The sequence below is a fragment of the Medicago sativa genome, chromosome 4, assembly GCF_051527215.1.
Source record: "Medicago sativa cultivar Bolivia chromosome 4, Bolivia_mono, whole genome shotgun sequence".
NCBI lineage: Eukaryota > Viridiplantae > Streptophyta > Magnoliopsida > Fabales > Fabaceae > Medicago > Medicago sativa.
The window spans coordinates 10,241,496-10,313,168 of NC_140752.1; the positions used below are offsets into that span (position 1 = coordinate 10,241,496).

A 71,673-nucleotide genomic window follows, 5' to 3' on the forward strand; every position below is an offset into this window, starting at 1 on the left:
TATGCAAGCAATTTTCAATGGTTCAATCACAAAATTGCAATTGCTTGTAGTTGGATGAATTAGGGGGTGAGATTTGAGGTGAGGGATAGAGACAAAAGAGGAAAAGATTATAGGGGATGAAGTGGCAATTTCCACATTCGATGGCTGGCATACCACATGCATGCCTTAGAACATGACACTGCTTTTGTGGCCTTATTAGTCAACTTATCATTCAACAAATTCTGTTAACAATAACTGAACATAATATGAACATATTATGAGATAAGTGATTTGTTTTTTTTTTTCTTCAAAAAAAATAACTGAACATAATATGAGATAAGTGATAAATATTTGGACCGGTTAACTATTGGAGTTCCCTTCTAGATCGGTGTGTATAAAAAATGTGTTTGAAAATGTCAATCTCTTTTATGGGTGTTGGACATTAAGTAAAGTGTTATCGAATGTTGTATCTTTATAAAAAAAATAAGATATATCATTTTATTTAGATGTTGTTTAACAATAACACAAGTAAAATTAAACACGCATCTTTCTTTAAAACATTAGAACATTAGGTATATGGATGGATCCCTTTTTATGTTGGTTAACATCTACTTTTTATCCAATATGAATTCTTTCTCACATTTGATATACCAACAATCTCTTTGCTAAATGTGAGTCCATTCATTCATGTGAATATATGCTCCGACTTAGACAAAAGTTTTCTTTATCCATATATATATATATACTTGCAATGTCGACTATTGTTGATGCACGCGAGATGTTGTATAACCACCTTTGTCAAAAAGACTTTTGATACACAAATTGGTACCCTTTAGTCAAACTATTAGCTATGATACCAGTGTTTAATCACAAAGAGTGGCCTAAGGTTATCTCATTTGATTCATAGCAACCACACAATTAAAATTAGACACAACATCTTCACGCAAAACTTTAAAATATATAGTATATAAGTCCAATCACTTATATGTTGTGGAACATCATTTTTTCATCCACCATGACACTAACTCATATTTCATATACGAATTAGTGAAGGGACTAGATGTTTTCAAAACCGAACAAATCCAATAGAAAAACCGTAAACCAAACCAACCTAATCCAAATTGAAACCGCAAAAAATCGTGTGGTTTGGTTTGGTTTGCGATTTTTATTTTACCAACCAAACCAAAATAAACCGCAACATAAGAAAAACACTAATTAAACATATGTAACCTAGGCCAATACTCATAGAAACTCAATGAAAACTTTTATAAAATGACATATTCTCTTGTTAAGTTTCCTCTTTGCTTTTTATTTCAAAAATGTATCTATGTGTTACTTGAACTTTTAGAGAATGATAAAATCTTAATCTTTTGCATTTCTTATAGAATATGATTACTTTTGGTCCACGTTTTTAATTTGCTCTATGTTGTTAGGAACTTTGTTAGATAAAAATGAAATTGTAATGTTGGATGAAATTCAAAACATCGTTGAAAAAATTGTTGGAAATATGTTGTGTTTTAACTATTTAACTTGATTTTAACATTAGAAACAAAAAATTGTATTGTCTCAAAAAAAGCGCACCATCTGATTCAACCCAAACTACATTGGTTTGGTTGTGTTCGAATTTTATTTTAAAAATCAACCGAAAAAATCAAACCACATATTTTTTATCGTACGGTTTGGATAACTATTGATCTTAAAACCGAACCAATCACATTCCAAATAGCTTAAAAGAACTCATACTTACTCATCCATCGAATCAAACCACATTCTAATGTTATTTTATTATGTGAATTTCTAGAAACATTTTTAAATAAATATCATGTATGATTGCATACAAACTAAGTCCATTTTACTTTACTATAGTATAGGTGCAATTTATCAAATTTAGAAATAGTGACTATAAAAAATAATATTAGTACTAGAATAGTGCCACCACATGGGACAGGTGGCAAAGCATAGAACGCCATGTAAAATAACTCGTATTATTGTTATGAAATGAAAATGATAATAATGATGTAATGATAGGCAAACCCAGTCAAGTCAAACCCACAACACTTGACCCATTGCCTTTTCAACGGTCAATATTTCAGCTTCTAACAAGTAGCTCCAAACACTTTTGGTATAAAAGACTATGAACTACATATTCAAACATACTACAAACATTTTCACACACAATTAACTAACAACCTCAATTGTCTTAAGTATGTCTTTTAGTTTCAACAATCACTTTTCCAACACAAACAATAACATCACCACCTTGGATATTGATAAATTTGTTGAAACTTCTTCTCAACTAAAAACTCATGATGATGATCATTTTGCACTTGATGATGTAATTTATCCTTCTTATTCTGATTTTCCACCTGGTTTCAGTCCATCTGAGTTATTGAATTCACCTTCCTTTCTTTCTTCTTCTAATGTATGTTACACTCTCACTTCTTGTGTTATAATTATTTTAGTATTAATCATGATTTTAAATTGCGGGTATGGTTACACTGCAAACCTTTATATTGTGACAAAATACGACTGATGAGTCAAAATTGCGATTGTAATATTGTTGCATAGACCTCAAAATCCTTTATATTACGACTGCAATTTCAAATGATGGTTCTAATATTTCATACTATGAAAAATAACAGTCAAATGCAACTTATGCATGTGGACTAAAGTGCAGTCACTTTCAATTGTTATAAGTTATAGTCTTTTGCAACTTTTAGTGTTGGTTTTGGAACATAATTAATACTAAACTATATTTTGATTTTGTTTTTTATATGATGATTTTAGATTCTTTCATCATATACAAATGAACCTTCTACTGTGCAAAGCATCAGCCAACAGCATAGCAAGGAATTAGAAGAGAGAAACTTCTCTGAGCCCTCTTTCCAAACACAAAAACAGACCATGCATGATCTCTTTCAATCTTCCACAAGTATGTTTCAAGTGGTAAGTTGTATTTTTCTTTGACCATAACTTTTACTTAAAACAAATATGATTATGTGTACATGTCTTGTTTTATATGCTGATCTTGACTTTCTTGGTCAAAATTTAATTATTAATTAGTATCTTTGTCACACACTTGCATTTAATGGCTTTGTTTATTGCTCTTCTTTTGATTTTTTCTTGTTTTTTTAATTAGTCAAATTTTCTATAATTTTGTCTGTAGTGTACAAGATAGTTTGAATAGTTTTGGCAATTAGAAACTTGACTAATACATATCCTCAGTTGACTAAGTCAAACATAGTATTAGTGTTAAAATTATTCTTAAAAGAAACATTTTTAAAGTTGATGTGGCTAACATTAAACGGCATTGAACCTTAATTGCATTTCATTAATGATAATATGTTGGATACGATTTAGAATATCAATGAAAATGTGAATACGAGTTAAAAATGTGCTCAATATTGCAAGAGCATAAACCGTCTCATCGACTTGTCTTCTAATAAACTCAACATACGAGATAAGCTAAAATCTTAAGATATTATAAGATATTTTCTAATATTCTACCACAAACAATGTGTGATTTATTGATGCTTTGGAATATATGCAAATCTTGTAATTTACTAATACTTGTTCAACTTGAACAGGAAGAACCACTAAAGACACAGGACACATTGATATTCAACGAAACTACAAAGCAACCAAATTTATCATTTGAAGGAACAACAAAACATGAAGCACAAAGAAATTCTTCAGCTCCTAATTCTAGTTATTTTAACAACACTGGTGCTTCTATGTCTAAAAGTGAACAAAGAAAATCAGAAGAAGATGGATACAGGTGGAGAAAATATGGAGAGAAACAAGTGAAAGGAAGTGAAAATCCAAGAAGTTATTACAAGTGCACTAATCCAATTTGCTCAATGAAGAAGAAAGTTGAAAGGTCTTTGGATGATGGACAAATTACTCAAATAGTATATAAAGGAAGTCATAACCATCCTAAGCCTCAGTGTACAAAAAGAAGAGCAAATTCTCAATATATTCATCAACCTTCTTCATCATGCAACAACTCTATGGCTTCTGATATTTCTTTGGGAGAGGATGATTTTGATCAAACATCACAAACTAGTTTTTCTGGAGGAGATTATGATGACTTGGGAATAGAGGCCAAAAGATGGTAAGATCAGTACGCCCTCTGGTCACTATTATAAGCAAATATTTATATTTTAGATTCATTCAATAAATGGTATATGTGGTTTATAACGTAGTCCACCCTCTGGTTTATAATAGTGACCGGAGGGTGTATTTTTTTTGTGCTTGCAATACTAATTTGCATGAAGTACCAATATTTTTGAGGTTGATTTAAATATCACTAATTTATGATTCTCATTACTGTAGGAAAGGAGAGAATGAAAATGATAGCTATTCTTATTCCACAGAAGGGTGTAGAACTGTTAAGGAACCTAGAGTTGTGGTTCAAACTACAAGTGAAATTGATATTCTTGATGATGGATATAGGTGGAGGAAATATGGACAGAAAGTTGTTAAAGGAAATCCAAACCCAAGGTATGCATAATTCAAATTATGGAAACAAACAAATGACATTTAGTTATAGTTATAGATAATTGCTTCTAAATGACATAATATATTAACGCAACAAATCAACACAATTAATCATTTTCTTATAAATCGTGCACAAATCTTAAACCACTGTTATTTTTAGACGGAGGGAGTACTTAACTTCGGAGTTCTAGATATTTGTTACCAACCTTATATGATAATAACTTGTTCAAAATATTGTTTCTGCAGGAGCTACTACAAATGTGTAATCCAAGGTTGTACTGTGAGAAAACATGTTGAGAGAGCATCACATGATATTAAAGCAGTGATCACAACATATGAAGGGAAACATAACCATGATGTACCTCTAGGAAGAGGAATTTCAAGCAGTAGCATAAACAACAGAACTTCTCTTAACAACAATACATGTAATGTTACACCTGTAAGGCCTTCAGCAGTGACTAATTATTCTAGCTTAGCAAATTTTACAAATTCACTTCATGATTCAAAGCTACCAACTTCTGAAAATCAAGAACATTTTCAGCTTGACATGTTGATGAATTCTAGAAGCTTTTTGGACAGATCAATTGGTTCAAATACCAATTCGGAACAATACTCGGCTAAAGATGACTCATTCTTTCAATCTTTTGTATTGAAGAACTTTTAATTTGGAATTAGAACATTACTCGTCAGCTTGGATACTCTGTAGTCGTCCAGTCAGTGGATGCAATTCTCAGCCATTGGATTTGAGTTGTAGCTCAATCCAACGGTCAAGATCGAGCTACACCGATTTGATGACTACAGAGGATCTGTTTTCCACGTATCATTGATGCTTTTGTGTATATTCTAGGAATTCTAGTCTAAGAAGTAATCATAGACATCTACTAATTCAGCACACCAAGGTTAGAAACTATAAGTAGTAAAGTGTAGAACCATATCAACTTAAATCTTGACAAGAGTTAGGTCTAATTTCAAGTTGTACTTTAGGAATAACATATTATAGAAAACGTGTTGATTGATTAATTCTATCATTATTTTGTTGTATTTGTTTAGCATGAAATAAAATGTTTGTTTTGTTGAGCCTTGATTTACAATCAATTACTCCCTAATATTTTGTGTAATTTGTCTTGGCAATTTCAACTACCCTCTACACTACCTCTGCTTTGTTTGACAGATTCAAAACAGGGTGTTGAATTAGGTCTTGCAGGCCCTTGCCTCTAAGGCACGGGTAAAGAAACTAAAAGTAGAAAGAAAATACAAGTTTTGCATTGAAAGTAACACTTTTTCGACTATTAAAAAGTAGAATACGTAATTTACAAGGTAATATTTCCTTTTATAATTTATAAACAAATGCCACAGAGCCGGTTGTTAGCATTTCTATTAATTATTAATCAAGTTTGAAACCACTAATTTTGAACATAGTCTAGCTTTTTCTTAATATATTCTATAAGGAAAAATACACTCACCTCCATGAAGTTTATTAAATGAGAGAGACACCCTCTCTATTTTTATAATAGACAACAACCTCATTGAGGTCTCTTAAAATATATAAAAATCTCCCCTATAAACTTAACATCGTTAACTAAACCGTTAAACATCACTCTAATTTTTCATTTGACGGTAACGTTCCTAAGGTCTCTTAAAATAGATAAAAACCAACCTTACTAGCTTAACATTTTTTTTTTGACAAAAGTTTGACATTATTATTATTATTATTATTGTTACTAAAAAAAAATTATTTGATAATGTCTCTTCTCATCGAGGGGTTAGGGGGTTATCAATTTCCGTTGTTTTCTCATGTCCATGCATTATCAATCCATGAGTAGAATGAAGATTGAAGGTAGCCTAACACACAATGATAACGAAATGGATGAAAACAGCGGCGAGACGAAAATGTGAGTCCAAAACAACGGCGAGCATAAAAAAATATTGAACAGGACACCACGGATTTACAGAAAACGATAGTAAGATGAAAACGATGGCGAGCAAGGATGAGAACGACGATGACAGAAACGATACCCAATGCAACAAACAAGGATGAGTATGAAAGCAACTATACCTAATGATTTAGTTGTTGCCCAATGCATACATGGAGGAAAAGCATTGATGATGAAAAAAATGAGAACACGATACAACAACAATGAGAAGAGAAACTGAAAAGGTGTGTATGTAGTTTATAACCAGAGTGAAAGGAATGAGAAGAGGCGTGTGCGTTTCTATTTTTCAATTGACGACAACTTAACATTTCTAACGAAAGGGAACGTTTATGTCATGTGACAAAATAGAGAGGGTGTCTGTGTCATTTAGAAAAACCTCAAGGAAGGTGAGTGTATTTTTCTCTATTCTATAATGCTAGCTATAGAGACTATATAGTCCATGCATTTTCCCAATAGAGAAACAGTTGGAGACATTTTCTGGCAACTAAGGCCAGTATCACTCAATGACACTTATTAGTATGATCCATACGATAATTAACCAAAAATTAAAATCTTTTCATGAAAAAAAATAATAAAATAGTTTAAAGAACTATTAATTAGACTACCATAAATAAATGGAGCAAAATAATACAATTCTATTTTTTATTTTTAGTCAAGAAGTGTTTGCTTCTTTGATTCAACATAGTTTCAGCTTGTACTTCATTGAACTTTCAAGTAGGAAAAAACACTTGTACTATTTTATGAAATCAGTAAAGTCTAACATCTCATTGTAGCATACGGGAAGACATCAAAAGGGACAGAGGATTCATAACTATTATATAAATTTCCTCAAAAAAAAAAAAGAAAAAAAACTCATTATATGAATGTATCTTATTCAAAAATAAATAGAAGGCTGAAACTTGATAGAAGAAAACTTTATGCAACTTCAGATTTAAGTTAGGGCTGATAATTTGTATCCTGATATGATGGCTGATAGTGCTAGAAATATGAACGCAAAAAAGGACATAGTAATGGTTGCAGCTGAAGCGTCTGTAAATGCATCATCTCCATTCTCCCTCATTCTATCTGTTATAGGAACTGCTGTGGATGCTGATGATATTAAGAGATATGCTATTACCTGAAATTAAAAAGTAAACAACTGACTATACTTTTGAATTTTGATGTTATTATTTCAGCCCAATTCTAATAATTTATGTTTTGTATTTTCGGCCCATTAGGGTTTCCTTAATATTTAAACACCTCAATGACAGTCAGATAGGTTTTTATTCATTCAATAAAATTTTAGAGAGTTTTCTCAATTTCTGGTAGATTACGAAACTTTATTTTCACATTCGCTTGCAATTTTTTTTTTTTTCAATCTAGGTTTAGCGCTTGTTAACTATATTTCTGACTGCATCAACTTGTCTGTATTAAAATAATCACCGAAGAAAATATCCTTATGTACAATTTCAATACTAATTAAATTCCTTAATTGGGTTTAGAAAACATAATATACTAAACTAATGTGCTAAGAGAGTAAGAAATGCCAAACCTGATCCCCAACAAAATCAATCAGAGCTGCAGTTGTAGGTCGAAATATATTATTCCCAGTCAAAAGTTCATGAATTTGACGATACACTTGGCCTCCGGTGTATATACTTGTAAAAAATGCTACCGCAAGTAAATACCTAAGATTAAAAAAATTTATTAATTAAAGTTCCATACAAATTAAATTTTGACAAAAACCCATTTCACTCAAACTCATATCACATTTCACGACTAAATTTCACTACTAGAAAAAATAAATACAATAAAGACGGAAATTTAGAGGAGAAGAAAATGTAAAATTTATCGTTAAATATGTTCTTTTAGAATATCGTTAGATGTGTTGTTAAGTATTACAGACGCCAAATTTGACAATAAATTTCATTTTTCATCTCTAATTTTTTGTATTATTTCAACAAAAAAAAATAGTAGTGATAGTTTCATTATATTGTTAATAGTCGCAATGTTATTTCTCCAAATCAAAATTGTGTTTATCGCCAATGCATTTGAGTTTAGCTTATATATATTGTCGGTGTATATAAGCTTTACAAATCATGTGTTTTTAATTCATTAAATGTCGTGGCAACCCTATAAGTATATCATGTGTAAAACTTTTGTACATTGACGATATATAAAAATTAAACTTCATATTTTTTACCTGTATTCTTGATAGTGGTCAAAGTTTTTCCAATAACCATGGTTGTTACTTGCCATGAGGAGGAAGGAAGTCAAAGAGAAAAATAGAGTAACACCTCTCAATCCTAAAGAGGCTCTCTTGAGGGAGTCCTCCCTCTTCCACCGTTGTAGGATGCCGTAGCTAGAGCCACTAGTTGCCGACTCCGGATTCATGTCTATATTTACCTCTGAATTATTATAAGAATTCAACATCTCTATTTGGTAATATATGACACTCTTTTGAATTCTCTTGTTTGAAATTTTATACTATGATAATGTAGTGATAAATGAGAAAAAATTAAAGAAGAAAAGGAGGAGGAGGAGGCTCAAAACAAAGACAATGTTTGTGGAGTGTGTTTCATTTGTTTTTATTTTGAAACCAATTTTAAGGTTATTGTTCTTAGAGTGTAATTTAGTAGTAAAAGTTTGATTTTTGAACTAATTCTAACCTTCTGGGTATAAGCCAATCAAAGAGCGCGTGAACTACACATGAAGGTTGGAAGAAAGATTACATAAAGAAGAAAAAAACAATAAAATAACAAAATACACATTTAGTATGCTCATAAGAACACAATATTTTCTTAAAAAATTCAAACGGTTATCTTATAAATTAATTATAGTTATTGTTTTTGTTTTTTTTGCTTTATATTTTACCTTTTCCTTCTACTTAAGGAGTAGAGGTAAAATTATGATCCCTATTATTTCCTTATATCAAAGGGTTGAAAAAACTTTTCCAAATTTTTATTTTGAATGTGTTCATGCATAAGCGAAAAAGTGATGTTTCAAGTTACAGTATGGTTATCCCGAAAGAAAAAAAAAATGCAAGGATGGTTATGTAAAAAGAAAGTTCAAGGGTGATAATTATATTCAAATTTAATCCCATAAAAATTATTCAAACCTAATGTCTATGTTTAGTGGAAAAAATATTGATATAACTATAAATATGGTTTTTATCTGAATTGAATTTTATTTACGTGTTTCAAGCTTTCATTTTTGGAGAGTGTGCTTCAATTTTTGTGATTAAAATAAATTAGGAGATCGAGCTCGAGTGTAAGATGGAGAAGAATTTAAGACTTAAAGGATGCAGTTGGAAAAATGACTCAATTTTTTTTTCTCTCTGTTTTTGTTTTTTTTAGATTGTGGCATGATAAGTGCAAATCGTGAGGCGGTTTTTCAGTTGTCTTGCAACTGGTATTAAATGTAGTTTTTGACATATATGTTGGTGAATCTCACGAAATTAAAGGAGAGAACTTTTAGAAACCTTAGAGGCTAAAAGTTGAGGTTCTTGAGTTGGAAAACAATTGTAAATACATTGGATGAGTAAAAATCAATGAGCCTCTAGCTCATGGGAATGTGTTGGGAAATGGGTGGAAATTAGGGTTGTTCTTGGAGAACTTATTGAAGCTAATTTCTTGTAATCCTTTGAATCTCTTTATAAAGAACACGTTCAGTGAAATGGGGAGATCTCTCTCCTCCATATGTAAGTAATTGTTGGGATTAATCGGGTGAACAAATCTTGGTGTGTTTGTTTTTCTTCTCCCTTTATCTTCATGCTTTGGTTATGCTTGGGTTTTTGCTTCACACTTATATATAGGTTTATTGTTGTTGTTACTTGAAGCTACTTTGATTATTGGTTACTACTTCCTTTTGCTCCATACATCTAAGTTTATTGGTGTGAGATTTTAGTCCGAATTTACAACAATTGATGCTCACTGTGGGGCAAAGGGGTAAATTGGTCAAGTGAGTAACATGGGTTAGGACATCGAGAAATTTACCTGGAGTAATGATTTTGGGTTATGGAAGGCTACGATGCAAGTGGTTTTGGTACAACAAAAGTGTGCGAAAGGTATATCCCAGATTTTCATATACAACAACTTCAACCTTTCCTGGATTGCCGTCGTAGTTGTCTCCTCTGCAACATATGTCATAACTATATCCCAGAGGCACAATACAATGTCACTTCTAATTTTGTCCATCATCTCGGTCTTCTGTGCTTGTGACATGGTGGCCGATAACACAACCTCCTTTTCTTCAAAGCAAAAAAGTCGTTGTAATGAATTTTTTAAAAAATGCTAAAAGTTCAAGCTAAACAAATGAAAATATGGACCTAGAAATAAAATTTTGTGATATTTTAAGCAGAGAAACAATTTTTAATAAATGTTATAAAAAATCATTGAAAAATTTATAAGTTTATGAACAATTAAACAAATTTGAATTTAGCCAAGACTAAAGTTGTGTGTGCAAACACACCACTCCTTGTTCATAAGCCCTGGAGCAACCAACTGGAGAATGCTCCATCATAGCAGCACTTAACAAGAAGACTTTTAAGGTGAACCAATACTGGCATAATTAAATGTTGGTTGCTGGTATAGGGTATGGAGAGGCTGCGATTTCTATACATGAAATGGGTGATATTAATGTTGTGCATGCATTGTATGTTAATTTTGTGCAATTTTATCATTCATCAGTATGGGTTAAATCCGTTGAAATGTATCAAAACTCCAAAAATATTAGTAAATGATCACTTTGGTCTTTTACTCTGAAGTTGTACTTTCAGATTGTGTGTACACAATCAGAGATGCTTAGAATAATATTTGACATGAAGGGGTGTGGATAGAAATAACCTTCCTTTTATGGGCCTTTCTATTGAAACTGACTTGATCCATTTGATGTCTTATTTCTTAATAACTTTTTATATATAAAAGAAAAACATTAAAAAAAAAAGAGTAAATGGGCATTTCGGTCTCTGACTCTGCACCTCGCTGTCATAAATGTTTTTGACTCAGGATTAAATATAAAGTAGTCCCTGAATGTACACTTCCATTATCACTTTAGTCCCTAGCGTTAAATGATTTTGTTAACTGATGATGTGGCAAAACTTTTATGCTGACAAAGAGTATGAGGTGTCACAAGGACTAAGGTGAAAGTAGAAAAATGTCACTTTAGTCCCTGAACCGAAAAAAAAATTCGTGAACCGAAAATCAATATCCTCAAACTCGTCCCAACGAAGTGTTGCTCTTCGTCAAGAAGTGGGTCATCTTCCTGAATGAAGTTGTTATATGGTTGCGGGAGACTTGTTGTTAGGTCCCTGACTGTGCATACATACTATAATTAAGGTCCCTGACAGTAAACACTTATTGTCACTAAGGTCCCTGACAATAAACACTTACAGGTACAAAGTATACCTACTATGATCCTATTTTATATTAATTTATCAATTATAACAATATGAAGAATTGTTTCGCACTTTCAGGTCTGGTTATGAATCACATTTTTCCAAATTTTGTATTTGTATATCTTGAATTCCTTATGGTTTCTTCTTTTTAATCTCAATGTTAACTTCAAATTATACTATTTCATTTTTTTAAGAAAGATTATTAGCTTCAAGGATGCATATTTAACTATACTTCAATTGATTATGTACCAATATTGTCCTAGTATCATCTGATTATGTACATTTATGCAGTATGATTGTAGAACAGAAACTTAAGCCACTTGATTTAGTATTTGTTTTTGTTTTAGCTATTATAATAATCATTGATATAACGCCAAACATGTTATGTGAATTGTTAGCTAATAGCGTTTGCTGTCACATTTTTAAGCATGATGTGTGTTCATTGAATAGCAGCCATTCCATGGAAGCATGATAAATGTTGTAGGCATGGAATATCAGCCATTGCATGGAAGCATGACAAATGTCGCGTGTTTGTAAGTGTTTACTGTCAGGGACGTTAGTGACAACATTGATATTAGATAATTTTTTTTTTTGAAACGGCAAAATATTATTAACCTTCGAGCCCGTGCATGGTGCACTAATAAGCTCGGGTGGAAAAAAAAGAAATTACAAAGGGGAAATCGGTTGCCTCAAAACAATGACTCGAACAAAAACCCCTTAAAAAACCACCCCAATAAAAACAACCCGCTGCTCCCAAAGAGGGAAGCCAACACCAACAGCCGCAAAAGCAAGGCACCCGCTATGACTTTGAAATCTAGCAACAACACCAAAATTCAACCCCATAGCAAAGCCAATACCCCACAGAACAATCCCAAAACAGCACCAAACTGGCAACAGCTAAAACAGACAAAAACCGACCCAAAAACCAGCTGCACAGCCGACAGAAACAGCACAAACAGCTGCTGTTCTGTCATGACAGCATGCCAAAACCAACACCACAGGGCTCCCAACAGCCAGACACAAAGCAGAACCTCAGGACAGCCGCAACCTTACCTCAAAAGGCATTCTCGAGGACCCCAACACTACTCATAAAACAAGCAAACCGTAGAATTTGATCTACCAAGCAGCCATCTCTAAGACAACACTTTAACCTCCTCCACGAGCTCCTCCCATCTAGCAATAACATTATTAAAAATACGGTCATTTCTAGCCTTCCAAACCATCCACATTCCGGCCTCCCAAATCATCCGTAACCCATTCCGAACTTTCTTATTAAAAGGACCCCCACTCCAACATTCCCAATGAATAAAGAGGTTCGGAGGCATTATAAAATTCAAATCCAACCAAGACATCAAACTCAACCAAACATTCCAGGACAAATCGCAATGAAGGAAAAGATGTGAGGTAGTCTCGGCAAAATCCGTACAATGGACACAATGACTACCAACACCGGGAGGTAAACAATTCCGAATTCCCAAATTAACACGCGTCGGAATCCGATCAAGAAGAGCCTTCCAAACAAACGCTCTCACCTTGGACGGAGCCCCGGTCTTCCAAATTTGTCTAAACACTCTCCTCTCACCCTCCGGACACACAATTTGAGTTTATTCATTGGGAGATGATAGTATTAGTTTTTTTTTTTTTAGAGGATCGATGGTATTAGTTAACCTATTCTTTTATTGACAAACTTTAATGAACCTGTTCTAAAAATTTAAATATAATACTGTTCCTAATTATGTTTATTATATACTACATCCATCCCTAATTATAAGACATTTAAAAAAAAATTGTCCCTTTTTATAAGACCCTTCTAGTATTTTCAATTACATTAATTATTTCTTTATCAAAATATCCTTATTTATTTTGCATCTTTTTCTTCAATCAACAATAAATATTATGTTAAAAACATAAATTAACTCTCTGTCTAAAGGATAAAATTATATAAATAATAGTAATTATATACAAATTTAATATTATTACCAATTGTTTTAATTCGCGTGATTTTGACAAGAATGTCATATATTTAAGGACATAGTTAATGGTGGCTAAAAGCTCATAACACCATGTTTTTGTAAGGTTCTCATAACTGGTGGTCAGGGGTGGTCAGACCCCTTACATTGTTTGAGTATCGACTGATTCTTGTAAATTCTTTGTATGACTGTTTGCTTCCGGGGTGGCTCCTTTGGCACACCTTGTACTTAGGAGTGTTACACCGCCGTTGTTAATATATCCCATTTAAATTTTTTCAAAAATATTTAAGGACATAGTATATTACGTTTTATTATTTTATATGAAAGTCAATTCTATTTTATAGTGCACAATTAAGAAATATCTTACTTCATGCATAAACTAGCTTTACCATTCAATCAATAAATTTCATGGCTAAATTAAAAGAGATATGAAGCAGCGGCGAAGCTAGCGAAAATTCTACGCGGAGGCCAAAAATAAACAATAAAAAATTATTTTAAAAATCAGTATATGAAATTTAAGGATAAAATATACTTTTGTCCCATAAATTATAATTTTATAGGTTTAGTCCTTACAAAAAAATTATTCAATTTTTGTCTCATTTTTTTATAATTTTACAAAAAAAAAAAAGTGTTTTTAGCCTTGCGTTAATCTATATAAAAATAATTTAAGGACTAAAATTAAATAAAATGTTAGGAACTTAACTTAAAATTGTGAGTGTTGTAGATAATAAAAACAAATTTAATCTGAAACTTAACCAATTCATAAAAAAAAAAAAAAAATCACAATAATTCTTACTTATATGAAATGTAAATTCAAGCAACAGAAAATGAAATAAAAATTGACAACAAATATTTAAAAAAGTTGGACAAAACGTGTTTTAAGAAGTCAATTTCATCCATAATTGATTGTTTAATAAAAGATTATGTCTTTTCAATGTAAACAATATGTTATTTGTAAGAACTTATTATCTATTTCATTTATTTCTTAGTATTGTTGTTGAAATTTTCTCTCTATAGTTGTTATTGAGACTAAAACTAACAAACCAATGCAACAAATAAATCTATCAATGATGTCTTTACAAATTTTTTTTTATCAATGATGTATTAATATTTTCACTTTCTTATTTATGTTAATTTTCGGCAACCAAACTTATTTGAGGTACAGTAGCTCAATATTTATTATTTGGAGTAGCTAAATATAAATATATATCAACCAATTCAAGAATATATTTTTTTTTTTTTTTGAGGTAGCAAGGACTACCCCATCATCCTGAAGGGAACCGCCCCTGATATGAAGAGACGCTAGTTTTCACAAGTAAAAAAATAATGAAACTGATTACTAAAAAAGTAAAACATAACAAGCATAATAACTTAAATAATTTAACTTAATTTTTTACTTCAGTTTTTTTTTTACAAGTTAATTTTTTACCTCATGAAAATGGTCATACTTGTTTTTTTATTTTAACTTATTTTTTCACCATCGCATCATGAAAATCAATTAGAAGTGAATTTAGTTTGTTTTTAACTCAGGTATTTTTTTTAATTATTGAAAGTTAAATTATTTTAGTTATTATATTCATTATATTTTTAGTGGTGTTCATTTTTTTTGGAAGTAATAAAATGAATATTTCCATAAGAAATTAAAAAAAAATATTTGAGAAAAACTTTTTTATTTTACAACTATTATTTTCCCCTCTTGTCAAAAAAACTATTATTTTCCCCCACAGGTTCACAAGTGTCCTATCACTATGGGAGTTTTTTTTGTTAAAAACCCCGTTCCCAAAAAAAAATTCAAAACTGACCCCTATGAGACTTATTTTCCAAAATGACCCACTTTCAATTTTTGTTGATTTCTTTTTGTCGTTTTCCTCATTCCCGCCATTTGAAACGGCGGGAATGAGCCGCCATCTGACACATGTCACATCGTTACTGGTCATGCAGGTTTGACTTATTTTTTTTGAATTTTTTTTCGGTCCCGCCATTTCAAACGGCCGGAATGAATATTTAATTTTTTTTTTTTCGTTTTTTGTCAGCCGTTTTTTGTTTTGCCCTGTAGTGTATCAGAAAATTGAGAAAAAATTTATATTTACTCCCAGCAGGAGTCGAACCAGGCGCGCCCGCCATTTCAAACGGCGGGAATGAATATTTAATTTTTTTTTTCGTTTTTTGTCAGCCGTTTTTTGTTTTGTCCTGTAGTGTATCAGAAAATTGAGAAAAAATTTATATTTACTCCCAGCAGGAGTCGAACCAGGCGCGCCCGCCATTTCAAACGGCGGGAATGAATATTTAATTTTTTTTTTCGTTTTTTGTCAGCCTTTTTTTGTTTTGTCCTGTAGTGTATCAGAAAATTGAGAAAAAATTTATATTTACTCCCAGCAGGAGTCGAACCAGGCGCGCCCGCCATTTCAAACGGCGGGTATGAATATTTAATTTTTTTTTTTCGTTTTTTGTCAGCCGTTTTTTGTTTTGCCCTGTAGTGTATCAGAAAATTGAGAAAAAATTTATATTTACTCCCAGCAGGAGTCGAACCAGGCGCGCCCGCCATTTCAAACGGCGGGAATGAATATTTAATTTTTTTTTTCGTTTTTTGTCAGCCGTTTTTTGTTTTGTCTTGTAGTGTATCAGAAAATTGAGAAAAAATTTATATTTACTCCCAGCAGGAGTCGAACCAGGCGCGCCCGCCATTTCAAACGGCGGGAATGAATATTTAATTTTTTTTCGTTTTTTGTCAGCCGTTTTTTGTTTTGTCATGTAGTGTATCAGAAAATTGAGAAAAATTTTATATTTGCTCCCAGCAGGAGTCGAACCAAGCGCGCGTTTTTTGTCAGCCGTTTTTTGTTTTGTCCTGTAGTGTATCAGAAAATTGAGAAAAAATTTATATTTACTCCCAGCAGGAGTCAAACCAGGCGCGCCCGCCATTTCAAACGGCGGGAATGAATATTTAATTTTTTTCGTTTTTTGTCAGCCGTTTTTTGTTTTGTCATGTAGTGTATCAGAAAATTGAGAAAATTTTTATATGATTTTTATATTTGCTCCCAGCAGGAGTCGAACCAAGCGCGCATGGGACAAAGCAATCCTGTGTTGCCACTAAGCCAGTGTAGAATTGTTGTCAATTTACGCATCCAATAATATATATACCATTTCTTAAAACAGTTTTACACACCATGAACCATCCAATTTTTCATTTTTGTTTTTTTTAATATAAGTCTTATAAAATATATATATATATATATATATATATATATATATATATATATATATATATAGGAGTTTTTATAATTTTAATTGGATTCTAGATTTTATTTTGAAAAATTTGTCCGACGAATATGAACAAACTCTAGATTTTATTTTAAAAAATTACCAGACGAATATGAACAAAATCTAGATTTTATTTTGAATATATATATTTTGAAATAATATATATATCATTTCGTCGGATAATTTACCGGTGAAAAATATATATTTCGTCGAATTATCATAGTGGGATAATTTCGTCGAAATATATATTATCCCCTATGATAATTTCGTCGAAATATATATTATCCCCCTATGATAATTTCGACGAAATATATATTATCCCCCTATGATAATTTCGTCGAAATATATATTATCCCAATTAAAATTATAAAAACTCCTATATATATATATTATAAGACTTATATTAAAAAAAACAAAAATGAAAAATTGGATGGTTCATGGTGTGTAAAACTGTTTTAAGAAATGGTATATATATTATTGGATGCGTAAATTGACAACAATTCTACACTGGCTCAGTGGCAACACAGGATTGCTTTGTCCCATGCGCGCCTGGTTCGACTCCTGCTGGGAGCAAATATAAATTTTGCTGGGAGCAAATATAAATTTTTTCTCAACGATGTGACATGTGTCAGATGGCGGCTCATTCCCGCCGTTTCAAATGGCGGGAATGAGGAAAACGACAAAAAAAAATCAACAAAAATTGAAAGTGGGTCATTTTGGAAAATAAGTCTCATAGGGGGTCAGTTTTGAATTTTTTTTGGGAACAGGGTTTTTAAAAAAATAAACTCTCACTATGGCTGCTGTGTCGTTACGTCTGATCACCGTTTGTTGGGCCCATCTAACGCTAACACGATTACAATGCCAAAAACAAACCAACCTGGAGCTATAAACAAACACCTGTCTTATGTCCCACGGGGCCGGCCCTAGGCATAGGCCGGGAGTGCGACGGCCTAGGGCCCATGCCTGTAGGGGGCCCTACAATTTTTTTATTCATGGGGGTGTATATAGCAAGAACTGGATTTTGGAGGGTTTATATATAGTAAAATATACCTACAGACAGGCCTAAAACATTGACATTAAAGACTGGGCTGAAGTTTATTATTGTTTTGGCCCTTTTGATGCAATTTGTTATATATACCCCATACAAAACCAAGATTTCTATTTAGCCCCTCCCAAAGAAAAAAATGGACCCTTTGTTCCTAATAATGTGCCAAGAAATTTGTGATATTTTTCGGAGGCCCTTTGTTCCTAATTATGTGTCTTACTAATATTAAAAATATTTGTGGTATTTATTATCCATAAAATTGAGAGAATCTTCACAACTAAACAAATTATATTTTAGTCGAAAATGTGTCTAATAGAAAACTTTCAGTCTACTTCGCAAGAGCAATTGTTCTCTAATCCTACGGTATTTTGTTTAGTTTTGGTTTCTATGGAGTATTCAATTTATTTGAAGATGTTGCCTAAAAAACTTTTATCTTGCAGTGAAAAACAAAGGAAAAAAAAATCTGAAATGAAGCGCTAATTAAATCATAACAAGAAACTGAAAAAGTTTATGATGTATTATGTAAGGGGCCCTTTTCTCAAGCTATGTCTAAGGGCCCTAAAATGCTAGGAACGGCCCTGGGGAATATGGTTCTTCTTCTACTTCATTTTTTGTTCTTTGCTATTTTTCTAGTTAAACCATTATTTTAATTCTTAAAAGTAGTATGGTCGCAAATGTTTAACTACAGAGTTCTGATGGGATCTGGTACATTAGTGGTGGTACGATTATATCTGTTTAACTGCGGAGTTCTGATGAGATCCGGTGTATTAGTGATAGTATGATTGCACCTGCTTAACTACAGAGTTCTTATGAAATTCGGTGCATTAGAATAAATCACTCTCATGTTAATTGTTTGTGTTGCCTTTTCTATTCCCAGGAAAAAGAGGCCCTAAGAATCTAGATTTTGGTCGTGAGGTAATTATAATTTGATGAAAAATTGTTTCATCTAAGAATCAAATCCGACTTCTCTTGAATATTCATCATTGATAAAACTCATTAATCACTTGAGCTCAAATTACAAACATATCTACAAATGTACATTTTATAAGTTATTTTGATATCCGAAAATCTAGTTTAGGAAATTAATGTAGTTTTTGAATATATTTTTTGTTTGTCATTTTAGTTGAGAATACCACTAACAAAATAGTTGCTGTGAATGTATATACAATTTCAATATATTTAGAAACTCATACTTTTGATTGTATTTACAAATGAGTCATCTAAGTACGATCATAATCATCTTGTATTTTGAGAGACCAAAATAATTATTATATTCTTATTTGGTACAATCTTTCTTCTCCTATTCTAGAAGGAACCTCTCTAACGATAACAAAAGTTATGTAACGGCTATCTGGTCTATATAAGGAGGACCGCAATCTCTGCGTACGTTTTGTTGCTTTATATAATCTAACCCGTGACCCACCACTGATTCTTTCATTCCTTCCAATTTCCACCGTTTAGTAAACTAATCGCATTCGCATGCAAACCTTCTAACATGTGGAAAGGAAAAGTTTCAACTCTCATCATTCCCAGCTCTTTGACTTTCATTTTTATTTTTAGCTTATCTTATACAGTGTATATACTATATAGTACACTCCTCCCATGTGTCACCTTTTATAACTACTATAGATAGTCCCCTCTTGTGTCACCTTTTCATTTCGTTATTTTGAGTTTAATGCTGCTCCCTCGGTTTTAAAATGACTAACCTAGTTCAACAATTCACGCAAACTAAAAACATATATAAAGGAGAATGCTAAATAATGCTCAATGGACATTGGTTTCTTGTCCTAGCATCGATTTTTCCATCCATGGAGGATCGAGGTAGAGTCCAAGAATGACTTATCTCTTTGTCATATCTTTGATTTGCTTCAACTAAGGCATTGTTTGTGAGTTTGGTGGAGAAGGGATCAAGTAGATGAGTTTGGGCAAAAATGAAGGAGCAAATAGAATAAATAGATGACATTGAGAGGGAAAGACTTTTGGGTTTTATTTTTCTTCATAATTCAAAACTCTTCTCATTTGAGCGAACTCAAAAATTGTATTGGATGAGGATTTTAAAAGGTTTACATGAATTCTTCAAATTTAATTTACCGAAAAGAATTACTCTTTCAAAAAATATGAAAGATTTTACCATTTTTCTCTATATTTCCAACCCTCCAAAACCTCTCATTCCCCCACCCCCTTCAAACTCCCAAACCAAGTCTAAAGGCTCCATAGAAGTTATTCGTTTTTCCCTGGCAAATTCACAACGAAGAGGAAAGAAAGAAAGTTTACAATAATGAACCTGAGAAAGAGGAATACACTCTAGGGAAATGCTAAACTTTTAGGTTGTTGTCACGAATATTGTAGCCTTTTATTTGAATGAAGTGTAGTTGTGTTTTCGTAAAAAAATGCCCATATAATTTATTTTAGTTTAAAATAAAAAGAATAAATATTATGATTGGACAATTTGATGATTGTCATCAATGATGAAGTAGACACTTATGTTTTGATAGAATAATTTGGAGATTCATTTTAATACTTTGTATGCTACTTGTAATATTGTCATAAAAAAGATAAGTGTCTTCAAATTTTCATCCTCTATTATGGATGCATGTATTGTGATTAGGCAATCAAATAATATAAATTTCTCTAAATTTTGAAAATGATTTTTTAAATCAGTCGGGATACATTTTTGTTATTCTACAACTACATGACGGTTGTATACAACTCTTTTTTTTTTTTTAAATATTTAGTTATTGTCCTAGTGTCCAACACATACACAAATAAATGGGGAGGGGAAGAGAGGTATCGTGTGTTGAAATCCAACACTCAGTTTTGAGTTCAACTAAATATATTTGAAAGTTTGATTTGAATGTGTTAACTTCCTATTAGCAAATATGATAATTGATTAGAAAATTTGATGGAACTTTAAATTGAAACCTTTGAAATATTTTGGCAATAATTTAAAAAAGGAAAAAGTGAATGCATATGAATTCTATTTTATTTTGAATTGCACTTGTTGATAATTAATCATGCGCATAACCTTTATAGATCAATACAAAATTATTACAAATTGTAAGCTCCAAAGGTAAGTTTAAGTGTATATTTAATTTATTTTGATTGCAATGATATAATAGAACTCATTAGGATAAACAACAACAAGCCGTTATTGTGATTTGGCCAGTACATTGTCCACCTTTCTGAAATCCTTTGGCACGACAATCCTTATCGCAAGTTGCAGTGCATGGAATTGTACAATTTTCTCCAGTTGAAGGATCCGCCGAACTAGTAATGAATCCTGAATGAATCCAAAGTTAAAAATATTATGTATGTGATATTTCTTCCAATTTAATGTTATTTGGACTCATGCACTGGCTAAACAACCTAGTATGTTTCGCATATGCGAATTATCATTAATCTTTGTATCTTGTTTTTGAAAGTTCACAAAAAACATACAACTTCATGAAAGAGTTAAAAAAACATACAACTTCATGAAAGAGTTTTTGAGTCATAGCGATTCAATAAATCAATTTTTTGCTTTTTAATATGTAGACTATGAACACAATATAAATTTCAATAACAATTTTCAATTGGAATTAGTATTCTATATAAAAAATGTAATTCAAATGGAAAAACTAATGTTTGGCCTCACCTGAATTGATGATCAAAACAATGCATAGAACACCCAAAAGATAAGATTTATTTGCTTCAAAGGCCATTTTGTATGATTTAAACTTATATTTGAATTCTTATGAAGATTTAGACTAACATGGCACTCAATATATAGACATTGAAAATGTATAACCAATATAAGCTATAATTTATTTTTAGAAACATCATTAAATCTCATTTGACTACTGACCAAAAAAAATAAAAAATCTCATTTGACTATTAGACTTTAATATATTTTTTATTAAAGAAAATTTATATGTTTGACAAGTATACTTTGAATACATTTAATCCAGTCGTCTAAATTTGATGCAAGTGATTGTACTTATATCAGATGTCATTCAAAAAAAAAATCTCAAATTATCATTTATTTATTTATTTATTTTATTGTATTTTATTTTATCATTTTGATTAGAAACTTTAGAGTTTTATTAGAAATTGTGGGTATGAAAACAGTAAAACAAGTTAGCGGACCTAAGAGTTCAATGTCTTAACCCATATATATAATATTGGAGGGTTGTGTCCCCGTGTTTTCTTTTCAATATCTTTATTAAGAAAATTGATGTTCACACACTTGAGAGTTGAGATGACTGAAAAACACATATAAAAGACGCAAATGTCCTTTGGTAGTTAACTGTCGTCGGTTATGAATTTCTCGGCAGTTAACTGCCGATGTGCCGCTGAAGGTCTGCATTGAGAAAAGCTGTTGATACAAACCTATAATGTGTTTTTAACACATTGTGTTATGTGTTTTTAACCAAAACATAAACTTGTTTCAATACCATATCGCAAAGGGAGCAACATCATTTAATAAACAAACATCATTTAAATAGAACATCATTAAAAATTCAAAATATGATAATATGTCATTAAATTACAAGGAAACTAACAAATGTCATGAAATTAACAATAAACCTACAATTTCATTATTTGGAATTGTAGCTTTCTTTTTTTTCTTAAAAATTTTTCTCTCCAAAGGTTTTCTCAGCACCATCACCTACTGTGAGAGTCTGATTCTTCAACCGTTTTGATCTGATTTTTCAAACCTGGTTGTTTACTTTTGTTTGTTCTATTGCTAGTCTTGGTTTTTCCTTTCATCCCTATGTGAAAATATCATATGCTAGTAGATTTCAAACCTACTAGTTAACATCTTTTATCCTCATTATCCGTATGCTTGCAGTTGGGCATCATGTATCTATTTAATGTCATCCTTGTCTGTAATCATATCCGGCCGCTGGAGAATTTTTGTAATACAGCTATTAAATGCAATCGGCATTATCTTGTTAGTGCATTCCAAGACTGGATTCTGGAAAAGGTAACAGAAGGGAGATCATCTGAAGGCTTGCATGCGAAAGTTTATGGCTTTGTACGTGGAAAAAAGAGCAAGGAGGACATGGTGTTAGGAGGAGTCTCAGTTTTTTCCACTAGCAAAATCATAGACAATCTTCAAGCAAATTTAAGGATAGCGAAATGGCTCAGTCCCGGGAAATTAACAATCCGTAAGCATATAGTGCTTCTGTCCCAACAAGATGAATGTCAATGGTGTAGCACTTATGCCTCTCAGAGACCGTGGCTCTCAATGCCTAGCCGGAGTGATGCTGATCAGGTAAACAATTCTATTTTTAGCTATACAGAGGTATGTGGCATTGATTGTGGCTCTGAATATGATGGTATGCAATATGTTCAGCCTGGTAATTTGGTCCTTGATTTTTGGCATTTCAACGTCAGACTGAGTAATAGAGTGCAAGGAGGTTTGGAAAGTTATTATTGGGGGTATTCTTATTGCTTGATTGTCTGTATACTAAATGCCATTAACTATCGATCAATACGCTTCCCTTTGATTTGCATTTTTTTGTACTGGTTTCTCTATTTGGCTGTGATAGGGGAGACAAATATCCCAAGCCTTTACAAAAATGATTTTGTTTCCCTAAAGCCTCTGATTGATGTTGAGGGATATGAATGCAATATGCGTGTTACAGCTAATCTTTCCCTGCAATATTGGAATTCGGGAGGTTTCTATTTCCTTTTCAGTATCACATTTGAGAATAATACGGTAAAGGACATTAATTTGGTGATAATTGCTGGTTTTTTCTTAAAGAAGTTCCCATGTTTGTTTTGGTGCATTAATTTGATTGAGCATTCTATGGAAACGCTTCAGAGTTCTGCCTGTATAAATAGAGGCTTCCTGCAAATTGTTTCACCTCACCAAATACCATACAACCTTCAATACAATTTCGCTCATACCTATTTCTTTCTGTTTGTCACCCTCAAAATCATGTCCACTTCTGGCCAAAACAATGTTCCCAATGCTACTACACAAAATTCACCTTTCAATTCTGAGTCTCTTGACTATTGTCTTGTTGGTCGCCTACTAACCACCAAACCGGTCCGCTTCCATACCTTTAAAACTCGTATGGCATCTCTGTGGACACCAAAAGAAAAAGTGGACATTACCTCAATGGACCCCAACCGGTTCATGTTTCAATTCTTCAGCTATGCAGACATGGAACGTATTGTTCAGCAAGGTCCGTGGCTGTTTGATAATTTCCCACTTGTCTGGAGAAAGATCTCAGTGGGGGATGACCCTTATACCATGCCGTTGGATACCATTGACTGCTGGGTGCAAGTGCACAATTTGCCATTTGGATTTATGACTGAATCCATGGGCATATTGCTTGGAAATCATGTAGGAAAATTGGAAAAATATGATTATGAAAATAATTATGGAAATTGGCGTAGGTACATGCGGTTGAGAGTTGCCCTGAAGGTGCAAGAGCCTTTGATGAAATTCTTTGAGTTTACTTTGGAGGATGGAAAATCTGTCAAAGTGAACTTTCGCTATGAGAAACTAGGGAACTTTTGCTATGTGTGCGGATTGATCGGTCACACAGAGGCTTCATGCTCAAAACGCTTCGAAAGGGACTTTGTGGAAGGAGATCAGAATTGGGGTCCATACCTAAGAGCTGAATATATGGGACCAATAGGTGATGAAATGGTGAACCCTTGGCTGCATGACAACAGGAGAAGAGGTGCACAAGGAGGGAGGGCGAGATCTCCTTATGCTAGTTTGAATGACATCCACCGTGTCTTTGGAAGGGTGAAGATTGGACGGGATGCCACAACTCGACAGTTGATTTTCTATAAACATGCAGGACCGCTCTACAAATCTGATGAATGGATACTAATCAATATTGAAAGTATCCACAACATACCAGACGCAGCTCAACCGGTCCAAACAGATGTCAGCATGCCTCGGATTGAGCAGGTAATAGGTTCAGATGTGCAGGAAACGCTGATGTTGGCAGAAGATGACACACGCATTGCAAGGCTAGTCCAGGAAGCAAGACTCAAGAACCCGGTAAATACAACAATGTCCAGCTCTCCTTTGGAAGCAAACAGCTTTATGAATAACCAACAGAATGTCACTCAGCTGGCGGTCTCTTTGGCTCAAGTTATGCGAATGGGAGTTCCTCATGCTGCTGATCCAATTATAAACAAGGATGGTATGCTGTTCTTAGAAAAGCCACAAGGACAAAAACAATTGAAGAGGTTGAGGATGGAGGATAGCGAAGAAATTGCTGAAGGCACACAGACAAGTCCTGATGTTACTGTTTTGAATAGGACTGTTAGTAGTAATGTTATAGCTTCTGATGATATTGTAATGAATGAGTCTGCCTCGGCAGCAAATCCTAATGTAATGGCGGGACCTGGACACCAGGCCCGCCAAGAAGAATGAGTTTCATCAGTTGGAACTGTAGGGGTGTGGGTAGCCCGAGTACAGTTCCTAACCTCAAATACCTTGTCCGGACTTATAAACCGGATGGAATTTTTCTGTCTGAAACAATGACAGCTTTAAATAAAATTGAAGAGTTAAAGTATATTCTGTCTTTTGATTCATGCTTTACAGTTGATAGAATTGGTAGAGGTGGAGGTTTGGCCTTCTTGTGGAAAAAATCAGCTAATTGTACCATCACTAATTATTCACAAAATCATATTGACATAGAAGTGGTTGACACCGTAAGCGGAAAATGGCGATTAACAGGTTTTTACGGGATGCCTGAATCAGGTCGAAGGAAAGAGTCCTGGCATTTCCTCCGTAATTTAGCACGAGCATCCTCTCTTCCTTGGTGTGTCATTGGAGATTATAATGACATACTGTCAGATACAGAAAAGAAAGGAAGGTCGGAAAGAGCACCGTGGTTGATTCGTGGTTTTCGACAAGCTGTGATAGATGCAGGCTTGATTGATCTACAGATGAATGGATATGAATTCACGTGGTTTAAAAGTCTAGGAACTGCTAGGGCGGTGGAAGAAAAATTAGACAGAGCACTTGTGAATTCATCCTGGTGCAATTTGTTCCCGGCTGCAGCTTTGGAATGTCTCACGACTACATCCTCTGATCACTACCCGCTGTTACTTAATTGCAAATTGTCTGAAACTGTGCATAGAAATCCACATCGCTTCAAGTTTGAAAATGCATGGCTAGCTGAACCTGATTTTCGGGATCAAGTTAAAACACGCTGGCAACACTATCCTCATGGAAAACTCACGCAGAAGCTAACTCAATGTGCTACTGATCTTTCTGAATGGAGCCGTAATAATAATAATATCCGGCGTGAAATTGGTAAAGTCCAGGAAAAAATTGCTCGGGTTCGAAACAACGTCACAGCCTCAAATATTGCTTTTTTCAATTCGCTCAAAACAAGGCTCGACAGGCTGCTTATTCAGGATGATATCTACTGGAAACAACGGGCGAAATCCTTCTGGTATCGAGATGGAGATTTGAATACTAAATATTTTCACGCTGCTGCTACTTCCCGGAAAAAAGTCAATCGAATCACAAATCTTGAGAACTCAGATGGAATAGTATGTCGTAACGAAGAGGATCTCCAAACAATTGCACGTGACTATTTTTCCAACTTATTCAAAAAGATCCCAAGCAGTCGCGCATGTGTTGTCTCTTTAGTTCCAAATTCAATTACAGATGAAGACAATTTCTCTTTAACTGCAGATTTCACAGTGGAAGAATTCCGAACAGCAGTGTTTTCAATGCAAGCAGACAAGTGTCCAGGGCCGGATGGTTTCAATCCGGGCTTTTATCATAATTTTTGGGACATGTGCGGGCAAGAGGTGTACCAAGCAGGATGTGAATGGCTTGCAAATGGTGTTTTTCCTCCTCATTTGAACTCTACAAACATTGCCTTAATTCCAAAGGGTGATTCTCAGAAGTCTATGAAGGATTGGAGACCAATTGCACTATGTAACGTTGTGTATAAAATAGTGGCTAAGGTCCTTGCTAATAGGCTTAAAGGCGTACTTGAAAAATGCATCTCCTCATCGCAATCCGCTTTTGTACCAGGCAGGTCGATCCTTGATAATGCGTTGGCTGCAATCGAATTAATTCACTATATGAAGGCAAAAACAAAAGGTACGCAAGGTGATGTAGCTCTCAAGTTGGATATCAGCAAAGCGTATGATAGGTTGGATTGGGAATATCTCCGCGACATCATGCTTCAGATGGGTTTCTCTGCTACATGGGTTCAGTGGATTATGTTATGTATTGAGACAGTCGACTACACAGTCCTTGTAAATGGAGCTCAGGTTGGACCGTTCATTCCTGGCAGGGGTATACGACAAGGCGATCCATTATCCCCATACTTGTTCATTCTTTGTGCCGAAGGGCTCACTGCTCTTATCCGTGATGCCGAAAGAAGAGGTGCGATCAAAGGTACCCGCATTTGTACACGTGCCCCCACAATATCACATCTCTTGTTCGCAGACGACTGTTTTTTATTCTTTGGAGCCTGTGAGCATGAAGCTACGGAGATGAAAAATATTTTAACATCTTATGAGGCTGCGTCAGGGCAATCAATTAATTTGCAAAAATCGGAGATGTATTGTAGTAGAAATACACCTTTAGATTGTCAAGAGCGGATAGCAACAATACTTGGGGTCAAACAGGTATTAGGCACAGGTAAGTATCTTGGACTTCCATCTATGATCGGTAGGAGTAAAAAAGCGACGTTTAAGTATGTCAAGGATCGTATATGGAACAAAATTAATTCATGGAGTAGCAGATGTCTTTCGCAAGCAGGAAGAGAAGTTCTTATCAAATCAGTCCTGCAATCTATTCCCTCCTATGTGATGAGCGTTTTCTTATTACCTGGCACTTTCATCAGCGAAATTGAGAAAATGCTTAATGCTTTTTGGTGGGGACATAACTCTACTAACTCTAGGGGACTTCACTGGTTATCATGGGAACGTCTCTCTGTCCCTAAGACATTTGGAGGTATGGGGTTCAAGAGTCTTAGAGCTTTCAATCTGGCTATGATCGGAAAGCAGGCATGGAAGATGGTCACTAACCCGGATGCACTAATCACTAGACTACTCAAAGCTAAATATTATCCAAATAGTGATTACTTTAATGCTTCCATAGGACATAATCCAAGCTACGTTTGGCGAAGTCTTTGGAACGCTAGAGGTTTTATTAAGCGCGGGTTAAGATGGAGCATAGGCACAGGCGAATCCATCTCTGTTTGGAATGAACCTTGGTTAAAGGAGCCGATCTGTCTTCAACCAAACACAGACGTGCAGATTATGTGGGATGCTCTTACTGTTGCTCATTTATTCAAGCCAAATCAAAAGGTATGGAACGATAACTTCATCCACTATGTTTTTAACGATGAAACAGCAGATCGAATTCTGCAGACCCCTCTTCTTCCTTCTGTTCGTACAGATAAAGCTATTTGGCGACATGAGAAAAATGGATTATATTCCGTTCGTAGCGCCTATCGAGACATTTTCAATAATCATGATGCTATGCTACAACACAGAGTTCATGGTCATTGGAACATTGTTTGGAAACTCAAGCTTCCCCCAAAAGTTAAAAATTTTCTTTGGCGTATCTGTCGTAATTGCTTACCAACCCGGATGAGATTGATTGCGAAGGGTGTGGACTGTCCCAACATTTGTGCGGTCTGTTTGGAAAGAGATGAAGATGGGAAGCACCTGTTCTTTGAATGTGGTAAAAGTGTCGGATGCTGGCAGCGTTGCAACCTCTGGAATCACATTCAAACTTGCTGGTCCCCTGATGCTTCTTGCACTGAACTGGTCTTTAGTTTACTCCAACAGCTCGATAGCTCCCAACAAAAACTCTTTGCTGTCACATTATGGAGCATATGGAAACATAGAAACAACAAAGTGTGGAACAATGTGGTGGAAACAGTTCAACAAATAACAGAGAGGGCTGAAGCATTTCTGAACAGTTGGAAAATGGCTCAATCAATAAAGTCTCGCAGCCAAATCAGTAGCAGGCATAATGAAGTCTTGCATTGGACAAAACCGGTCTTGGGAAGATTCAAATGTAATGTGGATGCAGCTTTTTCAGCCTCACTTAATAAGGTTGGTATAGGAGCTTGTATTAGGGATGAGGAAGGGAATTTTGTCGCAGCTAGAACAGCTTCTATCTCCCCTTTACTTGACGTTGAGATGGGTGAAGCTATAGGACTTCTACAAGCAATGCAGTGGGCGAAAGAACTCAACATGGTAAGCATGGATTTCGAAACTGATTCAAAGACTGTGGCAGAGAGCGTTTACAAAGGAGATGGTGTCTCTGATTTTATGGCTATTATCAATGACTGTAGACACTTGTTGATGACCGACTTAACAAACTCTGATGTGAGTTTTATTAGGAGACAAGCCAATGGTGTTGCCCATAGCTTAGCTAGGGAAGCATTATCACATGCTAGTTTCCAATTATATCTTAACATTCCACATTGTATAACTACTTTGATTAATAATGAAAAGCTATAAGCTTCTTTCTTTCAAAAAAAAAAAACAATAAACCTACAAATGTTACGAAAACTAAAAACAACTCCTAAACATCAACCCCTCCTAATCCTATTCCTGATGATGTTGCTCCTGCTCGGATGCTGCCTCCTCGGCCTCCGACGCCTCCTGGTCAATATTGGTGTTATTTGCTCCCTAACATGGCGCAAGGCCGTATACAACTGCTCATTGATCATCGCCTCCTGACCTGAGTGCTCATCAGCATAGGAAGCAACGCCACTAGCCATATCATAGGTATCAAGCGAGCCTCTCACCTGATACTGCTCCCACTGGTGTGCAATGATCTGCTCCTCATTTGCTGGCCTCGGAGGAAATCCCGGAATAGGTTGCAAAATCTAAGGGTGAGACATCCATCCTCCATCCGCCATGACATATCTCCTGCCGGATTACCCCAATTGTCTTCCTTAATGGTGTGATGACGAAAGTCGATGAAAGTCTGCACAATATGAGAATCCCACATTTGAACAACATCTGTCTAAGGTCTAGGGATGTCATGCACGTATTCGTACTGCCGTTTAACTCTATCAGGAAAGTGATGATACACCTTCTCAACACCGCACATGATCCAGCTTGAATACCAAAATATCTTCTCAAAAGTCTGGATCTCCTTATGTTCTTCGTACGCCCTCCAGGTTACGTCAGCCATCTCCAAATGATCAAGCAATGCACGATATGTCTTCCCCTCTCCATGACCCCTCTGTATCTCCCATTTGGCCGCAATCGGATAGTTTGGGATATAGTTTGGATTATCATCAACACTGGAAAAATTAGGAAAATGTGCCAAAAATCATCCTTGTACAAACCAAGTATAAGAACAAAAAAACACATTTATAAGTTATTACCAGGAAAAAAACAAAAAAAGGTGTTAAGGTTCAAAAGTGACAATTTATTACCATAAGCGGTGTATGATTCCCCCAAGAGCTTTGCCATTAGGCAAAGAGACCTCAAATAAACAATGGTATAGGTATGCCAATGCCATCCCTCCCCAAGAATAATCACGGATCCTCATATAGTCCTCCATGGTCATAAAATATATCAAATCGATGTGTTTGTTGCTTTCATCACCAAACAACAAACATCCAACCAAGTATAAGAGGTAAAACTTCACACAAGCAGTCATACACCTATCCCTCTCTTGTACATGCTCCATAGTTTGTGCATCCCTTAATCTGGTAGCAGTAGAGAGGTGGTCCTCATAATACTTCTTCAGCATCTTATAACTAACGTAAGCACCGTACTCATCCTTGCAATTTTTCACAACAAACTGTTGCACACCTAAGTGTGTCACCATCAGCTCCACTTCATAAGCCTGAGACACCTTCTTTGGGTGGTTCAACATGATCCCTTCCATGGGAATATGCAACAGACACGCGACATCATCCAAAGTAATGCTCATCTCCCCTACAGGAAAGTGAAAAATGTTGGTCTTGGTATGCCACCTCTCGCACAAAGCCATAAGCAAAGCAAGAGAAACATTGGTGTAGCCTGTGTAAATCAAATCATGTAGACTGCTCGCCCTCAGCGGATCCCAAAACCACACCTGATTATGAGGTGGACGTCGGAGATCCGCTACCTTAGCACCATGATTAATTGCTTTAACTTTACGGGTCTTACGAATGTGAAATAAAAAAAACACATATTTAAAACAACATAAACATTATAAACATTTTAATAAAAAAAAAACGACATAACAATATAAATTCAAATTTAAATTGGCATGCACACGTAATTTAAATTTAAATTGGCGCACGCAAATTTAAATTTAATGTGGCATGCACGCGTAATTTAAATTTATATTGGCGCACACCAATTTAAATTTAAATTGGCATGCACGCGCAATTTAAATTTAAATTGGTATGCACGCCAATTACAAACATTTTTGCATATAAAAAAATAACGCAAACAATAACTTAAGACAATTAAAAATAACACTTATATTATTTGAATTATACCACAGTTGCAATGCAACATACGAAGCATAAGAGGACAACAAAGATGTATCGAGAGGTCCTCTAGGAAATGGAGGCTGATCAGATAACGTCTCTAGGGCTGTCTGAGTTGCAATGTTATCCTCGTCTAATATAGGCACAGCCTCCTCGCCCTGCTGAACATTGCCACCATCATGGAGGCATGGGTTTTAAAGATTTGGCTGCTTTTAATGTTGCAATGCTTGGAAAATAGGGATGGCAACTACAAACTGATTCGGATAGTTTAGTCTCAAGAATATTTAAAGCTCGACCAGAATAGTAGTTACCAGGAATCTAAATTGGATCACAATCCAAGCTTTGTTTGGCGTAGCATATTCAGCGCCAAGGTGGTCGTTAGGCAAGGTGCTCGCTGGAAGATTGGTTATGGGTTTAATATTCCTATTATTAGCGAGCCATGGATTGGGGCAGGATCTAGCATCCATCCTACTGGCCCTGATATGTTAGCCCTTCAACATTATTCAGTGGGTCATTTAATTGATCAACATGCTAAAGTTCGGAATGAATGGTTGGTTCGTTAGTTATTTGTAAATGAAAAAGCCCAAAATATCTTGAATACTCCCTTACGCCAACAAGTCCAAATGGATAAATTTATTTGGAAGGCGAAGAAGAATGGGTGTTACTTGGTTAGAAGTGCTTGCCGCATTTGTATTGAAGATATTATAAACAATGATCATTTGCAAAAACCTGGGTATTGGAGTGGCATATGAAGATTGAAAGTACCTCCCAAAGTTAAGAACTTGGTGTGGAGAATTTGTAGAGACTGTTTTCCAACGCGGCTAAAGTTGTGAAGCAGAGGTGTCAATTGCCCACCAACTTGTGTCAGGTGTGAAGATCCCCATGAAGATAGCTATCAGATACTTTTTCACCGTAAGGCGGCCATCGATGTTTGGATTGCGGCCAATGTTTGGCATCTGATGTCTCCATTTTTGAATCAGTTTGATAATGCACCAGATATCATATTTAACTTGTTGCAAAAGTTGCCTACCACCCATGTCGAGTCTATTGTTACCATAATGTGGAGCATCTGGAAATCTAGGAACCTACAGTTGTGGCAACAAGTGTTAAACTCGAGTGTTACAATTCTAGAAAGAGCTAAGCATCTTTTAGAAGGTTTGAGGAATGCTAATCGCAAGCAAAGTCATACAAGTCAGAATCACACATCTTTCTTTATGAGTCCACCCCATATTCATAACCACAACTCGGTTAACGGAGATATAAACATCATATGGAGGAAACCAAGGAGCGGAAGATTTAAATGTAATGTTGATGCCTCTTTTTCAAATACCAGCAATAAGGTAGGAGTGGACATGTGCATTCGAGATTCAGCAGGAAACCATGTTCGTTCAAAAACCATGTGGTTCACTCCAGTGTGCTTCGTTGATGTTGGGGAGGCCTTGGGCCTATATCATGCAATTCAGTGGATACATGAGCTTCAACTTGATAATGTTGATTTTGAGGTTGATTTGAAAAGTGTAGCTGATTATTTCAACAAAGGGCGGGGAGATGTCACCGAATTTGGTTCCATCATGGATAGTTGTATCCAATTCTGTAGTTCTTATTTAACAAACTCTCATGTCGAGTTTATTAGGAGGCAAGCAAATGAGGTTGGACATGAATTAGCAAATGAGGTTGGACATGAACTAGCAGTGGCGACAGCACTCCCCAGCTAGGCTGGGCTAATGCCCAGGATCTCCTTCTACTTTGTTTGCTAAAAGCCCAACCCAATAGCCCATTCTCACTTAAAAAAATAAAAAAAATGGGCAGAATGGTTCAATCTGGAAACAAAAGAGGATAAACGTGGGTGAAAAAAACACCTCTGCATTCCAGTAAAAAACCAAAAGCCAGTAAGCCACTCTCACTTGAAGAATCCACGGTGGTACTCTCCAACCGAGTCACTCACTCGGACTCCGTGATTCACCCTTTCCCGACTCCGTCACCACCGTGTTCAAATTGGTTCCTATGAACCGCAACGCCGCGGAACTCAACTAATCTTCACTTTCCTCTCCATCTCTCAACTAGCAGCAGCACCTCTCCCTCTCTCAACTATCGGTCTCTATTTCATTTTCATTCCTTCTTCTATCCTCTCCAGTCTCCACTCTCCTCCATCATGTTTGTTTTTCTCTATAATTTTTTTTATTTGTTCTATTTTATTGCTGCTTGTTATTTGTTAGTGGGTGGGTGAATCAATCAAGGAATTGATTATTCAAATTCAAAACTACAATTTAGAATTGTTGATTGTCTCCAATTTTGATTTTCGAAACCCTAATTTAGAATTGTGCATTTTGAGATCAGTAGAAAATTATATGAAATTATGAGAATTAGAATTGTGATTTGTGATGTTTATAACTTAGGCTGATGAACTGAACTTGATTTCAACTTTTTGTTTTGTTTTGTGGATGGTGAATGTAGTGTAAAGAAAAGAGCAAATCGTTGTAAGTGTAACCAAGCAAAGTCAGTGGGCATTGCATTGTGAGATTAGTTCAAAGTAAGATTAATAAATCAATAATGAACATCCCAAGGTGAAGCAAGATGAGTTGATTAAGAACAGACCAAGAGAAGATCAATCCAAGCTAACTGGGTTAGCTTTTGGACCTTCTTACCAGGTATTGTTTAGTTTTGTTTTGTCTTTTAATTTTTTTTTTTTTTTTATGGTTGATGTACACATATATCTTACAAGAAAGTATACTCAATGTTATAATGGATGAGCAGTGACAAAAGACAAAACAAAACCTTAAATGAAATAATTAAAGAGGAAGTTGAAAACTAACTAGTTTAGAAAAGATAACAGAGTCTCGTCGTAGATGAATAGGATTTGTGAGGACTGTGGAGCACATGTATGGAAGTAGTATAAGGTGGTTAGACCGAATGGAAGATAGTCCAATAATCCGAGGTAAAATTTGCGATAAAATTTTCGCCCAGACTCTATATAAATCCTGGCTTCGCCACTAGCTAGGGGTGTAATTTCCTATACTTTTAAATGTGTAGTGTGCAGATCTCTGTTAGCAAAGTTACTAAGATATGAAGTGTTGACTTTCTCTAAATTTATGACTGAATCTAGATTCTCTTGTTGCAGAAGAGGTGAGATTCTATGGCAGAAGAAGAAAATTCTAAAGAAAATAATTAAGTTTTACATGTGGCAAGTTGGTATGTTATTTTTTCTTTAAAAAATTGCATATGTTGTACTTGAAAGCGCATCGTGATTCGTGACGACACTAGATGCAAATCCAAATGCAGAGAACAGGTGGCAATTAAGGTTAGTTATGTGATTCAGTGATTGAATGATTCTGATCCTCTTAACCAAATTGCTTGAGTTATACGGAAGCTCTCACAAACTAGACTTGTGGAGATTTGTGCGAGTTATAGAAAATTGAGTAAATTTTTCATTCTCAATTTTTTTTAGTAAACCATTAAATTTGTGTGTCTTTGTAAACTACTCTTAAATTAATCTATCATTTTATTAATATTTCAATCTGGTCTTTATCAAAAGTTTATTATGTCCTTGTTTTTATGTTTTTATTACATGGTGAGGAATTTAATTGAAAAACTTTTGACAAAGATAAAAACTAATTTGAAATATTAATAGAGTGAAAGACTAATTTGAAAATGATTTACACATATGAAGTCAATTTGATGGTTCACTTTTTTATTTTTTGGTATCAATTCGGTTCCAACCGAAAACGAGAAGTATCAAACTAGTCTTGATATTTTTAAATTGGAGAGTAATTCATTTGAAAGTTAACAATAGTAATTCACATAAATTTTTAACCCAGTTAATACTCAGGAAAAAATTACAAAGGAAAGTTATGATAAAATAGAAAATTGATTTATTGTATCTTATCTCTTTGGTGCATTAAACATGAGATTTAAGTAGAATATGTGTAATATATCATATCATGTCTCCTTATCTTAACCATCAAACAAATCCTTAAAGTCATATTTATGTTTTTTCTTTAAATTAAGTTGTATCGCAAGAAAATTGCGATTAAATTAAATCTTTACTTAGAGTTGGATAGAACCATCCTTAAAAAAAAAAAAAAAAAATTGGATAAACCACACAATTGATAACTAAGCTCTTCAAGTATTACTGAAAATTTATGTTTCCTCAAAAAAGTATTACTGAGAATTACCTGAAAAAAGTATTATTGAGAATTAATAAAAAAAATACTAAATTACATTGAATACATCACGATTAGCCTTTGATATAGTGGAGTTGTCAATTTTCTTTTTGGACGGGAGTGAGTTTTTTTTGGTAGTGTGTCTTTTATTTTTTGGTAGTGGGAGGGGAGTGAGTTGTCAATTTTGTTAACGAATTGAAAATTCTATTTTATAAAAAATATAGAATAAATTGGTCTATTTAAAGAAGTAAAATTATTTAAGATCATTTGTATCCATATCTTTAAAAAGCATAATAATTTTCCTCAAAAAAAAAGCATAATAATTTATTTATGTTTCTTAATACTCTATTACAATTTCCAATGAAAAAATTCTATTCTTTCAAAAAAAAAACCATTTTAGCATAATTATTTTCTTACTAGTTTTATCTTTGATTTAAACTGCTCTATTTATAAATTTTTACCATAATCTGTCAAACCAAATAATTTTATTTAATATATTACCACATATAAAGGATATATTAATTTTGATATAACTATATTTCCTTTTAATTTCACCACTCATTTAAACCATTTAATACAATTTATCTAACTTAAATGAAATAAAAAAATTAAAATAATCTGCAGGTTACTTAGTAAAACAATATTTCCTTCCTCAAACTCTAAGCAATTTCATCCAATCACATACTTATATTTACTATTTTGATGATAAGAAAGATAGAATAATGTGACTCTTTTTTGGACAAATGAAAGAATAATGTGACTTGACTAAGCTATTATTTATTTCATTCTTATATTTATCTATATCTATATATTTATTAATTATTTATTATAAGATAAAGACGTGCCAATCTATTCCATTCAGAAACTATCAAAACTACACCTTGTTTTAGGAATAAATCCATAAAACGTAAACGGCACAATTTCACATCAATCCAATCCGCGTATAAACCAAAATCAACCGGCTATTCCAGTTACCGGTCACCACAACAACTCACCGCGTTTTATCTTCTTCTTTAAAACATCCATTCACTAGTCACAACCGAGTCACACTCCGATTCATGGACTCGTTCTTCTCCAATTCTCCATAGAAACAAAACCCAAAAATCATGATTTCCAATTTTACCCCTCGCTTTTTCCCAATTTCTTCAACCACCACAAAAAACTCCCTCATCGGTGCAAATCACACTTCCGCTAGATTCTGCTCTCGCTAAACCTAAATTCATCACAACAATTTTATATTTTTATTCAATTTTAAACAAATTTTCTGATTATTTTTTTAATTCTTTTCTGTAAAAAGAAGGTGCACGATTTGTTTCCATGGAACCTACCGTAGGCAAGCCTGGCTTCCTTCGGAATATTCTCATACGGTTACTTCTCTTCGGTGTTTTCATCGTTGTTATTCGTTTTGCTTACGTCATCACCATCGCCGGCGAAACATGCAAAATCGGTGATTTCTGTTTTTTCTCTTCACCGGAGAAAATTAACGTCGCCGTCTCCGTCACCGGATCCGATTCCGGTACCGGTGCGCTCTCTGTTCGTTCTTCATCGGAATTAGCTTCACCGGAGCATCATACAAGTAAAGACTGGATCAACGGTGTTCAGTTTTACTCCTCCGTTTTCCTGAATTTGATCGCCGCCGGTTATCTTTCGCCGGAGACGAAAGCGCTTTGTGTTGATACGCCGACCGGGAGGGATGTTTTTGCATTGAAGGAGATCGGTGTTGTTGATTCCGTTGGAATATCGAAGAAGGCGATGAAACCGTTGGTGAAATCCGGTGTAGGTCATAAGATTCCGTTTGGCAATAACACGTTTGATTTTGTGTTTTCCGGTGACGGAGGTTTGGAGAGATCGGTGAAAGGTTTCGAATTTGCGAAGGAGATTGCCAGGACGCTGAAACCCGAAGGGTTTGCGGTGTTTCATGTAAAGGCTAAAGATGATTATAGTTACAATTCATTTGTTGATTTGTTTAAATTTTGTTGCAAGGTTGTGAAATTCAATGATATCCAAGGTTTCCATGAATCGATGCCTGCGATAAGAGAAATCGTCGTGAAGAAAATCGGTTATGGAAATATCGATTCTGATTTGGATTCGGATATGAATTCGAATAAGAAATGTTCAGTTGCTGGATATAAACAAGAATTGGTTAAGAATGCTGAGGAATTGATTGAAGATGAACCATTGAAGCCATGGATTACTTTGAAAAAGAATGTGAAGAATATAAAGTATGCATCTTCAATGGTTGATATAAGTTTCAAGAATAGATATGTGTATGTTGATGTTGGAGCAAGAAGCTATGGTTCAAGTATTGGAAGCTGGTTTAAGAAACAATATCCAAAGCAGAATAAGACTTTTGATGTTTATGCAATTGAAGCTGATAAGCATTTTCATCAAGAGTATGTGATGAAAAAAGGGGTAACATTGTTACCATATGCTGCATGGGTTAGGAATGAGAGCTTGGTTTTTGAGATTAACAACGACCCGGGTGATAAAAAGACGGAGAAAGTAGGGAGAGGAATGGGGAGGATTCAACCATTGGTTTCTCAGGGTGGTGGTGGCGGCGGTGTTGATACGATACAAGGGTTTGCTTTTGCTGAATGGTTGAAGAAAACGGTTACGATGAACGATTTCGTTGTGATGAAAATGGATGTGGAAGGTACTGAATTTGATTTGATTCCGAGGTTGTTTGAAACCGGAGCTATTTGTTTGGTTGATGAAATTTTTCTTGAGTGTCATTACAATAGGTGGCAGAGATGTTGTCCTGGACAAAGAAGTCCTAAGTATGAGAAAACTTATGATCAATGTTTGCAGCTTTTCAATTCTCTTAGACAAAGTGGTGTTCTTGTTCATCAATGGTTTTAGTGGTAGAGTTGTTTCATAGCTGAAATACTGAAAATCCTTTACATTTTTATTATATAGCATTGTCATTTTACGTTTACAATCCAATAGAGAAGTTTCATAGTTTTCTGAGTTTCTTTACTTGTAACAATTGCAAGTGAAAATGAAAATAATTGCTTTACATCAATTGTATTTGTTACATATGTTTCTTCTATTATTTGTGTTGATACTAGATATAGCAATGGATTCTTTAACTATGTCTATTGTATGTCCCTGAGAATAATTTAAGGGTTTGTTGTTGAACTGGTTTGAGGTTATGAAACTCACACTTTTCGGATTAGGGGTGTCCCGGTGTCGGACACATGTCGGTATCCGACACCGACACAGCACCTATGATTACATTGAACTATGTCATTTTTTCAAATTATTATCCGTGTCTGTTGTCCCGTGTCGTCCGTGTTTCATAGGTTTGAGGGTATTATCTACTGATGAAATCATTTGGAATCTTTAGTCAAATGGTTCTTGAAGTGTGATAGTGTTTTCTTGTCTTTAAACATTATTGCAATTATTCATATGAATAATTAATATATACTTTCTGAAAACTACTATATTTCTTATAATTCAGTCTCAACTAAACCAAAAGGGTTGAACCAAAATATTTCTGCACAATGAAGGAGTAATTTATGACATGATCTTACATTGCGGCCAAGTAACTGCAATTGTAATCACAAATGTATAGGATTTTATTTAATTTTATGAATTCTGCATTTTGAGATCTCTGCAATTGTGTAGCGTTCACGTTAGGTTGTATTAACCACATTCATAGGTAGTTTGCATGCAATGTAAAGATTCCCAATGTAATTGCAACTATGATTATAATGACTGCAACCTTAATTTAAAAGCATGAGGTGGGGAAATGTGATAAATTTTGTAGCCTACAATTTAAAATTTGATGCAGGGGGCAATGTGATCAAGTTTTATTGTTCGTTCCAAGGGCACTGTCACATTGTTCTTTTCAATACTTGAGTTTACAATTTGTGAGCTATTGTTTAAAACACTAGCTGTGAATATAGTTACTGGTAGTTGATTCAAAGTATCTCCATGGCTTATACCCTTTAAGTTTGTTATTAGACTAATTCTTGAGTTAAAAACGGGATACACGGGGTCATGCATAACAATGTCATGACCTTTTATATCAGATGACCTTTTATGTAGGTTCATGAACATTGTGTTTACGAGGTTTGATTTTGCTATCTAAAAAGGTTAGCCGCGCAGCTTATTGCTTCCTTGTCTTCTATTCATATCTACTAATCCTTGAAATATAAAAGTTGGTGTTACTTGTAATTTTCTGACTTAATAGTCCTAACTCCTAATGTTGTGATGTGTTTGTTAGATAGTATAACCTGTTTGGTTGCTGTGCCTTTTGGAAAGTCGGCTTGTTAATCATTAATAGAAAGTAAGATGTCATTAATAAACACAGCCATGTGATGTGAGAAAGTCCAACTGTTATTTTAAGGGTAATCCATTCCATATCCAGCTAGCAAAGTAGTGGGTTGAAATGTGATTTTCTTTGGTATGGTTTCTCTTCATTTATTGAAAGCTAATAATGAGCATATGAAATGCCTAGCACATGCAAAAACAGTACATATACAATTTCAGATTAACGACTGATTTCTAAAGTTGTCACTTCTTATGTCCGAAAATGATTTTTTGTTTGTTTGTATAACAAGACAATTATGTACCATAGCAGACCATAAAGCATATAGTGTCGCTATCATCTTGCATTCAACAAACTTTCAATTAGAATGAAATTAGTTATTTTCAGTTATAAGCCATTTTAATGTCTATAAAATTGTACATTCAGGACCAGAATTCTCTTTACTGTTAGTTCAAGGAAATCCATTTGTTACCCATCTTATTTAAATTTTTTAAGATTCCTACCAGTTATGGGAAATGGTTGCAAGGACCAATCCATCCACCTACTCATGACATGATAAGTCATAAAATTTAGTATGATAAATTTCGCGTCGTAGTACTTGCAGACACCTAATAGAATTGAGATTCTCTCAAGTGGAATTTTTATGAGGGAATTTGATGGAAATTCTCACCATTCAATCCCGCTCTTAATAAATTTGACCGCATACGATATAGATAAATGAGCGGTTATCGGAGGGAATATGATGGAAATTCTCACCATTCAATCCCCCTCTTAATAAATTTGACTGATGGAAATTCTCACCATTCAATCCCCCTCTTAATCAATTTAACCGCATACGATTTAGATAAATGAGCGGTTGAGATTTCACTATAGAAGTTTTCAAAGGATAGTGTTTCCATTCCCAAGTTTCATCCTTATTCAGAGTTTAACCTCTGAAGGTTCATCACAAACACTATAGCTTAAACTAAACAGCCAAGTATGAATCATGGAACATATGAAGTATAAGGTCATAGAATATCATTGTACTGTAGTGAAAGGATACCTAAACTAACGGTAACAAAATTTTAATATTATTACCACTATTTTTGGATCACTAATTAGTTGGAATGAGGAAATAGATTCTCAATAGGTTTTCTTCCAACTATTGTATGTGGGGTTATATTACAGGTTCCTAGTAGTTGAAAAAGGATTAACACTACCTTCATGCACGAGAAAAGGATCATTGATAGTGAAAATGGCCACCAAGATCCTTGATTATGAGTTGCATCATCATTGGTTACATACAAAATAAAAATTTGGCGTTGATATCAAGTGCATGGAATAACACATAAAAAGGAAAAGGAAAAAGAATATATTGAGCTTTAAACTAAATTCTAATAATCTAATTCGAAAGAAAAGGATACTATAAATCACAAGAATAGTATAAACTTTCGATTTACATGAGGTAATTATTTACATGAAATATAAAGAGTGAACAAAAGAATTTGTAGATTTTTGAAGAGCACATATAATATGGATGGTATGATTAAGATCTTTTTCAACTTAATTTGTGTATGTTTGGTATAGCGTTTACAAAACGGAGTTTGATAGAAATCACAGCAAGAAACTACGTTAGTGAAGCAACTGATGTTTGGAGCTTCTGAAAATCACGACAAAAATACATCGAAAAATATGCAAACGTGTTTTTGTGTGTTGCAATCCCGAAATCAAACACACACTTTGTAGATGTTTGAATTAAGTCAAAAAAATGCAGCAACAATAAAACATCTATCATGTATGGATTAAGTGTGTATCATATAGGTCAAAAAAGAACATGTATGTGGGGTAGATGTTAGTTGTTAACCTTGTCTTGGAATAAGTATAACATCTTTTAGGTTGGGTCTGGTTTGTCTGTGGGGTTATGATTTGTGACATCCAAAGCATCTCCAATAGGAAGAAAAAAAGTTAGGAGCATATTATTTATTGGTTGTATATGCATGCATAGCTACTACTAAGTTGTTTTCTATTAGATTACATTATACTTAATGCATGCATATTTTGCTTCAATAATTAAATTTGTAAGTAAACCTTAAACAAATCACTTTTGTCATTTTTTAAACCTTAAACAATTCACTTTTGTCATTTTTTATTTGCACTTAACCCTTAAGTCACGGCCAATGACCTTACGATAAATTGATTTTGATAAATAAGGGTTTACTTTCTGCACCACTTGTTCTGTTTTTAGGGTTCATTATCTACCCCACTTGTTCTGTTTTCTTTATCTTGCTTTTTTTTTCTTTCCCTTTTGCATTTTGTAGATTGAAACAATATACATCAAACAAATAGACTGTGGAGTTGTAAATGCAATGTACACAAATCTCAAATAAGAAATTTATAAAAATTTGTAATGGATATATATATTATTTTTGTCAAAATTAAAATATTATATTAATATTATTGGAGATTAAATTTAATTATTTTTGCTGGAATTTTTATTGAATTCTAGAATAATGGAATTTTTCCCTAAAAAAAAAAGAAGAATAATGGAATTTTTAATATGCAAATGACTCTTGTGGATGAAAATTCTGATAGGCCAATCATCATTTGTCACGAGCATCACCAGGTGGTTTGCAGCTTCATTTTCAATTTTCCCATTTCATAACTATTATCTAAAATTTATGGATGAAAAATCCAACCAAGTGGTGTTCAATGCTGGCAACAATATGTGATGTACGAACTCCGACGAGCATATCTAACATGACACTGACATGTCGACACTGTTAATGTATATAAGACACAACATCGTTACATATATATTAATTTATATATAGACTGTCTAAAATAAAAATCAAAATACATACATATGCATCTAACTCGAACAATTGATTTCATTGAAAAAGTTCAAAAACAAGATATCATATTATCCGAACTTTATTTATTCATCTACTATCAAAAAAGTAAAAACCTTGTAATCAACTTTAATATCTATAACCCCGATCAACACATATGTAACTCTCGTATCTACGGTGTGTGAAACCAAGAGAGAGAAAAAAATGTTTCTGACATTAGTCTAAGTGTTCGACATGACTCGTATGAGTGTTGTATGAGTGTCGGACAATGGTCTAGGAGTGTCCAAATAAAGAGAAAAACAATTTTATTTTTGACACATGTCTTAGTTGTTTGACATGTATCGTACGAGTGTCGGACATCGACGCATGTCAGACACCGCAACACACTTAATCCCAGAGGTGTTCATGCTTCATAGGCAACAATTCAAAGATAGAAGTGCTTTCGATATCATAAATTCAAAGATTTTTCTTAATTATATTATTGAATCAAAGATAACCTCCTACCTTGATTCAGGAATTTATCTCAAGAGGTAGCTATGAGAATAGTTCATAAATTATCGGTTTCTAAACTATATAAATATAATTAAGTATTCTCAAATGTCAAAAGTATATAAAATTCGTTAATTTAAATTTTATCATTAAACGAAGTGGTAAGCACCATTAAACTCATACACATAATTGTCAAGGTTTCACGTTTGAACTTAGGTAAAGGTGTCCACAAAAAAATTTGAAATTGCATCTTGAGCTGGAATTTTCCACTTAAATACCCATAAACACGAATAAGAGATTCAGAGTAACAAAGTATGTTCAGCCTAACAATTTTCTCGACAATGTCCATTAAATACACCTTTCAAACCGTAAAAATCTATCAATTTTACGAGACTAAATTGATTGATTTCCATATATACTTTAAATTAGTAAATTAACGAATTTTTATATATTTTAGAGTCTTGAGTGATTTTTAAGTTAGGTAAATTTTTAAGTTGAGTGAACAAAATTACCCATTTTTTTAGAAAAGCATGTATTGACGAATTCAAAAGGGGGTGTTGATAGAAGATGCTCAATTTTTTTTTTTTTTTATCTCATTGAATTTTGCTAACTTGGGCTATATTGGGACATAGTCATTTTTCAATTTTTTTTACAAGTATTACTTTTCCCACCCTATGCCTTTCCTAGCGCTCCCTATTTTTTTTTCCAATTTTACCCCTGGTCCGGATTACGTACTCCAGAACGTATTGTTAGTATTCTTCAGATGTTTCCGGATTTTAAAATCCAGAATAGTATTTTAGCAGAACTTTTGCAATTTTAAGCTCTACAATTCGTAAAATAAAATTCGAATAAAATAAAAAACAGAAATAAAAAGACACAAACATAAAAACAACTCATTTTATTAATATATGAACAATACATTACAATAATTTTCAAGCTTTTTAAGCTTATTACATAAGATCCTAAATCTATTTCTAATCTCCTAAGAGCCTAATTCTAATCTCCTAAGAGCCTAACCACTGCTATGTGATAGGACATAGCAGTAGCTTGGCTATTGGAGGAAAATCGGAGGAGGGGGGAAGAGGAGGGCGGGAAGAAGAAACCAATGCCCCTGAGGGAGGTGGGGGGTGCTCAGACTTACGCCTAGACAGGCGAAGCTAAGAATCACACTGACCCACATGACCCTCAGAAGAATCGCCCTTCGTTGCAGCGCGGTTCCATCCTCATTGACCGTTCATACAAACCCTGAAAGTTTTCAACGAGGCCCTTATCTATGAAAGGCCAACGATGGAAAACCATGGTTGTAGAAGGAAGAAGAGGAGGAGAGGGATGGTGTGAGAAATGGTGGGGTTTGGAAGGGTATTTATAGGGAGGGGTGGGTGAAAAATGGCTGGGAAGCCATAAATGCAGTCAAAAAACGTGGTAAAACACGTTTTTTTGACTTGACCACCGTCAAAACCGTGTGGTGCAGACCACCGGCCATGACACTGACGCGGTCCAGAAAATACAATCCGGAATTCACCTTTGGTTTCCGGGTTTTATTTTCCGGAGTAATGCGATTATGGTGTGAACGAGGGAAAAGTTGGCACTTCTTTGTAGGGCTAAGGACATCCCGGAATGTAAAATCCGGAACGCTTCAGCACTTTTGAAAGAGAGCCATTAATGTGGGTTTGGACGGTTACAACCACTAACACGTTTTCATTGACTGTATTAATGACCTAGGACTTGTTTAAGGCTGTAAATAGGCTTCCATCTTCAACAAATACATCTATTCTTCACTTCACCTCTTTTCTTCAATTTTCTTCAAACGTTTTTAGTTTTTTAGGGGTGTCGGTGGTGTCATGGTCATTGTTGACCGTTCCTATGAACCCTGCAATAGCATTTCAGCTTGTGTGGGGTTCATATAACGGTCAACAGAGACCCTTGACATCAAAGAAAGACACAAAATATTCATATCGTTTTTGTTCGGATTTAATTTTCCGGAAATCTCTTCACCTCTTTTCTTCAATTTTATTCAAATGTTTTTAGTTTTTTAGGGGTGTCAGTGGTGTCATGGTCATTGTTGACCGTTCATATGAACCCTGCAATAGCATTTCAGCTTGTGTGGGGTTCATATAACGGTCAACAGAGACCCTTGACATCAAAGAAAGACACAAAAAAGCGCACAACATCTGGTCCGGATTTTATTTTCGGGAAAGTGACTAACAATCTGGTTCGGAAAACAAAATCCGAACCATGGGTATTTTTGGAATTTTTGTAGGGCGCGTGAGAAGGCAGTAGGGTGGGAAAAGTAAATCCCTTTTTTTACAAATCATTTTTCAATATATATATATATATTTAACAATTCAAATATTGTTTTGTTATTATTTTTTTTTTCATTTATGTAAAAAAAAAAAACAATTACATAACATTTTATCAAATTCTCTTCCTACATTTTCTTTTTGTTTCGCTCCTTTTAAATATTTTCTCTCGTTTTTAGGTCTTATCCAACCAGTTAAAGTGAGTTTTCAATCCTATTTGACCTACAAAAATAGACCAAATCTTAATCCATATTAGAATAAAGCCAACTAATTTAATCCAAATTAGGCTCATATCACAGCTGTGCAAGAACAAATCTAGCCAAGATACAAACAAACACAAACAAATGTTTTATCTAAGATTTCATTAAATTTCATCATCATTTTATTAATAAAAAACACAATCAATTTTTCCTCCATAAATTTGGAAGTGTAGTTGTGTAAGCATATCCAAGATATGGGAAATTTTTGCAGCTGCCAAGTTTCATTTATAGGCAAGGTACATGATGTGGAATATGATGAATGTAACCAAAAGGATATTGATTTTACAAGTGAAAATGGTGGGTCGCAGGTCATGTTTAAAGGATCCTCTAAATCTATATCAATGTACTGCAAAAAGGGTACAAAAGGAATTAATCAAGATGCAGTGACAGTTTGGGAGGTAACATTCTTCATGCATCTTCTATCAACTTTTGTTTCTTGTTTTTGCAAAGAAATTATGATTTTATTGGGGGGTTTAAGTTTTCAATCAATTTTTTAACCTCAGTTTGTTTTTTTGCGCAATTCGGCAACTGTTGTATTTAGATAGAGACGTCGGTCATTGGATCAACATCAAAGAATTCATATTTCATTTTACAATCAGATTGCAAATACAAATAAGGAGTATAGATCGTTTGATCTTGATCTAATAGCTAAGAAGCCATTAATGTCGTACCTATAAGATATTTTAACTGCATTTATCCAAATGTGCCACTTTATTCAGCCATTATATATATATAACCATGACTTTTTTGTTACATTTTTTTTTAAAATCAAATTCAATTCTTTAAGCAACTACATATTTCAAAGCTCAATGTTTCTACAATCTTTAATACTTTTTTTGTTTTTAATCATATTTTTTATTACTATGATGCCTCTTAATTCATGAAATGAATGGCCAAATTTAATGATGTACTATTAATAGGACTTTGCTGGAGAAAAAGACACAATATTTTGTGGTGTGTTCGATGGTCATGGTCCTCTAGGACACAAATTTGCACAATCTATACGTGACAATCTACCTTCCAAACTCTCTACAACAATCAAAATGTCACAACAAAATGTCTCCCAACAAGATGGTGCTAATGCTACAACTTCATGGGAAAATCACCTTTTTAGCTCCTTCAATGAGATGGATGAAGATCTTGCTAAGAACATTGCCAAAACTGATGGATTTTGTGGAGGTAGTGTAGCTGTAACTTTAATTAAACAGGTAAACATGTCTATGTCCTCTTAGGTTTTTGTTCTTTGTATGAAGGTTTTAGTAAAACGTTTGCGACTGTGATTGTGGTCACGACAACAAAATTTTGATGTTATCACTTTGACCAAAATCATAGTTGAATCGGCTCCATTTAAACGCAATTGTCTACAATGTAAAAGAAAGCAGTCTTAATTTAAATCTTACAGATTTTATTACTACCTTACTTGTGTTATAGTTCTAACCAAATTATTTCACTTCCAATAAAATTCCAGGGTGACCAATTGATAATTGGTAATTTAGGCGATTCTCGTGCAGTTCTTTGCACAAAAGCAGATGACAACCATCTTATTCCTATTCAACTATCTACTGACTTGGTTCCAGATGTTCCTAGTAAGTCTCAGCTTGATTTTGATGTATAATGTCACTTGAAATTGATTTTACCTATAAAATTAATTCTAATTTGAATCTATGATTACTAGCTTTTTCTTTAAAAACGTGATTTTTACACGCTGATTAATCGTTAAATTCATTCTTACAAAATCAGTTTATTCAAAACAAATTTTTTTGGATGAAGAATCAAACACACATTTACATTCTTATCAAGTTTATAACCAACTAATTAACTTTTTTCTTCATTACTAGATGAAGCTAATAGGGTGATTAAGTGTGGAGGTAGAGTTTTTGCAGCAAAAGAAGATCCTGATGTAAAAAGAATTTGGATGGCTGAAGGTGATTGTCCTGGATTAGCTATGTCAAGAGCATTTGGAGATTTTTGCCTAAAAGAATATGGTCTCTCCTCGGTTCCTGATGTATCTCATAGAAAAATTACTAAGCAAGATGAATTTGTTGTTTTGGCCAGTGATGGGGTAAGTATTCAAATTTTACTATGCTTCTTACTCTTTTGTAAAGTATTTTTCAAATTGTTATATACGCGCGTGCACACACAAAGGATTTGGGTTGTATACAGTCACACAATCAGACACATCACAGGTCATTGGATCAACATTAGACGATCCTGATTTCAATGCATATTTTGACTTTTTAAAAAAACCAAGATATCGAGCTTGAAATCTGGATCATCAGATCTTGATCCAACGACCATCGATGGGATTGACTACGTGACTAGAGGGATTATTTTTTTCACACAATACCAATCCCGTTATACGGCGGAAAAATGTGGTAGATGCAATGCCGTTGTAGAGACTTCAAAATCTTTTACTCCATACACTAACCGCAAATGTGGTTGTTGAGAGTAATTTAAACATTGAAATGGTTTGAAGCATAAATTACTTTTAATATGCTGTCAGCTAATGGTCTAAGATCTTTTTTATAGGTATGGAATGTGCTATCAAATAATGAAGTAATAACCATAGTTGCATCAGCACCAAAGAGGTCCTTAGCAGCCAAATTGTTAGTCAAACGTGCTGTTCAAGCTTGGAAACAAAAACATCCTTGTTTTCATATTGATGATTGTTCAGCCATATGTTTGTTCTTGAATGATCAGCCAGTTAATGTGAGAGGGAATAAAAAACATCGCTAGAAGAACCTACAATATTGCTCTTCATTTAGAAAAGTAGCATCTACAATTCCAAAATAGTAAATACTTCTAAATTGTGGTCTACAACTTCAATTGCAGCTGTAACATAACCGTTTTTGAGGCCTCCGCATCCGTGGCTGCAATTGTAGCTACATTATAACGGTTTTGTTTTTGAGGTCTCGATCACATCCGTAGCTGGAATTTAAAACCATTTCGCGACAACATGATATTAGAAATATAGAGTTAGTTAGAGTTTGTTATTAGGTAGTTAGTTTGTTAATTCCTCACAAGCTCTATATATAGACCATTTCATGTATTCATTTACTATCTTTTTCAATCTAATTTAATATGAATTCTAAAGATTTTTTCGGTATCAAACTCTCAAAAACTATTTCTCATATCTCTTTGATCATGATATTTGTAACAAAGAGTGTGATACAATAAAATATTGAAAGCTCTTAGAGGTATAGTTTCTTTGGAGTTAGGCTTTCTCGTAAGTTGTTTAACTATGAGAGATTAAAAAATTTGTTTTTGACACATATAAAGAAGTTTATTCCGTGGTAAAATCTAAAAACTAAATTAATTTTGCTTTTAAATAGGATGAGATTACATGTTTAAGTTTTCTTATCGGCTAAACATTGGTTAAATTTATCATATCGAGAGCTTATAATGTGGGTGTTTTGTTCATGCTAAAATAGAATTATAAAGTTGTATGAGATAGTGACCCATACGTATAAACATTTATAATAATTTAAAAAAAAAAATCAAAGCTATTGAATGTAAACTATATACATGTTGATGTCGAACACTGTCATATATAAGACACATGACACCTTCAACATAAAGTATTAGAACACCTTTATTGACGGTAAACTAGTATGAGACTCAACTACCCTTTGGAGTTTTTTTTTTTTTTTTACCGAAATTGAGTAATGCAGGGAGTTGGAATAGCAATTCACAACACCGATCGTAGTAAAAACTAGCTCTGCTCAAGAGGCCCAAAGACATTCAATTGCCAAAATTCACCCTAACCCTACAAAAAGATTGCTATTTAGACAATTAGCATTTGGTCACAGACACCGTTAATTGTTGTTTGCTTCAAAATGGTAGTTAATTGACGTTAAACACTTTTTAAAACGGTTAAAATCACTTTTTAAATTAATTCAACCGATTCCCTAAAAAAAATTAATTCAACCGATTAAAAAATGTTTGAAGGACAATTAACTATCGTTCGATGTGTTTTAGGTGCTTGTGCGTAATTGTGAGGTGTTAAAAGAGCAACCTTTTTTAGAAATGGTGGTTGAGTCTAACGCAACCTCACAAAATTGGCTTTTGAGGTGAGAATTTCCCCCATTTATAAACACATTGCAGGTCATCTTTTATCCGATGTAGAACTCTTTAACACCTCTCACGTCTAAGGTTGAACATCTGGGGCCTTCAAATCATATATTCTTAAGCTTCTTAGTCTATACCCGCAAAAATCATAGGACTTTTTGCTATCACTCAGTTTGAAAAAGTCTTATAATTTCAAAAGTGTACTACTTTTGGATTCTAATATAAACAATAAAAAATAAATCAATGTTAATAGTTAAAAAAGAAGCAAATCTTAACTAGTTTTATCTTACTTAATTTAATTATATTATTTCTATAATACACTTCAAATCATTTATATTTTATGATTCCAATAATTTTATATTCTCATGAAATAGTTCAAATGAATGATAGTTTAGATAGTCTTTTTTTCTTTAAGGGCGAGAGTCTATATTTTAATTACATCTAAATATCAAATAATATCAATTGCTCTTTACTCCTACTAGTTTTCTAAAAAATGTGATTTTTTTCTTCTTATATTTAATCAAAATGGAAGGAAATACTAGCAAGATAGTTATTTATTACTATTACTTGTTAGGTCATTCAGAAAATGAAAGACATGTCTATATATGATGACAAATTCCTTTTCCAAGATTCATTGGTCAATACCATCAATGCTTGTTTGAATTAGAGGTTTACACCAATTGCACTATACAATCACTGCAAATATGCTCAGCAGAGAAGACAATACATCCACCATTCCAATAGGCAAAATAGTTCATTCCACAAGATAGACACAAACCACAAATAGCTTACACACTATATACTTTCATCTATTTTTTTGGTGCAATTTTTCTATTTTATGCATAGGCTGTCAATAGGTGAAAATGACAATACCAAATATTACATTTTAAATATGTTTTCTTTTTTTGGTGTTAACCCTCCGTTTTCAAGAGGTAGGGGTCTTGGTAATCCGAAGTTCAACTAGAAAGTAAGTAAAGTCTCACACAATTATAAAAGATGTTTTATATTTCCTTAATAAGTATTTAACGCTCAAAATGATTTCCTATAGTTTTTTCATGTCGTGAATCAACTATAAACTTTAGATCATTAAAAACATTTAGTTTTCCTTAAAAAACAAAACATTTGATTGTGATATATTATTGAGAATGTAATTCTTTTATAATGATAGTACATCAAAATCAAACTTTTAATAAAATTTGATTTTTTTTTAATCCATATTATCATTTTATTTGTTTATTATGTTTTTTTAAAGGGCCAACAAAAGATAAATATATAAGTTGATAATCAAAGCACAAACCATGCTTAGATTAACACAATATAAATGTCAATTATAAATAAGACTCGACAACACCATTGCCACCAAAATAATATAGTGACTCAGGCTCCGTAAGATAAAATCACACATAATCATTTAAGTGTCCGAGTATATCATTGGTAATAAACATAAGGGAAACCATTTATTTTGCTTTAATCCAAGACCAAACAAATAACTTCACCATGTCAATCAGTGAACCAGTTACATCATCCAAATGTACAAAAACCACAAAATTTATATGTTGATAATCCAAACGCAAACCAGCCAAATCAAATGAAGGTATTCCTTACCTATTTAACTAGTCAAACATGTTAATACATACTAGTGATTACAAATATATTTCGAGAGTGAAAAATACTTGTTTTTCTTTTTCAAATGAATCGTTTGAGAGCGTCCCGATACGATGACTGAACTTTTTCTTCAAAATCGAAGGGTTAAGACCAACAAAATCTATATTCTTAAGAGAAGAGGAGGAAAATTGATGAATGCATAAAAGGTAAATGGTGGCAGACAGAGAAGAGAATAGAATCAGTTTGAATTTAAAAAGAAAAGGTAAATGCCAAAATGGTTCATGAAACAAGAACATACATCACTATCACAAACATTAGAAAAGTAAGTAAAGAAAAAAAAATCAAGGCTCCACTATCAAATTTTAACTCCCTTCAACACGTTATTGCAGTCACAACCCGTGAACTCTTCCCTCTTCTTTTTTTGGAACTTTAAGTCACAATCATGCTCTAATGCATATATTCAAACAATACCAAATCTATGCAAAAAAGTGAGCTAATTCACCTTACAAAACACATTGTCTAGTCAATATCAATCTCAATTTAAATTTCCCTTTCAATTTTTTGTTAACACATCACAAACACTTTCCCTCAATTAACCAAACCCAACATCAAAAGAACATTGAATAACAACTGCCTAATTTGATCCTAAAATTGGACTATATGAATACTATAGGCTATCATATTTTCAATATTTCAAAATAATTTTTAGAATTGCAAAATATTAATCAATTTTGTCTATGTGAATCTATTATCTGTCTATCTATCTATTAGCTATTATCAAATTCATCCTTAACTTAAATCACTTAATATCAAATGCAATTCCATCTCTCCAATCCATCCTTACCAATTTAATTTAGCAATTTAATTTAATTTTGATACAAAGTTATGATTATTTATTTTTTTAAAAGGCCAAAAAAATATATATTGAAACGAACAATCATAGCATAAGAAGTGCTATGATCTAAAAGATACATAGTTAAAAAGAACAAAACAGGCATCACCAAACCAAAAAGAAAAGAGTTGACAATCAAGATGTGAGTCGCTCATAAACATCTAAGAGGTTGAGTGCTCCACGCAGATAAGATTAGTTAACAATTGAAAAAGAAAAAAAAAACATTTGGACCAACTTTGCATATATAAATTAAATCCTTAGCAATTTCAAAGATACTTTGAAATATTGTTGATATAGGACATTGGATTGATTAAATCCTACAATTTCAAGAACCAATTGTAAGATTGCACCTTCACAAAGTCACCCTTCTGTAGTTTGCAACTTGCAGCATACACAATACCTTGTCCCAAAAACCCACCAAAAAGGTCACAACAAACAGTAACATGGTATGTTAAATAAGCAAACTTAATTGCTTTTCTTCTATACCAAGCAATATACTAGTACTGGCAGTGCCAACATTGTTCTCATTTTTACATTACACTACAAAACTACTAGTTAATTAATATTAATACCTCTAAAGTTAAACATGCCATGACAAGTTCAGAAACATAAATGAGACCCTTCAGAGAAAAAGGGTACAAGAAAAACATCATTAGCAAAAATTAAAATTAATAGCTATTAGAGCCTCCGCGTGTGTTTGAAAACTAGTTAAAAATCCGGACACCATGATAGCCAAACTCTCGTAGGCGCAACTTCAAGGTCACCACAAGTTCTCACTGCAGAAATTAGGGTTTTCAAACACACGCTTAATGGTGATCTCTCAAGTGGTGGCACATTTTCGAACAACATAACGATAAGCAGCAACTTTTTTCTTCCTTGAGGCAGTGTTGTCCACCGAGAGTATCATTTTGCCGGATTCTTTCGATGTGAATGAGTTGTGGATTGCTTCTTCTGAGGCTCCAATCTTCCTTGGCTTCTCAACTGCTATGGTGTAGCTACCTTCAGCATTTGGGACAAACTCAGCACTGTATTCTAAGTCCCAGCCTCCAACAACAATATCCCAAGTGATAGTTGCACCTCCCTAATTCACACCCACAACAAGTAAAAAACAACCAAATCAGCTTCCATGTGTATGAAATTTGATTAAATCACTAATTTAATTCTTAAGAGGCAAATGAAATGAACTAAATTCAAATATTTCTTCAAATTGAAATTTTTTTTATCACATTAGTCCTACTATGAAAACAGCTAATAATTTACATAAAAATATTTTGACTGTATTTTAACTTTTGTGATAGAAAAAAGCTTACACAAAAGCACTTATGCTATAAGCGCATAATTAATGTGATAGAAAATTTTAAATTTCAGGGGACAATTTAATAATTAAATTAATTTTAAGTACCAAATTCTCCATCATCTACAATTTTAAGGGCTAATAAACTAGTTTAAAAATTCAAGAGAGAATCTTAAGAAAAAATATTTTATATCAAAAGGAAACAAACCACTTGCATCATGCCAAAAGAAAAGAACTAATCATAATCTGATCTGCATAGGGAAGAGTAAAATGGTATGGGATGAATGATTACTACCTCAATTCCTTCTATTTGTATATTCACTTTCTCCCCTCCTTTGACAGTGAATTCAGAAGCTGGTTTTGGGGGACCATTTTGCAAATCACTCGGCAAACTCAGCCCTCCATACTGAACAGGAATATCCTCAGGTCTAATGAATCTGAGCGTAAGACAATAAATTTCACCCCAAAATGGAAACACAAGGAAAGTTGGAACATTATTAGCTGATAATGGTAAGTGAATATTTTGATTGAAGACAAATTTGAAAAAATCACATCATGCTAATACCACCATGATTTTGATGGATTGAATTGTCTGCAGTCGGCAATTCAACGCATTCACACAAGCAGCACATCAGTGGCCATTGAGTCGAGATCGGACAGATCAAAATTCCAGTGAGAAACAAATCTAAAATACCGAGGATGGAATCTAGACCATCTAATTTCGATTCAACTACCACCGATGTGCTGACGGAATAAAAAGTGGTATTGCCAATTGCAGGCAAAAGAAAGTAAAAGAAAGACAGTTTGAATGCTAAAAGTAATTAAAGGAAGAAAATTCAAAATTCAAAATCTTAAGCAATAGTAGAAAGGGATCTTAATATAGATAAAAACTGAGAAAACCAAAAGCAACTAAAACATTCTAGATCAGTTTATTTGGGACATGTAAAAGGTTCAAAATAAATGACACAAAAACAAACCAAAATGGAACAACAATTATATACTCACTTGTAGAGTGTCTCAGCAGCATTTCCTTCCTTTGAGATCACAAACTTGCTCTTAGTCCTTTGTGTCAAAAATGGACTAAACATTGAATACAACATGCTGAAGTACCATGGCACATTGATGAAAATCTAAACCACCAAAAAAGCAAAAACAAACACTTAAAATTGATAAACATTTAAACCAACCAATCCACTCAAAAACAACAAAAATGAATAAAACAATCTCAATTAGTAGCATACAAAAGTAATAAATAGTCTCTAAAGTACAAGAAATTGGTCATTTTAGTCAATTAAAGCTAGTACTTATTAGGGACTATTAATACTTTAGAGACTAAATCACTATGAAGCACGACATCGACTCATATAATTACACTAAATTATAGTTTTTTAAAATTATTAACTGTGTCGGCGTGTCAGAGTGTCTGTGTCGTGCCCGTATCCGTATCCGTGTTTCATAGCTAAATCATGATTTACTCAATAAAATTAGTACCTTTCTAGCAACCATTTCAGGGTAGTTATCTTGAAAGAGTGAGAGAATATGGTTAGAAGCAACCCTTAACTCTCTTTTAGGCATATCTTTAAGATCAGTAACTTGAATAAGAGAATTAACACCACCAGGCTTAAAATGAAGAAGCCTAATACCTCTTTCAAGAACTTGAACCCTCCATCTAAGAAACTTCTTAAGCTTCTCTTCATCACCAAAAATCCTCTCATACATATCTTTATCTCTAAACAAACCATAAGCATTGTAACAAACAGGATGACCCTCTTTGTCATAGCCTTGCATATAAGCTATAACACCTTCAAGTTCCTTGAACTGACTCAAATCTTCTTCAACTATTGTGTCAGCATTAAACTCTTTTCTCCAAGCTAAACACTTTGTAATCATGTTTAATGCTTCATTAACTCTGAAATCTCTTGCTCTAAGAAACTTCAAGAGTATTACATCAGCTCTATCATCTCCACCAAGGAGAGGAATACCCCACATGGAAACTTCACCATTGGGAGAGTTTTTTTCATTTGTGACTTCAAGGAGGTTTGTTTTGAGGTCTTGAAGTGCTTTTTTCTCTGAGGATTTGAGAAGGGTAACAAAGTAGTTATCTTCTTCAAAAGAAGGGGTTCTAAGAGTAGAAGAAGTGTTGTTGTTAGTACCCATTAGAGATGAAAGTAAGCTTTTTTTGGTTTGTTTTGGTGAGGATTCTTCAGGTACGTTTTGAAAAGGTGATTTTTGGGTTTGAAGAGACAGAGGAGATAATGAAGAAGAATCCATCATCAAGTTTGGATTTTGAGAGAAACCCAGATGAAATCTTTGCATGAAACGTTGGTTTTAAGGATTTGAAGCAAATGGGTCGGTGATTCTATGGAAAAAGCACAGAACTTTACTTGAGAGTGTGAATGTGGTTTTGCAGAAGACAGAGAAAAGAGAGAGAAAGACTGAGTTTTTTTGAGTTTGAGGTTGTTTGAGAATTTGAATGTGGTTTTGAGGGAGTTGAGTGAGTGGAATGTGGAGACAAACAACGTGGGAGAGAGTGAGAGCACGCGCTGTTTTTGGGGAAGAGTGTGGGGTACTAGAGTGTACTATTTTGCTGCATTATACAGAACACAGTGTTCAAACTGTGAAGTTTGAAAAAGATACATTCGGAGGTACACTTTATATTCTTGGGGGAGGGATTAGGGAATAGGATAATCTCTTAAGCATAATTAGGGAGTTAATAATACCTTGTTTTTTATTGTCAAAAAAAACAAAACCTGGTTTTAATTACTTAATCTGTTTTTGAAAGGATTAGTTACTAACTAATACTCCCTCCGTTTTAAAATGAGTGTCGCTTTAGCTAAAAAAAAATGTTTCAAAATGAATGTCACTTTCAGTTTCCAATGCAATAATAACTTTTTCTTTTCAATTGTACCCTCCAATTAATACTCTGCAGACTACTTCCAAAGTATTACTTTTAAAACTAACAAATAGTTAATAAAGATAATTTGGTAAAATAACCATTATCTTTCTTTTAATCATTGCATTTCTTAATATGTGTGTAAACACCTAAAACGACACTCATTTTGAAACGGAGGGATTATTCTTTTTGTCATTTCCATGGGTATTAAACAAGATAATTAGTAATTTCCTAAATATATTGAAATGATAAAAAGTTTCAAGAACATTTGTTAATTCGAATCTTCAATTCTCTTCAAATTAAAAAAACACTACTTTAATTCTTCAAAAAAAAAAATACTACTTTAAAGTATATCGCACATGGAGTTGATTTTTTTTTTTTTTGAAGGAATGGAGTTGATTTTTTGGTTAGCACTTCGGTGTCATTGGAGCGAAAATGACATATGTCATTGACCAATAAGGTAATGTCATGTGGCACACCTCGCTCTTCCTCAAATCTCTTCAACCCCCACCGCCCTTCACCTCTCCTCCTATTGTCTTCACTCTGGTTGCTTTGTATCCTCCACCTCTCCTATTTCTTTCTTCACTCCGTTGAAACCCATTTCGCCATTATGCCACCCCTTCCATCGTTCATCTTTGGCGAACCACCGCCATTTACCCTTCTCATTCACATATCAACAAGATTTACACTTCGTTGTACTTCCCTCCTTGTTCTCTCTGACCTTTACTCTCGTTGACAAGATTTGAACACATGATCTCTCGTTTAGTTGAAATAGACTTTCGCCATCTCATCAAAGTGTTTTTGAGTTACAGACTTGATTTTGTAAATGCTCTACATAGAGTAACCTATTGGTTGCCGCTTTAGATTTTATCATTTTTAATCTCATAACATTTGAATATACAAACATAAATTGTGTTTGGATGCCTTTGATAATTGTAATTCTTAATGAATTGAGTTTAATTTGGAGCAAAACAATTTGTTTGTAGAGATTTTTACTTAAAGTTTAATATAAAATCATTATGCTAGCGAACACACAAGCACAAATTTAATTTTAAAAATTTGTATAGAAATATTTTTTGCTGAATATATCAATAGGATAGGATGATAGATAAAGCTGGAGCTGGGGTCACAAAAAAAAAGTTGGAGCTGGAAAAAATGTGACAGAAAATAATTGTGGAATCAGATATTGTAGCAGTAGCAACCCACATTATTCGTCCCTAGAAAGATTGCAGTGCACGGGTTTGTTGGCTCCACTATTTGGACCACAACCTCCCCCTCCTCTACCTTTCGTTTCACACCACTATACCAACCTTTCTTTCAAAAAAAAAACATACTAATTATGCAAAAAAATATATATGTTTTCCAGAATTATTTATTTGATCTAAGTTTTGAATGGTAACATTTGAAGTTTATTTTGATTATATCTTTAACATATATAAAGTGAACACAGGGTTTTGAAATGACTTTTTAACTTTCATTTACCTTTAAACAAATTTATTTATAAGAATGCTATGGAAATGTTTTTCTGAATTATTTCGTTAAAAGTTGATCCAAGTTTTGAATGGTAACATTTTGAAGTTTATTTTGATTATATCTCTATTATATATAAAGTGAATAGACGCCTTTAAATTGAATTTTTCACTTTTAATTATACTTTTAAACAAATTTACTTATAAGAATGATATATTGTTGATTTCTATTAGAAATATAAAAATTTATATTATATTTGTTATATTATTTGTGTCATTGGAAAAATAAGTATAGATTGTTAAAATATTAAAATACAAAATATTTATATCTATATTTTATTCAAAATCAAAATAATTTTAATCAAAATCAAAATTTCTCAAAAACTATTATTCATAAATTATACACATTGGCTCAATAAAAAATACGGATAGCACAATAAAAAATGCGAATAAACATGGAGTGTCCGTCTGAACGTTATTTATTGTAATATTATATAGATGTGACAAGGGAAATGTGGGCAAGCATAGAAAAAAAGTGTTTCCCTTATTTTCATGATGAGAGTTTCATGATTCTTTCCTCAAATTTGCAATTAAAAATGAAAACTAAAAATGGAAAACTTTTCCTACAAAAACTACACCAATGCATACGCTGTCCAAAACAATAAACACAAAAGCTTTTCTTACAGAGAGAAAATTAAAACGAAAACTAAGAAAATAGACAAGGGAAATATCTCATCTCTCTACAATCATCATAAAGCAACGGAAATAAAGAACATTCAAATGTCATTCCAAAAGCAACAAAAATAAACACAAAAGTTTCATTGTATGAAATTAACATTCAAAATGTAATGTATACTCAACATATATAGTGTGCTGGTCAAATGCATCATAATGTAATGTATAATCATATGCTTAATGGCCCTAAATATAGTCCACCAATGTCTACAAATGGATTTGGAGGTTCTTGCTTTGATTAGTTTGGCAAATGCAAGACATGTGTAATCAGTAATCTTAAGCATGCATTTGGATTTTTAAAATGCCATATTTAATATGTTAAGATATATTAGTCAAATATTCTCTTGGAAGGTAAATGATAAGGGGGCTTCTATGGTGAAGTTGCTTTTGTGACTTTTTTGGAAAAGTCGCTTATGTGGCTTGATGGGAGAGTGCCACGTGGATGTCTTTTTAAATCGGTTATTTGGAAAAACGATTTTAAAAAGCTTTTGTTTTATATAAAAAATATTTTTTTAATTTCTTTTTTATTTTTATTTTCATGTTTATGCCTTAGGATTGTGTTTCCTGCTCTGATACCAGGTTTGAGTTTGGGATTTCAGCGGAATTTTTTCGAACTTCGTTTAACATTTGTTCGATTTTGATTAACCCTTGAAAAGGTTTTAAGAGTGTTTTAGCTCTTTGTTTTTGTATCTGAGTAAGATTTTCTAAATCTTCTGTATCTCTTAATAGATCTTCAATATATTCTATATGATACATAACAAATTCTCTAGAATTGTAAAGAGTTTGTTTAAAAACAATTCTTTCATAATACAATTCTATTTCACAGACTATGTCTTCTAGTCTTTTCTTAAAGAGTCTTAATTCTGTTATAAGACCTAATCCCGGCATTATAGATTTTCAGCAGAATTACCAGCGGAATTTTCTCGAGCTTTATCTTTTTCTCGAGCTTCTTTTATAAGGTGTTCAATTCCTTCTAAACCCCAAAAAGGTTCTAAAAGAATTTTTGCTCTTTTTATTTGATTCTCTGTGAGATTTTCTTGCATTTCTTCTACCAAATCTTCAATTAAATCTATATGAGTTCTCATTAAAGTTTGAGCTCTATAAACTATTTGTTTGAATGTTATTAAATCATAATACCATTCTATATCACTTACTAAGTGTTGTAACCTAGTTTTAAACAGTATTAATTCCAATTTAAGAGTTAAACCAGGCATATTTAATTATAGTTTTTGGTTTATATTATTAACCTGTATTGCTAAGGTTTTTATAGAATCTTGTAGCTTTTTCAACTCACTTTCTTTATTGATTTCGAAATCCTTTCTAGGAGGTTCGAATGAGGATGAAGTATCATCTTCAAATATAGTTTGAGAACTTAATGATTTACTAAAATCCTTTTGATCTCTGTTTGGTGATGTTATTCGAAGACTTTGGCTTCTAAACAATGGTTTTTCTGTTTCTTCAAACATATTCTTTTCTGCTTCTATCAAAGAAAAACTATTTCTTGTGATATCTTTAAATATTGGTGTTTCCAAAGTAATTAATGGTGTAAATAATTCATCAATATGAATTGTTTCTTTTCCTATGAATTCTATGCTATGATGTGAATTACTCAAAGCATAATTAATTCTGTAGTAAATTGTAAAAGGATGATTACCTTCTTTCATAAATGTTGAATCTTTTAGCTTATAATGAAAAACTATAGATTTATTCAAATCTATATCTTTTAGGGATAATCCCATTTGTAAATTTATGTCGAATTTTATCTTTCCATATTTTAGATTACATTTTCCTTTTGCAATTACTGCTTGTTTCTTATTTCTAATTCTAGAATCTTCTAGAGCTATCTCTAAAGGTGAATCAATACCTTTCATGAAGGTACTTTTAATTAAAATTTGAATGGTTGATATGTGAATATAACCAATCTTTCTTCTTTCATTTTCAGAAAATTTTCCAAGTCTTTTATCAATTTGTTGTTTATCTATAGTAGATATAACAATTTTTCCATTAGTTGTTTCAATTGGAATTGCTTCCTCTCCTACCATTATTCCGAATTTTAGAATATTTTTTCTTGACAGAAATTCTTTAAGTTTACTAAACTTTCTTTTGAAATTTTCTTCAGCAGTTAAAGATAAATCTGCTTCTTCAATTTTATTATCTATTATGCTATCAGCATGATAACTAGATGTTCCTTCAAAATATGATACTTCAGACATATTTGATAATTTGTAATAAATTCATACCTGATTTTTCTTCAGAATTTTGGGTTGGTCTGCTTCAGCAATCTGATCTTCTTCAGCAGTTTTTTCTGCTTGTATTGAGTTTATCCCAACTCAGGGCGAATTCCTCCAGAGTATTACCTCAAGAATTCTCAACTATAGTGTTTTACCACTATAGGACCACTAGTTCTTAAAACTAAGAGGCAAGTTCATATCAAACTGATATAACTTCTATTGCTTCAAAACATGGTGAATACAAATGAGCTTCGAGGCCCTTATTTATAGGATGACAGACTCACAAGTTGGCCTTCATAATTGGCACAACGTCCCTTTCCTTTACAACACACAAAAGAAATGACAAGACAAAAAGAAAAAGAAAACGTAAAAAATAGGTTACATAATTGCCTTAGAGATAAGGCTTATCTCTAAATGGGTCCCATGCCCACTAATTTTCTACATTTTCTTCGTTGTTTGGTGAAATGTCACTGTCATACAACGATTCTTTGTCTGCCACGTTATTTATGTCTTTTGCACACCACTTGCATTGGTGTCCTTTGTATTTTTGAAAGTGTCGGCAGCACTCCTGTTGGATTGGGTCGGGTAGACGGCCCAAGTCTGCTTCAAGCCCACTAAAGTTTTCTTCAAACTTTAGGATTTGCTGAAGATGCTCTTCTTTTGCTTGTTTCCTTGAATCACTATAGACTAGAAAACTTTCTTTTGCAGTAATTACCCTGAAGTTAGGTAATTTTGATCCAAATCTGATGAGATTATCATAGAATTTTTCCATTTGATGCAGAAAACATTCTGGTCTTGGATCTACATCTCTTCCATCATTTGTTGGATATGAATGATTTGAAATGCCAATCTTGATTAAGTGTCTGGCTTTAATAACTTCATCGTCTTCAAACCATGGATAAGTTGAAGTAAAAGATAAAAAGAACTCTTTACCTTTTGCGAAGCTATTGTTGAACTTATAAGCGATTTCGCCTATATCTTTTGGAAGAAGTTCTAGTTCATGAATTTTTCTTCCTGCATCTTCTTGAAGATACATTGTTTTAATCATTCCACAATCATAGAATGATCTGACTAATTCTTTTCCTACGCCTGGGACTGTTACAGCTTTTACTTCTATCCCGTTGTTGCTAGGATAAAAACATTCTGTTTTTAACTCTTCTGAGTAGTTGGTTAACCATCTCCAGTTTTTGTAGTAGTCTCCAATGGTGACTTCTTTAACAAATTTACTTTCTCCATAGATAATTCTATCTACAGATATTTTCTTCTTAGTCTCCATTTTTGATGGCTGGACTATATTGTTTGCTGTTGCAACTTCCTTGTAAACAGCGTTGTAGGCTGTTTTTGCTTCTTCAAGGGTCTCATACCCTTTGTATCTAACATTTTTGCCGTTTGTATGTAACTTTGTGGTTTCCCAGTTTTGATAGATACCTTTCGTAGGTCCATCAAAAATTACATAAGCTTTCTTTTTACCTCCAAGTTGACTGTCAATCTTTTGACTTGTTTGTTGATCAATGGATTCTTTTTCTTTTCCATTTTTTCTTTCATCTTCTTCGACTTTATCAGCCCAAGATGTTTTTGGTAAATCTGCAAGGACAGTTGTTGGGGTTGTTGAAGATTTCCATCCTTTTGGTTCTATTGACTCAATTGGAATGTTTGACTCTTTTGGAGCTGAGTATTTTACATAGTAGTTGAATTTTCCAGAATCTTGTCCCAGTAGATCCCAGTTTTCAGTATTTTTGGATTCTGAGACTGTTGATGTTTCTTTTTTGCATAGTTTTTCAAGGTTTTGAATTGTTAATATCATCTCCCCCTCTTCAGAAAGAAGAGTTTCTAGACGATTTTTTGCAGAGGCAATTTGCTCCTGCTTTTGCCTGAGAGAATTCTGTAATGTCTTTATAGCTGCTTCCATTCTCTTGTCAATGCATCTGCAAAGCAATTCTTTTCAGATTTTATATATTCAATATATGGGTGAAACGGTTGGAGTTTCATCTGCCATCTTACAAGTCTTCCATATTTATAATTGACACGAAGGTCATATTTCCAAAATCCGGTTACATATTTGGAATCTGTTCTTAATAAAAATCTGGTTGGAATTAATTCCATTTGCCATTTTGTTAAAACTTTAACACAACTCAATGTTTCTAATTCATGAATCGGATATCTTGTTTCGGTATCTGTAAATGATCCTGAAACATATTTACAAAGTAAAAGATCTTCATCTTTTATCTTATTTTTAATATTTTCATAAGAATAATCAATCTTAGTATCTTTTGATACTAATTTTTCTGATGAATTAGATAGTTTGTCCAATTTCTCTTTCGAGCTACTAGACTTAGCGTACTGGGTTACTCCAGCATCTTTCATTCCTTGTTGATGGGTTACATCATCAACATAGTTTCCTGAATCATCAAGATTCAGTATCGCTTTACCATTAGGTAGAGCTCTCATACAACCTGCCCAGGTTGTTTTATCAGCATCAATCTCAACAATTAAAAAATCATTTTCTGTTGGATTGTATAAGCTGGGTAAAACTTTAATTTTTCTTTTAATAGTTTTTACAGTTAGAGTATCTTGTTCAGTCCATGACCATGGAACCTTCTCAGATATCTTTTTCTGTAAAATCTTTCTTTCAGTTGCCAAATTTTTGAAAAATCCTTCATTGGCAATATAATTCAAACATCCTAAAAATCTTTGAATTTGTTTTCGATCTTTCAATTCATCAGGGAAAGCTTGAATCTTTTCCTGAACATGTGGGGATAAATCGAGGGTGCCATTTTCTTTAAAAATAAGACCTAAATACTCGATTTCCTTTTTGGCTAATTGTGATTTCTTTTTTGAAATAACAATTCCTTTTTCTGAAATTCTGTTTAAAACAATTTCTACATCTTTAAGATGTTGTTCTTTAGTTCCTTTTGTAAAAACTAAAATGTCATCAATATATGCCAAACATATATGTTCTAATCCTCTAAGAGCATTGTCCATAAATCTTTGGTATATAGATGGTGCTTGTTTTAGTCCAAATGGAAGAACATTCCATTGGAAGTGTCCTTGTGGACATGAAAAAGCTGTTAAAGGCTTAGTTTCTTCTGAAAGTCTAATTTGATAATATCCTGATTTTGCATCAAAAGATGAAAACCAATCACATCCTTTTATTTTTTGCAAAATATAATCCTTTCGTGGTAATTTATAAGAATCTCCGATTGTAGAATCATTGAGTTTCTTATAATTTATCACCATTCTAGCTTTTCCTCTTTTTATTTCATTGTGATTTGTCACATAAAAAGCGGGTGCTGAATATGGACTTGCAGATGGAGTAATTAACTTCTTTTCTTGAAGTTCTTTTATATCTTTTTGAAATTCTAATTTATCTTGTACCGAATAAGGCATTTTATATCTTACATTAATCTCCTTATTGGGATCTCGTAATTTGATTGTAACAAGTTCATGATTTGTATTTTTCAGATTATCCAAAGGATCTTCTGAACATACAGCATCAAGTTTTTGTTCTATTTCTTCAAGATTTAGAAAGAGTTTTCCTTCCTCCCAAATACTCTTTAGGTTTATAAGATTTTCAGAAATTAATTGAATAATCTCATTTCTAGTTATAATTTTTGTTGTTATAACTTTTGTCTTTTCTTTGGGGTTTGCTAAATTTTTCCAAAGTAAAGAAATAGTTTTGATATTTTGCACAAACGGTGCATATAACTTTAAAAAGTTATTTCCAATGATTAAGTCTAATCCTGAATCATGGAGATAAATTGTTGGTATGAAGAATTCATAACCTTCTATAGTAATTGAGATGTCTCTCAAAACAAACCATATTTGATGTTTTGATTTGTCTGCAACAATTATTTCTTTAGGTTTTCCTAATCTTTCCCAATTTCTTGATATGCTTCGTTTTCCAAAGCATAATGTTGCGCCTGTATCTAAATAGGCTAAAATTTCCTTCTTGCGAATTTTTATCTTGATAAAGGTAGCACTAGGATTTCCTTTACTCAAAATCTTGGTTTTGCTCATCTTCGGAATCTGTACAAAGTTCATAGAAACTCTGTTGCTCCCAATCAGAATCTGAATCTGATTCTACTGGTTCATAACCTATTCTATAGATCATGTTTAACACTTGTTTCTTTTCTTTAGAAACTTTCTTTGGACATTCATTAGCATAATGTCCTGTTTCATGGCATAACCAACATGTACATGATTTTTTACCTTTAGGACAGATTTTATTTTTCCTAGGGTATTCTTTTTTTCTTCTATAGAATTTTTTCTTCCTATGTTTCTTTTTATCATAGGAAAATCTTTTAAATTTCTTTCTTCTAGGATATTTTCTTTTTCTCCTAGTTTTTTCACAACCATATGCTCCAATTTTCCCTTGGATTCTATCACAGCACAATCCTATTCGTGCATCTCGTTTCGATTGTTTCTTTAGGCACTGTTCTTGCATCCAATTTCTAAGGATAGAAATTCTAGCTCCTAAAGTATCTTTAACCTTTCCTGAAGATACTGCACTGTTAAATTCAGTTTGAATTATTTGGGACATTGCCAAAGGTAATTTTTGGTAAAATAATTCGACAACCTTTTGGTTCTCTCTAGTGTCTTTGTTTAGATCATAATATAATTGTGAGAATTCACAAATATAATTTTCTATGTAACAAGGATTACATATGGATAGATTCATTATTCTCCATAATTTTTCGGCATTAAAAGCGGTATTTGAATCTACCGTATCTTGCCATCCTTTAAACTCATTTAAAAGCCATTCAAAGACTTTATTAATCATTCCAACACTATTTTCTGCAGTTTGTTCTTCGTCAGGTTTTTCAGCTAAAAATTTATATGCATTACCTTCTGTTCTACACAAAAGATAATTAAAAATCTGTTTTGGAGTTAGATTTTTTAAATCATTATCTAGCTGTATTTGGATAATGTTTTTATTATACCAACCTCTTATGGCTTGAGCTAGATTGTCAACACAATCAATGTTTAGAATTCCACTTCCATCATTTACACTATGTTTGGGAATATAACTCATAGGAATTCTTTGGAATTTAGCTTGAGAAAATTCTCTATGGAATTCTGTATTCCAATTATAAGAGGGTCCTCTTTTTGTTCCTGAGCTTTCGCCCATTTCTAATTGTTCTATTTTAACGAAATTTCCATCGTCTTTTGATTCATCATCAGAACTAAAGTCGTAGACAAAATCTTTTAGATCTTTAGGTTCAGGTTCTTCCTTAATGGAATCTTTTTCACTTATGTCTAGGGTAGCCATAAGTTGATCTAGTTTTTCGAGTTGATACTCTATGTTTTCTTCTATACTCATTTTTTATAGTTAGTGAATAAAGATGTTTCGATTTTTTCCTTATTCTTCCCCCCTTCTTTTAGTTGAGGAGAATGATTTTGCTTACAACAACAATTTTTTATGATATAATTAATCATATCAGTTATATTGTTTAACTGAGGATTAAAAGAATGATATATATGAGGATATTTCTGATTCTCATTTTTGTTGTAGCACGGAAAATCTTTTTCCATATTTACCCAAGTTTCATGGGGTCTTTCTAAACCTTGCTCGTAATCTTTTGTAAACAAATTATTTTGTTTATAGATTTGAGGTAAAGTTTCAAGAAAAGAAATTTGTCTTTCAAATCTCTCATTTAATTTCTTGGTTTCGTCAAGCAAAGCTTTAACTCTGGTTGTGAGTGTATTATTTTCTTCACTCATCTAGCTATTTCTTTAAGTTTATTCCTTAAATCTTGAGCTAATCCTTTATATTCATTATATAAAAAATGATCTATATTTTCATGGCTTTCATATAAATATTTGTCTAAAAAATATTCAGCCGTTGTATCACACCATCTAATTTGCGCTTTAACTAGTGTAATATCTTGATAATTTGGACATAAAATAAAGGGTTGTAAAATACACTTCCCTGTTGGTCCTTTAATAAATTCCATATTTTATTTAGACTTTTAAAATCGGTTTTTGAACAAACTGATTTAAAAGATTTGACTTTATTGGAAAAGTCATTTGGGTGACTGCACCGTAGAATTTCCTAAATGATAAATGTATGTTTTGATATGCGTGGTTTAATTAATCTAGTGTAAAAACATTTTCACTCTTTCATTTCTTAAGTTCACCATAACAATATTAGAAGCCTAATTATTTATCTATAAAAATGTATTAGCATTTTTTAGCAAACAAAATACTTCTAGTAGTACATAATTTGTAAATCTACATTAAGTTGATTTGAATGGAACTGAACTCAAATCTCTTCAACATTATCTATTGAGTTTTGTAGATAGAAAAAATTGTAGTGTGAAAGGAATATTTAACTAAGGATTATCAACGAAATTCCTCTACAAATATTAATTGATGACAAAGACGGTAGACATTATGTATGAGAAATGATATATAATCCCACAAACTTGCTTTACATCCACATTTGTGTGTGTTTTTCGAAACATTTTTGCCCCACAGTTCATATAATTTGGATATATAACATGACTATACCAACTCAGTTGATAAAGGATATATCATTTTCAATTTTTTTGAACGGATATATCACTTTCAATTGCATGTCTTTTTCTTAATGATCAATTAAATGTCTTTGTCCACCATTGATGTATTCAGTCCACATGTTGATAGTGATTTAGCCATGGCAAGGCTTTGCTATTTTGTGCTATTAAATTCCATTTCTTTATCTATAAATATGCATGCATGCCCAAGAGTACTATTCATGCATTTTTCTGCATAATATATATTCAAATAATAGCACTTTTGCAAATTAGTTAAATCATTCGGGAACTATTTTGCCAATGTTTACTAAAATCATTAAACATGTATTGAAGGAGGCAATGTGGCTTCACCAAATAGATTCATCTTTGATGGGAAATTGGGAATGAGGTAACTTGTATGTAAGTGGTTGAACGTGTAAAGTTAGATAAATATCCGACAAAATAGATTTTTACATTGGCCCTCTAATACCTTTTGTTGTATAATTGATCCGCTTCAAGTAACCGTTTAAACTTGTTGTTGAAGATGAGAAAATCAAAAGAGGAGGATTTAATTGTGGTGTATTTGAAATATTTTCCGTGTTCTATGAAAACATATTTAGTTAAAACAAAACATCTTCTAAGAGAAATGTGAACAAAGAAATAAAAATACACAAGTGGTCTTATAATGGTTCACTTTAAACTTGGCAGCTATCTAAAGTTCTCCCCTTTAATTTTGCCGCAATATCCTTGAAGACTTTACCTACTATAATTTGACCCCATTTCAAACATTACAATATATATTTGTTATCCGATAAAACCTTAGATTTTTACCTACAAAGATCTGACTCAGTTGAGTCTCATGTCTTCCCAAAGTTCAGCTACAACTTAGCACTTTGAGGAGTTACAACTTACAACAGTGATATGTTACAAAATCTGTGATAATGTACATATATTTTCTCACAAAGAGAATATTACAATTTCTTGATTTAGTGCAAGTGCGGTCTTTCAATTGAAAGTGTTTGGCATGAGTAGCACTCTCCTTCTTTCAATTGAAAGGGTCGTTATTCTTCAAACCGCTTTGGTACAATAATTTATCCCTTTTTTAGGATGACAAAAATGTATATTCTTGTGAACAATTTTGTGTTTTCTTTTTTGAAAGATAAAAACAATTAAAGGATAAGTATTGAAATATCCTCATGAGATTGTGCCAGATTTTATGAAACACGACATGATTTCATGCTTGATACATGTTTAATTAATATCGTAAAACGACTTATAATATGTGGCAATTTTTTTCCTAAAATGATTTATAATTTGGAACCGATGGGGTAAAGTTCATAATCTAATGGTTAAAATTTTACATCTGGACTATGTTTCTTCGAGGGGAAGAAAGTGTGAAGAGAGAAATAGGTGAGAGAGAGTATAAAAATAGAGAAATAGGTGAGAAATATAGTAGATTTAATCTATTGTTTGATATAAGTGAAATAGAAGATAAAGAAGTGTACATAATTTTGATAGAGATTAAACCTATATTTGACTCTCAATTCAAATAAAAATAGCAGTTGATAACATTGTAACCAAAAACTTCAATGAATTTTATAACTAAATTCTCTCCTAAAAAAGTATATTGATAAATGTTGCGAATTCGATGAGAAAGCACACCAATAACAAACTTGATGTGTGGAGCAAAGTGATAATCAAGCAACCAAAAAACAAAGTGAATGGAACAATTATAACACAAGCCAAAAGTAGAAAACAGCGAGAGAAAGAAAGAGAGAACACAAAAGAATTTGTTGACCCAGTTCGGTCCAAATTGACCTAGTCTTGGGGAGAGAACAGCCCTCCGTTTCACTATAATGATGAGTAACTTTACAAAAGAGATATCAATGGGTTACAAGAATAAGTCTCCCGCCTAATTCTACCCAAAGTCCCAATCTCTTCCCGTAACCAAGAGACTCAATCCTAATAGGGTTTCCCAAGGTGAATCAACACTCAAACCCTAGTGTTTGTTCCCAAGGGACAAACTCTATACAAACCCTAGTTTTGTTGTTGCCTTTCTAAACCCTTGTTTCAGCCCCCTCTATCTAAAGATTTACTCTGATACAAAGCCTATATTTATAGTAAAAGAACCCCTCATAAATTGGAACAAAATCAGGCCCAAAAAATATGTTTTATTTTTATGACTCTGTGCAAAATCGTACTCCGATTTTGTCAAATCGTGCTCCAACTTTTTACGAATGAAAGTGCCAATTCTGCTCCAAAAAAGACCGTGCTCCGATTTCTCAAATCGTACTCCGATTTTGATAGCTTCAGCAAACTTCAATTTCTCCAATTTTGAGTCACTTTCACAACAATAAATAAATTATTAAAAAATATATATCTTTTATAGTGAATGCAATTTAAACCAGAAAAACTACGTCAGAAAGCTTATATTTGAAAATCTAAAAAAATAATACGAATGAAAATAATATTCTTAACAATTTGCATCATATATTTGTGTTACTTTATGTTGATAACATGCTCATGCAGGATGTAATTTACATTACAATACCTGACAAAATTTAAAATGGAATTGCAAAATTTATTTGAGATGACAGATCTTGCTATCATGAAGTTCATCATTGCTCAACTGAAGTGCAATTTGCTAACACAATGAGTCAATGGCTAAAGCACTCCTAAATCAAGATAGCTAAAGCTTCAATGTCCAATACAAATCTCACGAAGGAGTGTTAGAGAACGATGAGAGTTTGCCTTCGAATTTGAATAAGTCTCAGAGTTGTAGCTTTTTTTGTTTCTCATTTTTCTATTTTAGTTGACCAATATGGCAATATAACAATCCTAGTAAAATCTTAGTAGTTGATATTTTTTGGTGAATTTCATATTGTGTGTAAGCATGTAAACATCTCATTTATGAAGTAAACAATTTTCCAAACTTTATGTTTATTGCTCTGCCAACTTCGATATTCAACACAATCATGAGAAACAACTAAAATTATATTAAAATTTTAAAGATAAGACAAATAAGTTGGATATAAGTTATCAAAAAAGAAGTTGGACATAATAAAACAGATTATTACAAAATGTTAACACGGCCGAGAACTAGAATAGAAAGTGCTCCGACCGCGTAACAAAAGAATGGGTTGGTTGTTACTCTACTCTTCTACTTTGTTCATTATCTTCGGCGGGGTTACCTCATTCTCCTCAGTTTGGAAAAAGAAGGTCTTTTAAGCAGCAAGTGTCCTACTACTTTCATATGTTAATCTTTTACGATGAGTTGTGAGTTGCGATGTATCAGAAAGTTGCGGTCCGCAATGCATTTTTAGCTTCTCCACAACGCTGGTGGACATACTTCATCCTCTCAACAGGATTGCAAATCCCGCTACATCTCCAATCAAATGAAGCAACACATATATCACCTGCCAGCGCCTTCCACTCACAATCTGCACAAGAGTAACATACTACTATTAAATAAAATTCCAAAATTAGTTATTAATAATGAATTCAATTTTAACATATATATGTTATGATGTCTGCTAGAACTCTCGAAAATGAAAATCTATGCAAAGTTTTTCATTAGTTGTTCAGTTTTAATGTTTCTGAAGAGGTACTAGATCGATGGTGTCACATTGTTTTTCTTTTAACGCAAAAGTTGCTTATAAATGTGACCAGAGCGAGTATATTGTGATGAGAATCAAAAGAACATACCAGGGGGTGTACCACAACACATTCTCTTATCATCAACATGCTCCACATTTAAGCCTATGAACCATGATCCCAATGAAACATCTTCATTCGCATATTTATGCAGCACATCCCTAACATTATAAAATCAAACTGTTATTAATCTATTAAAAAATTACATATTGTGTGCCAAATTAGTCAGAAAAATCATTCAATTAATAATGACTGCTTTACTCATTAATAATGATCGAGTAAAGAACGCCATATGAAAATCCACAAAATTATTAGGAATTGTTTATAAGTAAAATATCAATTTCACTAATATCTCAATTTCTATGCAACTAAAACAAAACTTACTGATTTACTGATATATAAGTTGCCAAATCTTGTGAAATGGCATATAATTGTCCGGTAGCATGACGAAAGTACTTGTTTCCAACCTCACCAAACTTCCAGTATTCTGGTTCATGGTACTTCACTCCCCTGCGGCGAGACAGTT

The 71,673-nt window shown here is 33.2% G+C and overlaps 8 protein-coding genes and 1 long non-coding RNA gene across 12 annotated transcripts in view; 5 read left to right on the forward strand and 4 right to left on the reverse strand.

The window, feature by feature from the left end:
- The first annotated feature begins 2,132 nt into the window (after positions 1–2,132).
- Positions 2,133–5,556, forward strand: LOC146926190 (putative WRKY transcription factor 33). The gene is made up of 5 exons (XM_085758565.1): positions 2,133–2,401; positions 2,767–2,925; positions 3,567–4,093; positions 4,315–4,482; positions 4,726–5,556. The coding sequence occupies exons 1-5, from the start codon at positions 2,186–2,188 to the stop codon at positions 5,141–5,143; spliced, it is 1,488 nt and encodes a 495-aa protein (XP_085614691.1). The 5' UTR covers positions 2,133–2,185; the 3' UTR covers positions 5,144–5,556.
- A 1,472-nt stretch (positions 5,557–7,028) lies between these two features.
- On the reverse strand, positions 7,029–9,131 carry LOC146926191 (CASP-like protein 4B1). The gene is made up of 3 exons (XM_085758566.1): positions 8,596–9,131; positions 7,945–8,080; positions 7,029–7,530 (listed from the first exon to the last, which is right to left on the reverse strand). Exons 1-3 carry the CDS (start codon positions 8,823–8,825, stop codon positions 7,345–7,347), a joined length of 552 nt encoding a protein of 183 aa, XP_085614692.1. The 5' UTR covers positions 8,826–9,131; the 3' UTR covers positions 7,029–7,344.
- An 11,894-nt stretch (positions 9,132–21,025) lies between these two features.
- Positions 21,026–21,904, reverse strand: LOC146926192 (uncharacterized). Its single transcript, XR_015008112.1, has 2 exons — positions 21,695–21,904; positions 21,026–21,340 (listed from the first exon to the last, which is right to left on the reverse strand). It is a non-coding gene; the product is annotated as an uncharacterized LOC146926192 (long non-coding RNA).
- Positions 21,905–24,169: 2,265 nt separating this feature from the next.
- On the forward strand, positions 24,170–25,447 carry LOC146926193 (uncharacterized). Its single transcript, XM_085706870.1, has one exon. The coding sequence runs from the start codon at positions 24,170–24,172 to the stop codon at positions 25,445–25,447; it is 1,278 nt and encodes a 425-aa protein (XP_085562996.1).
- A 6,678-nt stretch (positions 25,448–32,125) lies between these two features.
- On the forward strand, positions 32,126–33,217 carry LOC146926194 (uncharacterized). Its single transcript, XM_085706872.1, has 2 exons — positions 32,126–32,235; positions 32,371–33,217. The coding sequence occupies exons 1-2, from the start codon at positions 32,126–32,128 to the stop codon at positions 33,215–33,217; spliced, it is 957 nt and encodes a 318-aa protein (XP_085562998.1).
- Positions 33,218–36,708: 3,491 nt separating this feature from the next.
- On the forward strand, positions 36,709–38,684 carry LOC146926195 (uncharacterized). Its single transcript, XM_085758574.1, has one exon. It carries the CDS (start codon positions 36,980–36,982, stop codon positions 38,519–38,521), a length of 1,542 nt encoding a protein of 513 aa, XP_085614700.1. The 5' UTR covers positions 36,709–36,979; the 3' UTR covers positions 38,522–38,684.
- Positions 38,685–45,879: 7,195 nt separating this feature from the next.
- Positions 45,880–48,907, forward strand: LOC146926196 (putative protein phosphatase 2C 65). The gene is made up of 5 exons (XM_085758575.1): positions 45,880–46,210; positions 46,733–47,020; positions 47,281–47,398; positions 47,651–47,874; positions 48,342–48,907. Exons 1-5 carry the CDS (start codon positions 46,007–46,009, stop codon positions 48,546–48,548), a joined length of 1,041 nt encoding a protein of 346 aa, XP_085614701.1. The 5' UTR covers positions 45,880–46,006; the 3' UTR covers positions 48,549–48,907.
- Positions 48,908–52,618: 3,711 nt separating this feature from the next.
- On the reverse strand, positions 52,619–56,124 carry LOC146926197 (patellin-6-like). Its single transcript, XM_085758567.1, has 4 exons — positions 55,163–56,124; positions 54,677–54,801; positions 53,967–54,108; positions 52,619–53,458 (listed from the first exon to the last, which is right to left on the reverse strand). Exons 1-4 carry the CDS (start codon positions 55,985–55,987, stop codon positions 53,198–53,200), a joined length of 1,353 nt encoding a protein of 450 aa, XP_085614693.1. The 5' UTR covers positions 55,988–56,124; the 3' UTR covers positions 52,619–53,197.
- Positions 56,125–70,469: 14,345 nt separating this feature from the next.
- The window catches only part of LOC146926198 (putative beta-1,3-galactosyltransferase 2), a 4,549-nt gene continuing 3,345 nt past the window's right edge, over positions 70,470–71,673 (reverse strand). For all 4 annotated transcript variants that reach the window (XM_085758571.1, XM_085758572.1, XM_085758570.1 and 1 more), the window contains 3 exons: positions 71,532–71,657; positions 71,199–71,308; positions 70,470–70,933 (listed from right to left, as the gene is read on the reverse strand). In XM_085758571.1, coding sequence (XP_085614697.1) covers positions 70,785–70,933; positions 71,199–71,308; positions 71,532–71,657 — 385 coding nt within the window. In that variant the 3' untranslated portion in view covers positions 70,470–70,784. The remainder of the gene's footprint in view (positions 70,934–71,198; positions 71,309–71,531; positions 71,658–71,673) is intronic.

Excerpts from the sequence above, each read along its gene's own strand:
- LOC146926190 (XM_085758565.1), top strand. The coding sequence starts at position 2,186 with ATGTCTTTTAGTTTCAACAATCACTTTTCCAACACAAACAATAACATC. Across the intron at positions 2,402-2,766 it reads CCTTTCTTTCTTCTTCTAAT|ATTCTTTCATCATATACAAA; the intron begins GTATGTTACACT and ends TGATGATTTTAG. Across the intron at positions 4,094-4,314 it reads GGAATAGAGGCCAAAAGATG|GAAAGGAGAGAATGAAAATG; the intron begins GTAAGATCAGTA and ends TCATTACTGTAG.
- LOC146926191 (XM_085758566.1), bottom strand. The coding sequence starts at position 8,825 with ATGTTGAATTCTTATAATAATTCAGAGGTAAATATAGACATGAATCCG. Across the intron at positions 8,081-8,595 it reads GACCACTATCAAGAATACAG|GTATTTACTTGCGGTAGCAT; the intron begins GTAAAAAATATG and ends TTTTAATCTTAG. Across the intron at positions 7,531-7,944 it reads TTGATTTTGTTGGGGATCAG|GTAATAGCATATCTCTTAAT; the intron begins GTTTGGCATTTC and ends TTTTAATTTCAG.
- LOC146926193 (XM_085706870.1), top strand. The coding sequence starts at position 24,170 with ATGGACCCCAACCGGTTCATGTTTCAATTCTTCAGCTATGCAGACATG.
- LOC146926194 (XM_085706872.1), top strand. The coding sequence starts at position 32,126 with ATGGATAAATTTATTTGGAAGGCGAAGAAGAATGGGTGTTACTTGGTT. Across the intron at positions 32,236-32,370 it reads GATCATTTGCAAAAACCTGG|GTGTGAAGATCCCCATGAAG; the intron begins GTATTGGAGTGG and ends AACTTGTGTCAG.
- LOC146926195 (XM_085758574.1), top strand. The coding sequence starts at position 36,980 with ATGGAACCTACCGTAGGCAAGCCTGGCTTCCTTCGGAATATTCTCATA.
- LOC146926196 (XM_085758575.1), top strand. The coding sequence starts at position 46,007 with ATGGGAAATTTTTGCAGCTGCCAAGTTTCATTTATAGGCAAGGTACAT. Across the intron at positions 46,211-46,732 it reads ATGCAGTGACAGTTTGGGAG|GACTTTGCTGGAGAAAAAGA; the intron begins GTAACATTCTTC and ends TACTATTAATAG. Across the intron at positions 47,399-47,650 it reads CTTGGTTCCAGATGTTCCTA|ATGAAGCTAATAGGGTGATT; the intron begins GTAAGTCTCAGC and ends CTTCATTACTAG.
- LOC146926197 (XM_085758567.1), bottom strand. The coding sequence starts at position 55,987 with ATGCAAAGATTTCATCTGGGTTTCTCTCAAAATCCAAACTTGATGATG. Across the intron at positions 54,802-55,162 it reads CTGAAATGGTTGCTAGAAAG|ATTTTCATCAATGTGCCATG; the intron begins GTACTAATTTTA and ends TTGGTGGTTTAG. Across the intron at positions 53,459-53,966 it reads TACAAATAGAAGGAATTGAG|GGAGGTGCAACTATCACTTG; the intron begins GTAGTAATCATT and ends GGTGTGAATTAG.